The following is a 72,089-nucleotide window of genomic DNA, read 5'->3' as shown; positions in this document are numbered from 1 at the left end:
AAAAAAGGAGGAGGGAAGCCCAACGTGGCTTGGGGGCCCATCATAAATCACAGCTATCTCCACTAGAGTGCAATGCCTGCAATTTCCACTGACATTACATCTAATTTTGCATGTTTATGAATAAACCAGTACATGCATATTTTGTGCCATTATGTCCTTTTTTTCAGAGTGTGTGTGTGAGTGTGTGTGAGAGCCACTTGAGCTGATAAAAAATTGGGCTTGTAAAATCAAAGGGCAGGTATAGGCCAAACTATAATCTGCTTTGAAAAAATGGATTTCTCCATATTGGAGCCATAGAGCCCCAGGCTCTGTCCTGGCTGCTGGGAGCCCCTTGGCCAGCCTTGACATATCTCAGAAGCTAAGCAGGGTCGGCCTTGGCTGGATCTTGAAGGAGGACCACTTAAAGCTCCCAGAGTCTTGGGCAAGGCTGGGAATTGGAAAACAACAATAACAACAACAACAACAACAAAACCTTCTACTGAATTGAATTATGAACTTCAACTGGAATTGTTGCAATGCTTGAGAAAGGTGAGTCAGTGGTGAGAAAAGAACTTTCGGCAGCGCATCTGAGGATCCCATTAAAAGGTCTGAAAAGTGCAGGGGATTTTGCCTTTAGCTCCTGGCCAACAAAATTAACTTTAAAAACTAAGGCTCACAGCTGTTCCCGGAGAAACAGTAGCTTTCATGTTTGCACGTATATAATTACTGCTTCATTCCGCAGGTACGTTATTTACGTCTCTGCTAATTGATGTTGAAAGTTCAATTACCTGAAACACAAAGGTGAGTGCAATGGTTGTTCAGCCAGAGGAGCCGGGTTCGGGCAGAAACAAAATTGCAAAGTGTGGTAGCTGTTGCTTTCTATAAAGCCAGTTGGCAAGACAAACTCTCTCGGCAAAGAGGGCCTGTGCCAAGGCTGCACCAGGAAAGTTCCCACGACAACAAGATAGTCCCGTTTTCTGTGCCTATTTGCTGCCTGCTGCTGGCTGTCCTGAACACTGCAGCCCAGATATGGCAGCCCTTGACCTCCATATTTTCAAAGGTTGATGTTAAGGCTTTATGATTGCATAGCAACAAGAGAAGAAACTCCAGCTGAAGTTAGATATTTTCAGCACTAGCTGCACTGCATTTACCCTCTCCCCCCTCCACCCCACAAAACAGGTTAGCTCCATCTCTCTTGATGCTCCAGAAGTCCCTCAAGGCCTGGCGGTGTCTTGGGTGCTCATGCTTTTTCATGCAGCAAGTATGAAAGGAGAGCAGCTGGCTAATGGTTAGAGCAAGCTACTCTTTTACTTAGCTCAGCAGGTAACCCTCATTGTCAGGCAGTTGCAATTGCTGGGAGGATCTGGGGTGTAATAGAGATGGAAAAGGGTGGGGCCACTCAGTCTCTTCAGCAAATCACACTTTGGGCACACAAGTTCAGATCAACCCAACAGAGAAATGCCAGTCAGAAGTTAGGATGATGAGTAGAACTGCTCTAAGCTGCCCAGTCCAGAGGTCAGGTGTTGTTGTGGTTATTCTGACATCTGTCATGTCAGTTCTCTGAAAATATCCATCTGTTCACACAGAGAGGAATTCAGTAGTTTCTCTTTTTAAAGTTTTAACCGATTCCATTTACAGAACTAATATAATTCCTCCTGCTAGGAAGGTATGGAGTAGCATAGAAATAGTAACATTATATATTGCTATTATCTTTGTGAATAAGCCAAGTCTGACTGGCACACACCTTCCCTTCCCTTCCCTTCCCTTCCCTTTTCACTCTTCTTGTTGCATCAATTACTCTAACAATATTCTACTCCACACGTGACATTGTGCAAGACAGTAAGGCAGATTTTTAAAAAAGAAAAATCTGCAAAAAGTTAATGTTTAATAGCTCACTCGGGAATGTTGTTTGATGTTTACACTTCCTTTGACTAACCTAATTTATAGAGTGAATTAAGGTTATATAAGACCCGGGCTTGGCAAATTAGTTACTAGTACTTGTTGCCCAGAAACTATTATGTTCTTCAGCGCGGCATGCCTCTGAATGAACAATTTCAATTCTGAGCTCTGCTCCCTCCCGCAGGAGCATTAATGCCCTTCTGAGCTGCGTCTGCAAGCAATTCGCTGCGTGGTGTTTGTTACACCTTGAGCAAAAATGGAGAGGGGTGCGTAGACATCCCAGGCCCTGCGCACTTTCAACAAGGAAGCAATTATGGGACCTCTCCTGAACAGAAATCTGGCTGGAGAGGAAATGATCCTGCATCCCTGTGAATTTGGGGTGTGTGGGGGGGGCTGCCTATGTCACTCTGCTTGGGAAGAAGAAGAGGACAAAGTGATTCCTAGAGCAGGGTTAGGGTTAGGGTTAGCTTTGCTGGCTGAGGAATTCTGGGAGTTGAAGTCCACAAGTCTTAAACTTGCCAAGGTTAGAGACCCCTGTCCTAGAGGAAACCCCATTTTGAAACAAGAAAATATCTAGCTTCAGTTCACACTAAATAATAATCTATCATGACCACTGCATATACTGAACTTATTGTTTAAATGTATTTCTGTGCCATAACATGAATTGTTGGAAGTAGACCTGAAATTGAACAGAGAGCTTGGTGAAATTGGGCCTCTTGTGGCTCAACAGACTAATGCAGTCTGTTATTAACACAGCTGCCTGCAATTACTGCAGGTTCAAGTCCCACCAGGCCCAAGGTTGACTCAGCCTTCCATCCTTTATAAGGTAGGTAAAATGAGGACCCAGATTGTTGGGGGGGCAATAAGTTGACTTTGTATATAAATATACAAATAGGATGAAGACTATTGCTAACATAGTGTAAGCCGCCCTGAGTCTTCGGAGAAGGGCGGGGTGTAAATGCGAATTAAAAAAAAAACTGGAACTCCGATCTGTAGCAGCTGCTACTGTCCCTCCAATGTGCAAATGCTCAGGGCTGCACCCTGCGATGCGGCTGTCCATGCGCCTCTTCCCCTTCAGGCCAACCACTCCACGCCCTGTTTAAAACCCCCAATTCAGTGGTGGCACCACTGGAGGAGGAGCGGGACCCTGTCCAAGCACCCGAGTCCAGCGGGGACCAGGTGGGTCGCTTCACCTTTGCCCAGACGGGAGTTGCTAACTCAGCAGTGGAAGGCTGTGGGTGGTTCACCACGACAGGGTGAGACCTGCAAGGAAGACACCCCCCATCCAGAGTGTGTCTTTTCTACACCCAAGTGAGAAGGAACTTGGGCACCCCTGGGTGATTTCTACCAAGAAAGGGTTGCAGCAGTGGTGACATCCATATTTTTTTTACAACCGGTTCTGTGGGCGTGGCTTGGTGAGCCTGGCAGGGGAAAGATACTGCAAAATCTCCATTCCCACCCCACTCTGGGGCCAGCCAGAGGAGGTATTTGCTGGTTCTCCAAACTACTCCAAATTTCTGCTACCGATTCTCCGGAACCTGTCAGAACCTGTTGGATTTCATCCCTGGGTTGGAGGGAGAATCTGCAGGGGCACAAACCACCTTATGGCAGGGGTCTCCAACCTTGGTTCCTTTAAGACTTGTGGACTTCAACACCCAGAATTCTCCAGCCAGCTATGCTTCTATAATTCTGGGAGTTGAAGTCCACAAGTCTTAAAGGGACCAAGGTCGGAGACCCCTGCTTTGCTGGCTGAGGGACTCTGGGAGTTGAAGTCCACAAGTCTTAAAGGGACCAAGGTCGGAGACCCCTGCTTTGCTGGCTGAGGGACTCTGGGAGTTGAAGTCCACAAGTCTTAAAGGGACCAAGGTTGGAGACCCCTGCCTTATGAAGATTAATTATAGCCCTCCATTTTTGATGATCAGTTATGCTTCCAAGTAATTCATTTTTTGCTGCAACTAATATATATATATATTATATAGTATAGAATATTAAATAGAATAGAAGCTTAGGGGAATATCTTCCCCTAAGCATTCTCAAGATTTAAGTTCTGGGTTTTGAAACCCTTGTTTAAAAAAACTGGTTGACTCTAATATACTTTCAGGAGTTTTTAGCAAACCTAAGAACAAAATGTTACCAGGGCTAAATTGTGTTCCTGGAGGAAGGCATCAAACTCCTTCCTAAATTTGTAAAGAGCTGCTGCTAATACCCAAACACTTTGATGGCCTAAAACCTCTCAAAGGTTTCCAAATGCACAAGAAATTCAGAATCCAAAAGAATAACGAGTGGGGAGGTGGGGGGGAACATGGTCTTTTGTTTCATACAGCTCTGCCTGTTTACCAGAAATGCTACTTTGCAGATTTTTACAATTAACATTCCTGCCATGTATGCAACTCTGGGATGAAGCTAATAAATTCTTTCAAGCTCACATGCGGCTTATTTTTTTTCTAATCATTTTAATGTCGATTGTGGATTGTAACATTCCCCAGGGTCGGTCGCTCTCTGACTTCCTTCTCAAAATTTAGATCTTATCTGCCCCCCCTCCCAGAAACGCCTCTGGGTCAACATCTCGGTAACACATTAATTTTAGGTTGTGAGAAACATCATGTAGAGTATTTCGGTTTGGCATACGCGAAGCCTGTTATAATGCTACAAGTTTTTAAAATACTAGGGATGGGGAGGGGGCTGGGGAAATCAGATCCAATTGTGGTTTATGGAAAGTATTAGTGTTCTAAGCAGTCCTCTGATAAATGCAGATGGGGGTGAAAACGTACATTTTAAAAAAGATTATTCATGTTTTCAGGCCTCAAATGCAAAGTGGTTTAGCATTTAGTGCCTAATAATAGATGATGGCTATCACATTTCCAACCTTTATTTCAACCATCTTTGAAGTTCGTCCATATAAAGTCTGTTTGTAGAACCACAGGAAAGTTAAAGCAAATATGACGGGTGATTCATCGAAGCAGGAATTTGCAATGAAATACAGGCTGAAGTGGGGGGGGGAGGACAAGGGAGGGGAGGCCCTCAGTCTGTATCAAAGGAAATGAAATCTTTGCAATATTTTCCAGTTGATAAATTTATTAAAGCATTTTAGAATTACGTAGCTTGAACACTGCTGACATAAACAATCTTTGACCCGAAGCAGATTATATTAGACTCTGCGGGGAGGCAGAATTACAGGAGGGTGGGGGTGGGGAGAGGAGGGGAAGAGGCTTCCTAGATTTAAGAAGGGGGAAAAAAAGCCAGAAGGTCATGGCGACCCTTAATTGACTGCACCAGAGCGGAAATTTTTAAGGGGGAAGTAGCCGCAATCCTGTGTTTGCTGCTGCCCAGGCTGGGTGCACTTTAAGCTGCCTTTGTTTGGCCCAGGAGCCCTGGTTCAGTGCAAAGCATTCTGGGAAATTCTGCAGGACCTCCATGTGGACCTACCATCTCCGGAGGAGGGGGGTGTCACCAAATCTCCCCCACCTGGCCTAATGCACCTGGCATGGAAAGGCTAGCGGGTGGGGGTTCCCAGCTGTCCTTTTCAAAGGAACCCCAGGAAAATTCTGGGCTCCGAGAGCAGCCTGGCTAAGAAAGGTCCCTTCTCTTCCATTCCCAAGTCCTTTGGGAAGGAGGATCTCTCCAGATCATGTACTGCTGGGCTGCAGTTGCAAAAGAAATTAATTTTATTGCTTGTTATTACACATTGGCAAGCTTTCTGCTGCAAGAATGTAAGCAATCTTTCTTTGTTTTCCAGATTTAGTTAATCTGGCAGTTAAAATACTTTGGAAACATTTTAATGACTTATCTGGAAAAGTAGCTTTGGTGTTTTTCAAAAGAAAAGCTTAGCCCTGCATGCAAGGGGAAGATAAAAGATAGAAGTGTTTGTTCTAAGCGATACTATTCATTTAGAGATCATAATGTAACCCAACCCAAGCAATTATTCTGCAAAGAAAAAGAGAAATCTGCTTATAGTGTTCTTTGATACAGTCTTGTCTTGGGAAGTAAAACACACAACACACACACACTATCAATCCATTATGGCTTAGAGAAGTGCAGGCTGTTTTTATTAGAGTCAGCTGAATCCTGTTTTGCATAAAAAAGGGGCCTGTTTGAAATCAAGAACACATTTCCATTAATAGGACTTTGACAAAGTAAAATAAAATCTCATTAAGATGATGTAAGTACATACGACAATGAAATCTCTATAGCTAACCTTGGCTTAGCAATTTACAGCCAAGTCCCCACAGGAAGGAAAACAACAGAATTTTACACCAAGCTGTCTTGTATTTTGAGTATTTTTAAAAGTCCTGCAATGAAGCCCTTTGTCAGGAGTATCTGAGGGAAGAGGAGGAGGAGGAGGGCTTGGAGGGGAGGAAAGGATTAAAAGAAAAATAACTTGGATCCCAGGTTCTTTCTTATTCTTTTTCTGGCAAGGGTAGCAGGAGATAGAGTAGATTAGAACTATATTTTTGCAATCATACAAACATGTTTTGTTCTGGAACCTGCTCTATAATCAGCCTGCCCATTTCAAGGGACTTTCCAATAGCAAGCAACTGACAACAAGGTTTTGGATTACATGGCAATTTAGGAATGCATTAAAAACTAAGCAGTTAATATAATAAAGTGTAGTCCTAACCTTTGTGAACTTTAGAACAAAACAAAACGTGCAATTTCAAAAACTTGTTTTATTTAATGCTTACTGGCTTAGCCAAATATTTCAGTTTACTCAGGCTGTGTGCATGTGTATGTTTAAAAGGGATCTTTGATGTCTTTCTTGTTAGATTAGTCATTAAAAGAAAAGGTATTGATGGCTCTTGATCATACTGGATTTGCATAGTGGATTTTATGACTAATCAACCTTGGCAGTTGCTATATTTTCCTCCAGAATGAAACTTTAATATTCTTTTGACCTTATATAAGCTCCCCTCCCCTTTCAGAATAGTTACACAAGCTACTTATTAAGTATTACAAAAGGTATCACACCAAACAGCATATTCTGAATTTACACCTGATCCAGTGAAGGCAGGGTTTTGCTTTTCGTTCTCTGGCAATATTCACAAAAGGAAGCAAGCTGAGCTGGTCTAGAAGTAAACACTCTTTGGTCCAAAGTGTATATAGGATTACAGCACAATTATCAGGGAATAATCAAGACACCACATCAGGGCCCCAGCAACTCCATCCTCACTGGAGGGCAGCAAAGGGATCCTGAAAACTCCAAGTCTTTGCTGCCATCTAGTGGCCGCTTGGAGTTTTACAGTTCAAATTTGGATGCCCAGAAAGCAAGTTCTTTTCACTGATGATCAACAGATTAATCAAGGTGAAGTTAATTAGCCTGTGTTTGCGCATTCAGTTTTTAAAAATTCCTTCAGTTTGGATGCCATCTGACTCTAACTGTTTCTAGGTGGCTCACAACCATAAATAACAGAAAAACAGAAAATACACATTCACCATAACAAATACAAAAATAGCCGCAAAGCATTCACCAGATGGCAACCTAACAATAGAAACACAAATATCCCAAACAGAGGAGTCCCTTCTACCCTAAACCATGGTCCGGGTAAATAGCCGAGTCTTTTTGGACTGGAATCAGGGCAAGAGCCACACAGGTCTAGGGATGACCTCATTCCAGAGGGCAGGTTAAAATTAATTAATTATTTATTTATTATTTAGATTTTTATACTGCCCTTCTCCCGAAGGACTCAGCCAGATTTAAAACAAAAACAATATACAGATTAAAACAACAATTAAAATAACATATTATATTAGTGGCCGAAAGATTTAAAACCGTCAAATTTGACCCATGGTTAAAATACTCCAATTAAAAATTATCAAAATTCAAGAAATTTAAAAATTAAGCCAGTCCCGCTTGGATAAACAAATGCGTTTTCAACTCATGGCGAAAGGTCCGAAGATCAGGTAGTTGACGCAAACCAGGGGGAAGTTCGTTCCAGAGGGTAGGTGCTCCAACAGAGAAGGCCCTTCCCCTGGGGGCCGCCAGCCGACATTGCTTGGCGGACGGCACCCTGAGAAACCCTCTCTGTGTGAGCGTACGGGTTGGTGGGAGGCATAAGGTAACAGCAGGTGGTCCCGTAAGTACCCAGGCCCTAAGCCATGGAGCGCTTTAAAGGTGGTAACCAACACCTTGAAGCGCACCCGAAAGACCACAGGAAGCCAGTGCAGACTGCGCAGGAGCGGTGTTACCTGGGAGCAACGTGTGGCTCCCTCAATCACCCGCGCAGCTGCATTCTGGACTAACTGAAGCCTCCGAGTGCACTTCAGGGGTAGCCCCATGTAGAGAGCATTGCAATAATCCAGACGGGAAGTGACGAGAGCATGAGTGACCGTGCATAATTGATTTAGTTAATTAATCTGCATCATCAGGCTGCATTTTAGAGAGCATTGGCCTGTTGTTTTTTTTAAAAAAGTTCTGTCTCCTCTATGAATTAATATAATAAGGATGGTAAGAGACGGGCGAACGGACCCTTCTTTTGCCACGGCTCCCCCTCCCTGGCTCCCCCCATGACCGAAGGGGTCACACCTGCCCTGCCCTGGGATTTGGGCTGGGCCCCTCGAGGGAACCGGTCATTGTGCTCCTCCAGGATGGGGCTGGGGACCTCAGTGCAGCCAGCCGGGTGACACTTCTAAGCAGCGTTGGCAGAGCCTGGGCCCTTGGTGGCCCAAAGGGCAAACTCCTGATTCGTGTGTGATCCCTGTTATTTGGAAAGTATCGAGGGACTAAGAATTAATCTTTTGCAGGGGAAGTTGCCCATTTTCTCTGTGAATCCACTGATTGGCTACTTTTCCCTTTTCCAAAAGACCTTTGCCCGTTTTAAAATGGGTGAAAAAAAGAAGAGATTTCAGTCATTCTCTGCTCAATTTTCCATGCATCATAAATTAGGAGTAAAGACTGAATGAAATCAGTAAAAGACACTAAAGCTTGAAAGCCTCCCTTTCCTGAACCAGCAGAGCAAGAACTGAAAAGAGAGGGGAACCCAGGTGTTCTCCCTGCAAACACATCTGTGGACAGACCCACCCGGGCCGTCCCATCCCCACCCTGAGGACCACATCAGCCTGCCCCGCCCCAATCGCCAAGCCAAGACCATCTCAGCCCTAAGAGTGAAGATGGCCAAGCCAAGCCACCTTCACTCTTAGGGCTGAAAAACAAAGGATGCAGGCGTAGAGTAAGGAATAATAGCTGGCAATAATTCTCAGCAATATCTTCTACCAAGATCTAAACATCTGGTACATGATGTTATTACTTGCTCTTTTTTTTTTGTTGGTTAAAATAATAATAAAAACAACTCTACAGTAAAAAAGAATCCATCCATCCTCACTTAGCTAAATAAATCTGTCTCTCTCTTTTTTTTTTTTGAAAAGATTTATTCCAATCCAGCATTTTTGTGGATATTTAATTAAACATCTGAAACAACTTACGTTGGACTATTTAGAGACAAAGTTGTTCTTATCCTGTTTACACATGTAACGTTGCTGGGGTCTTGCATATTTTCTTACTGTTTTGGGGGGAAAAAAAACAACAAAAAACCCATAGCTCTTCCTGTAAGCATTCTGTTTCCCTTTCTTTCTTTCTTTCTTTCTATCTTTCTTTCTTTCTTTCTTTCTTTTTCTTTCTTTTCCTTCCTTCCTTCCTTCCTTCCTTCCTTCCTTCCTTCCTTCCTTCCTTCCTTCCTTCCTTCCTTCCTTCCTTTAAGAAAATGAGCCAGAAAGACTTCAGATCAGTGCAGGTACCCTCAAATCACGGTGGAAAGATTTGATTCTGGTGATTCTGAGATTTGATGGGGTCTGCAAGGCTCCCCTCAATCGGAGATATCTTGGGCCCAATGCCAACTGACTCAGAGAAGGATCTTCATGGTGAGTCATGGTGTGTCAAAGCCTGAGACAGACACATCTCTGCCCCGGACATTCCTCACTGAGCAGGTAAGAGAACAGCCTCCTGTAATTTTATAGAGCAGGGGTCTCCAACCTTGGTCCCTTTAAGGCTTGTGGACTTCAACTCCCAGAGTTCCTCAGCCAGCTTTGCTGGCTGAGGGACTCTGGGAGTTGAAGTCCACAAGCCTTAAAGGGACCAAGGTTGGAGACCCCTGTCATAGAGTGTCCCCCTCCCAAAAGCTTAAGCTAAAGAGCTAAATTGGGATTCTAAGCAAAAAAACAATCCAGCTTCTGAGATATTTGCTTCTTTCAATAAACCCGGTGAAAAGAATTGGAGCTTGAGTTGATCTTCCATTCTTCCTCTGTCCCCTTCACCTTGGCCAAGGTTTTAACGTTGGCCGGCTTTCATTTTGTTTTCTGATGAACCACAATTTGTACAAGTGTTGCTTGTCCCTACACTCCAGGAAACAGGCCTCTGAGTTAAGGCTCCTCAGCTGCATCAAAGTGTAGTTTTGTATTCAGTGGTGGGATTCAATTGGTTTGGACGAACTGATAGCTAAATTGCTGGCAGGCCCCTCCCTTCCCTCCCCCTCCCCTTCCAGGAGTCCCCACATGCCCCATTTTGGCTCCCAGATAAGTGCAGGGAGGCCTCCTAGGCCCACAATGGGATTAAATTATTTGAATCCCACCACTGCTTGTATTATATCTGTCAATCAGCCCAGGTCAGTTCAGATATTGGTAGACTCCGTAGACCCCGGTGGTTCCCCTGCCCAGGTTATTGCACTGGTCAAAGGAGGGGAAGGGAAGGCCAAGAAGGTCTTGTGACCCTGTGCCTGCTGGAAGAGCGGCCAGAATCACTGAGCATCTAAATTAGTTATTGTAAGAAGACAGAAAAGAAATGCTGCACATTAGAAAAGTACCATAAAAATAATAAAAACCTTTGTTCTCATCTTTAAAACCAAGCTGCCTTTTCTCATCTCAGTCCCTTTTGTGAAAGTCCTCAATACCCAGGGCTTGGAGAAGGGTGGAGGATGGATGTTTTCAGCAAGACAGGAAGGGAAAAAAAACCCAACCCCCCCCCCCAGCCTTTCACCATCTCCATCTCAGCTGTTCCTTCTCTCAATTCACCTGGCAACGTTCAAAAGAGGAGCCTGATCTTTGTTAAAAGATTTGTATAAAGCTCTCCTCGACTTCTCACCTGTGGAATGGTTTCTTTACAAGGTTCCAGCATTCAAAGGCCATTGTGTGGTCTGTAACAATAGCAAGAGGGGAGCCAATGAGAGGCTGGGTCTACACAAAACATGAAGGCATCATACAACAGCCAGAACTAAAGTACTCTTTTAAACATGACAAAGCCTCCTTCACACCACATCTGAAAATAAGCTCAAAGTATGCTTGTCGATAGAAATAAAATACGAATATCCGCACCATCAAATACGAACTGAATCTGCCCTCCTTCAAAGTGGGCTCTACTGGTCTAACAAGCTCAACGCAAGGAAGATCCTGCGGTTTCCTCTAGAAGCAGACGGATGGTCAGCTGCACCCAGGAACCCCGTGAAGCAAAGGAGGAAGGGGGCTGCGGTTCCCTTTCTGACTCTGGAGCCTGAAGGACACCTGAAGACACACGGTCAGGCCTGGACAGCTCCAGGGGGAAATGCAGAGGCTGCCTGAGTCTCTGGGAATCTGCTGCAGGACCCCCTGAACCGGACTGCCGTCTTTGTCTCCTGGTGAATGTATTGGGCCTGGGATGGGGAGGCTGGGGGATGGACAGTTTAGGCAATATTCTCAGGACAATATTCTTAACCCTTCACTCCAAATGTTTCCTTCTGACCTTAATCCTTTTCCTTCTGGCAAGAATTAAGATATAGGGATAAAACAGTGGGGAACTGCAGCAGAGGTGGGTTTCAGCAGGTTCTGACCAGTTCTGGAGAACCGATAGCAGAAATTTTGAGTAGTTCGGAGAACCGGTAAATTCCACCTCTAACTGGCCCCATCCCCATCTATTTTCTGCCTCCCGAGTCTCAGCTGATCCAGAGGAAATGGGGATTTTGCATTAACCTTCCCCTGGAGTGGGGAGGGAATGGAGATTTTACAGTATCCTTCCCGTGCCACGCCCACCAAGCCACGCCCACAGAACCGGTAGTAAAAAAAATTTGAATCCCACCACTGAGCTGCGTGTGGAGTTAAAATTGCAACACAGAAAGTAGGTATGGGGGAGAGTTGTACAATAGATAGAATTTTTTGATAGATAGAATTTTATTGGCCAAGTGTGATTGGACACACAAGGAATTTGTCTTGGTGCATATGCTCTCAGTGTACATAAAAGAAAAGATACCTTCATCAAGGTACAACATTTACAACACAATTGATGATCAATATATCAATATAAATCATAAGGATTGCCAGCAACAAGTTATAGTCATACAGTCATAAGTGGAAAGAGATGGGTGATGGGAACGATGAGACGATTAATAGTAGTGCAGATTCAGTAAATAGTCTGACAGTGTTGAGGGAATTATTTGTTTAGCAGTGATGGCCTTCGGGAAAAAACTGTTCTTGTGTCTAGTTGTTCTGGTGTGCAGTGCTCTATAGCGTCGTTTTGAGGGTAGGAGTTGAAACAGTTTATGTCCAGGATGCGAGGGATCTGCAAATATTTTCACGGCCCTCTTCTTGATTCGTGCAGTATACAGGTCCTCAATGGAAGGCAAGTTGGTAGCAATTATTTTTTCTGCAGTTCTAATTATCCTCTGAAGTCTGTGTTTTTCTTGTTGGGTTGCAGAACCGAACCAGACAGTTATAGAGGTGCAAATGACAGACTCAATAATTCCTCTGTAGAATTGGATCAGCAGCTCCTTGGGCAGTTTGAGCTTACTGAGTTGGCGCAGAAAGAACATTCTTTAAAAGTCTAACCAGAAGCATCTGAGATAAGTAACAGGTCCTGGTAAATCATCGACACTCTGTGTGTGAGAGAGAGATCTGCCGTGACAGTATTGCAGAAACACTGGGATCATATCGATAGATGTATTTAGACCCCCCCCCCGCACTTTCCACTCTTTAATGGCTAGGTCTACAGTTGCTGGGGAAGTTCTCTTGCATTTCGTATTGGTTAGAAAACGTTGGCTAAAGCACATCAGGAGTAGCCGTCATGCTGGCATTGAAAGACACCGTTCCTAATGCCTTCTTAAAAGACCAACTTGAACTGAAGCTCCCCCCCCCCCCGGACACACGCACACATGCACACACGCACACATTCTTAAAGCTTTTGTAAATTGATTACACTCCCAAATAAATCACTCCCAGGCTCAAAGGCCAATTATTAATATAGTATTTTGAATAACGCCTCTCATATTCAAAGGGAAAAAAAACCCTGATTGAATGTGTTCCAAGAAGCTGGATGCTGGTAAATAGGGGATGGAGTGGTACAGTTTCCAGTTGGATCCCCAAGGGGGAAGATATCAATGGAGTAACCCAGGAGATATTTACACCAAAGGAAACCTTTGCAGGATTCTTCAAAAGCACTGAATAAGCCATGAGCAATCAAGCTCAGCGTCTACACCAGGGGTCTCCACCTTGGTCCCTTTAAGACTTGTGGACTTCAACTCCCAGAGTCCCTCAGCCAGCAAAGCTGGCTGAGGAACTCTGGGAGTTGAAGTCCACAAGTCTTAAAGGGACCAAGGTTGGAGACCCCTGGTCTACATTTCATCAATACTCAAGAAGCCCTTGTGCTCCAGAACCTGTTTTGCTTCAGAGGAGAGCCCTGGGGTGACTCCCTGCTCCCCATCACAGCAGACATACACAAAGAGGAGAAGAGAGATGGGTGGTGGTGGTGAGGGGACACTCCTGGCCTTCTTTAGTCCCCCCCTTCCTGTTTCAGACCTCTCCATGAAGTCATTCTCTTCATCTGACCAGGGGTCGGCCCAAGCCAGCTTCTTGCAAGGAAAGACAAGTTGCATTCTCTTAAAAATGGTGAGTCCAGATGTTCATACCAGGAGATGAGCTGTCCCTCTTCCCACCTTTGGCACATAAGGAGGGGCCTCTGTCCTGGTTCTAAATAGGCTATGAATGTATCTGTTCTGTCCCCCTCACCTCAGTCCGAGCGATGACTTAATTAGCCGGCACTATCAGCTCTGGCAGCAAACTAGCAAGCATCTGCCAAGTGTCTCTGTTATCTCCCTCGATGCCGATGAGTCAAACAGTACTTCAGCACTAGTCAAGCAGTTGATTTTCCTACTACGAAGAGGCATAGCAGCCCTTGCTGCTTTTATATCCTGTGGGGTGTGGCTCCATGACTCAGCACTTCCTCGGCCTGCCCCACCCCTGCTTCTGTTGTTCCCGCCTCTCCTGCCACGAAACCTAGGGTCCAGCCAGGCCTGATTGCCATCAGCCAGGTCTGGAGGCATGGCCGGGGGGGGGAAGAGTCAGGGCACGGAGGCCTCGTTATCTCCTCCACCTGGCCTGCCTCTGGCTCCTGGAGCTGAGCCAGGGAAGCCGGTGCTCCCGAGGTACGTCCTGATGGCTTTTCCCCCTCACTTTCCAAGTCACTTTCTGGCAGGGGCCTGGCTCGGGGGGCGCAGACCCAACAGTATCCAAGATTTCTGTACCTGGTGTAAATATTATGCAGGTTTAAACCATTCAGCACAAACTGAAAACCAGGAAGAGTCGGTTATCGTCTGGGCTGACTCATCTCGGCTACCCAAGATCATGGCCAACTTTCAAAGGCTAATAGGCTAAGGACCCAAGATTTGCCTTGATGGAGACCAGTATTGGCCAAACAAATGAACCCTGATCCTCCGTGGAGTATGGGAGAAAAATATCTCCTTGGCCATACCCCTCCCCGGTCTCCATTCTTCCAAGCTACAGATTCCACCATTTTCAATGTTTCTGGTATGGAAGAAGTTTTAATTTGATGACCATTGCGATTGTCTTCTTCCACATTTTCCCCTGCATTGTCATTATATTCCCTTTTCATCTGTGATGACCAGAACTGTACACAATATTTCACAGAAGGATGTAGCATTACAGAGCCAGAAGCTTTATTTTCAATATCTTTCCAAATGTCCTCTAACATAGAATTTGTCACAGCTGGGAAAGGAAACAGCTTGATAGCACTACTGGGCCTCCTAACAGGACCCAACAATATTTGGTTAATCACAGACTACTCAGCTCTCATCAGCCTATATGTGAAGTTAGTGCCAAGGTCTTCAAACATGGCAGCTTTAAGACTTGTGAACTTCAACTCCCAGAATTCTGGGAATTGAAGTCCACAAGTCTTAAAGCTGCCAAGTTTGGGGGCCCCTGGGCTTTCTGTCCCAAAGCCCGTCATTTTACATTTGCCATTTGGTTGAGCATTAACCAGCTTAAGAGATGCTTCTTCATGGCTGCTCATTGAATAGTTTTGTGTCATCCCCAAATTTAGTCAGCTCATTTCTTACCCCGGAGTCGAGAACGCTGTGAACAAGTTTAAAGGCAGCAATCCCTCCAAGCAGAAAATTGCACATTTATTCCCACCATTTTCCCTTGGGATTTTTTTTTAACCAATTAGCAACCATTAAGATGACAGGTCCCTTTTCTCACAACTGGAAGTCTTGGTGGCAAACTTTAAGCAAAGATTTTTTATTTATTTAAAAAAAAAATATCAGAGTATTCAGAGTCAAGTGGGCACCTCCAACACGTGTCCATTGGCACCCTAAAAAAAACCAAAAAGTCCTCCAGACAGGCAGGATTTTCTTTTGAGGAAGCCGTGCTAATTTTCTGGCATGGCTTCCTTTTCCTTTGATCATCACTTCTATCAATCTGCCTGGAACAGGCATTCAGCTGACCAGCTCATCATTTTCTAGCCTTCTTTTAAAAAGATACGTTCAGCTGAATTGTCAACATGGCAGCAGCGGTGAAAGGAGGTATTGCAAACAGCCCTGCTTGGATTGGATTACATGGAGGAATGTTCTGCCTGATATTTGGTCTGTATCCAGGAGAGACCCTCCCTCTGCAGACAACTGCCAAATTCCACACCACCCTTGTGCAAATTAGTTTATTATGGGGAGGGGGGAGGGGGGTCAAGGAGGCTTGGGAAAAATGGTTAGTATGATCCACATCATGTGTCTGGCAGCAGAAGGAATTGAAAACATTTCCCTGGAATACAATCAAGGGACCAAATTCTTCTCTATAAGTAGCCTGATAAAGCTTGACTTAAATATTATGCTCTAGGGAAGATCACGAATCTAACCATAACACAGAACCATAACACATTTGGAGCGGATATCTAACAGCCAGAACAAAAGAGAAGATTACAAGGAGGGACTGAAACATTCGGATATAACTACAAACACAGATAAGCTTTTAGAAGCATAAAATAAAAGATTCTTGTCTCTTAATTACTGTATATCAGCCCAACGTCAAATGTTATTTGCCTTACTAGCCTAGGTAAAGACCTACATGAACAACACTTCTTTATTGTACTCAGTCAAATGACAAAATGGGGGGAAAAAGGGAGGTCTGCTCCTTGCTTTGAAAAGTTTCCTCTCTTCTGTTGAGTTGCAGGGCGATGAGCAGATGGCCTTCAAAAAGCCTTGCAAAATTTCCCTTAATCGCAGATGCTTTTCCTAGGAAATAAATAGAAGAAAGGGTGAGAAAAACCCCCCGAAGGTTGCAAACGCAGAATGCCATCCTCTAAGCCCCTCTCCAAGATCTGGAATTAAATTGGACACGTTGATAATTGGTCAATCTCAGCAGTTGGACAAGTTCTTGAGACCTTCTGCAATGTGGACATCAGAAGAAGCTTTGCTCCAGCCAAGCTCCAGGTCAATCATGTTTACATCATCCAGAGACGCTCAAGGCATTTTCTGAGCATCTGAGATTTTGAGATTTTGCTGAGACAATCAGCAAAATCGAGGAACATTTAAATGAAAGGGTTATTGATTAGGTATGCTAATGTGCATGCTAATGTAAAATTGATTGACAGTAGGTCCAGTAGGTCTCTTCATTGTACTTTAAAAGGTAAAGGTTCGCCTCGCACGTATGTGCTAGTCGTTCCCGACTCGGGGGGGGGGAGGGGGGCTCATCTCCGTTTCAAAGCCGAAGAGGCAGCGCTGTCCGAAGACGTCTCCGTAGTCATGTGGTCGGCATGACTAAACGCCAAAGGCGCATGGAATGCTGTTACCTTCCCACCAAGGTGGTCCCTATTTTTCTACTTGCATTTTTTACGTGCTTTTGAATTGCTAGGCAGAAGCTGGGACAAGTAACGGGAGCTCGCCCCATTATGCAACACTAGGGATTCAAACCGCTGAACTGCCGACCTTTCGATCGACAAGTTCAGTGTCTTAGCCAATGAACCACCACATCCCTTTCATTGTAGTTTACGTGACCATTTTATTTTCCTGAGTTAACAAAATGCGGTGCATATTATTTTTGAATTATTCTAGATGTTATGAAAATTAGCTTTCCCTCTGTGTGCTCCTTTCCTCTTTGTGATCCAATTTAGTCAAACAATTATTTTTATACATGGAATTTTTTTTGATGCTCAAATACGGACACTCAAACCCTATATAGCAGGGGTCTCCAACCTTGGTCCCTTTAAGACTTATGGACTTCAACTCCCAGAGTTCCTCAGCCAGCTTTGCTGGCTGAGGGACTCTGGGAGTTGAAGTCCACAAGTCTTAAAGGGACCAAGGTTGAAGACCCCTGCTATATAGAACAATCTAAACTCCCCCAGTTCCAGGAAGACCATTATGAGAAGCGTGGATATGCTTGGGAGATGAGGAAAAGAAATATCCAAATGATTCGGATATTATGGAATTTCTTTCTGAAGACTTATTCCACAAATACTGTACCAAACCAGATTTTTCCATCCTATGGCCCTGCACTTCATTTCTGTTTCGTAAATAAAGACTGTTGCGTGTCTTCTCCTTGGTTTGATGAGCAACAGCAGCCATCAGCAGCAGAATTGCTTTTATTCATTGCCATGTTTACTTTAATCTGGATGCTCTCCAGAGCACTGTCAAATTAATTCTGAGCAAGAATGGACACTTCTAAAGTGTACAACAGTTCCTCCTCTTCTGCCATTTGGATTACAATCCCAAACAGGGAAGACGATGAAATTTATGAGCCGATGTACTTTCATTAGATTTTTCATTGACTGGTTTAATAGGGCTCCCACTGTACTTCCTTCTATACATCACCCCTCCAGCAGCCCCAAAGAATTTGGTCAAAGGCCAAACCCATTTTCCTCCTCTTTGTGAAGCTGAACCCATCTCGGGCTAGTTCGTTTATTTATTTATTTATTTATTTATTTATTTATTTATTTATTTATTTATTTATTTATTTATTTAGTCACACAGTATATATAAGCATAAGCATGAAATAACTATACAATATATAAGCATATATATAAGTATGAGTATGTAATAACTATATTAATTGGATATAACGAAAGGAAACAATAGGACAGGAACGGTAGGCATTCTTGTGCTCTTATGCAGGCCCCTTACAGACCTCTTAGGAATGGGGTGAGGTCAATAGTAGACAGTTTTTGGTTGAAGCTTTGGGGATTTTGGGAAGAGACCACAGAGTCTGGTAGTGTATTCCAAGCATTAACAACTCTGTTACCGGAGTCATATTTTCTGCAATCAAGATTGGAGCGGTTAACATTAAGCTTAAATTTATTGTGTGCTCGTGTATTGAACTGAACACACTCAAAACCGTAGAAATGGTGGTAGACTTTAGGAGAAACCCTTCCACACTTCCACCTCTCACAATACTTGACAACACAGTATCAACAGTAGAAACCTTCAAATTTCTGGGTTCTATCATATCGCAAGATCTCAAATGGACAGCTAACATCAAAAACATCATTAAAAAAGGACAACAAAGAATGTTCTTTCTGCGCCAACTCAGTAAGCTCAAACTGCCCAAGGAGCTGCTGATCCAATTCTACAGAGGAATTATTGAGTCTGTCATTTGCACCTCTATAACTGTCTGGTTCGGTTCTGCAACCCAACAAGAAAAACACAGACTTCAGAGGATAATTAGAACTGCAGAAAAAATAATTGCTACCAACCTGCCTTCCATTGAGGACCTGTATACTGCACGAATCAAGAAGAGGGCCGTGAAAATATTTGCAGATCCCTCGCATCCTGGACATAAACTGTTTCAACTCCTACCCTCAAAACAACGCTATAGAGCACTGCACACCAGAACAACTAGACACAAGAACAGTTTTTTCCCGAAGGCCATCACTCTGCTAAACAAATAATTCCATCAACACTGTCAGACTATTTACTGAATCTGCACTACTATTAATCGTTTCATAGTTCCCATCACCAATCTCTTTCCACTTATGACTGTATGACTATAACTTGTTGCTGGCAATCCTTATGATTTATATTGATATATTGATCATCAATTGTGTTGTAAATGTTGTACCTTGATGAACGTATCTTTTCTTTTATGTACACTGAGAGCATATGCACCAAGACAAATTCCTTGTGTGTCCAATCACACTTGGCCAATAAAAATTCTATTCTATTCTATTCTATTCTATTATTGTAATTGAAGCTGAAGTAGTCTTTGACAGGAAGGACATTGTAATAGATAGTTGTCCATCAATGAAATAAGTCAGGCCACCTCACGGAAACTCAGCCTCTCCCTTCAACCCCATCTGCAGAGCTAGCTTGTTACTTGTGGCTCTTTCCATTTGAGTCAGTCACACATAAAGGAGGAGTGGGAGAAATTCTAGGGAGAAAGCGAGGAACATTTCCCAAAAGCAAGCGCTCTGACACTCTCCCAAAGGATAATCATTGTCATCATTCAGCACAGGGAACAAGCAGAGGCACTTAGGCCTCGATCCTCTGAGAACGTTTCCTGTCTTCTGCTCCTCTCTCCATGCGAGGTTTGAACTTGAGCTTCCTGTTCCTGTGGCAAGGGCAAGTCCTCCATTTAACAGATTAACAGAGTTGGAAGGGACCTTATAGGTCATCTATGATGGCTCCCCGAAACATCAGTGGTTCAGGGAGCCACCTCAGGTTTGGGTAGCTTGAGAAGAGCAGAAGAATTCATAGAAAGGAGATAAACCTTTAACAACCAGTTTGCGTACTGTCCCTGCAATATAGAAGTACATACTCGAGTCCTCCAAATATCTTCCAGCAGCCTAAACAGAAGGAGAAGCTTTACAGATCTGATGTGGCTCAGCTTAGAAAAGACGTATGAGAATTAGGAAAGGTTTTAAAGGAGGGTTCGCTGCTCTCTAGCCTTCAAGATTTTGCTACCCAGTCCAGCTCTAGAGGAAGAAATGCATCGATTTCCAGTCGGTGGATCCTGCCTAAATTATGCTTCTCTTACCAACAAAACCTAATGAATTGCGCTGTGTAAGCTCCTACCTTGTTTGCTCCATTGCTCTGGTGGCTTCAGGCTTTCTTCAGCTTCTCTATTCTCATCAAATAGGTGTCTTCTTGCATTTGGAGCTTCTCATAGATTTCAGACTACGAAGAAGAGTGTTTGACAAGTGTGTAATCTTCTGTCTCTTTTATCTTGTGTGCATTACATCCAAAACGTACTACAGGCTGTATAGTGTTAGCTGACATTGGTTAGGTTGCTTTCTCTCTTTGGAAAAAGGGCAAGGCTAACAAGCCCTGCAGCTTCAATGAGATGGGGCAGCATCCCATAAACTCTCTTCTTCTGTGGCCATCCAAGCTCCCTTTGCCCCAACCCAGAGTGAGGCTCAGATCTCTTTGAACTACAGCAGGGGTCTCCAACCTTGGCCACTTTAAGCCTGGAGGACTTCAACTGCCACCGTTTGCCTCCCACCGACTCGTGTGCTCTCACAGGGAGGGACTCCTCAGGGTGCCGTCAGCCAAGCAATGCCGGCTGGCGGCCCCCAGGGGAAGGGCCTTCTCTGTGGGGGCTCCCACCCTCTGGAACGAACTTCCCCCAGGACTTCGACAACTTCCTGACCTTCGGACCTTCCGCCGCGAGCTGAAGACATATCTATTCTTCCGCGCAGGACTGGCATAGAATTTTTAGAATTTTTATTATTGGGTTTTTAAATTTTAATGGGTTTTATGGTTTTAAATGTATTTTTAAATCGGAGCCAAATTGAATAAGTTTTTTAATTATTGATTTTATTTGTATTGCATTTATTTACTGTTGTTTTTACTTGGTTGTGAACTGCCCTGAGTCCTTCGGGAGAAGGGCGGTATAAAAATTAAATAATAATAACACACACACACACACACAATAATAATAATAATAATAATAATAATTATTATTATTATTATTATTATTATTATTATTATTATTATTATTATTATTATTATTATCTCAGGCTGGGGAATTCTGGGAGTTGAAGTCCTCCAGGCTTAAAGTGGCCAAGTTTGGAGATCCCTGAACTACAGGACAGCTAATGTCTCCTGGCTTCCTGATGTTTGAACAACTCAACCTGTGCTTGCAGAACACAAACCGTTTTCCTGGGGGGTGGGCAGAGGGTCTAACCTTCCTGAAATGGAGACTGTATAGATATGTTGGATAAAATTCTTGTCTTTCCTTCCCAGCACACAATTGCCAAAGCCTTGCTCCAAGACAGGGGTCTCCAACCTTGGTCCCTTTAAGACTTGTGGACTTCAACTCCCAGAGTTCCTCAGCCAGCTTTGCTGGCTGAGGGACTCTGGGAATTGAAGTCTACAAGTCTTAAAGGGACCAAGGTTGGAGATCCCTGCTCCAAGAGATCTGGAATCACCAAGCTGGGAAGGCTGATATCATTCAATATACTACAGGTTTGTTCTATCCTATTTCCTTTGCTGTGGAGTTTCTTTTTGTGGGGGGGAAAACCTGTAGGAATTTAGCACCCACCCCCCTCCTAGAAGAATGAAATATTTTAGAAAATATTTAAAAAGGCAGAATATATTTCCCTGGATGAGAAATGGAGAAACATGTTTTAAAGACAAAGCTGCTTCCTGATTCTCCCCCCCCCCACCTTTGTCAATGTGCCATTAAGGCTTGAGCCAGTCCATTGTCTACATGACAAAGATAGGATTAGCCCCTACCCATCTAGCAACAGAATCTTACCACATGGCAAGGCTCAAGCAAGCTTGAGAGACAACCTACAACATTAGCTAAGACCCCTACCCCCTGGGAGTCTGACAACTAATCAGGATACTCTTCCTGTGCCCCAGAAAGTTCAAAGCTCAGAAAAAGCATAAAACCAGGGAGCACACAGGATCTCAGCCCTTTTCTGTTCAGGAACTCAAGCCATGTGATCCTGACCACCATTAAACCATCTTTCCAAGCAGCCTCCATGTTTCCAGTGTCTTTGTCCCCACTTGGAACTGAACCCAGATGGATATTTCTTCCAACAATCCCCTATTGCATTCTGGAAAACCCAACTGGAAGTGAAATGAAATTCCAGGGGAAAAAGTGAGTTAAGTGCTGGTCTCTTTTAACTAAAGCTTCATTGCTAGCAAACATCCTAGAAAGAAGTATCAGAATGCAGAGCTTAATTTCATTGTGATGCTGACATATGGATCAGCAGAGCTAACAGAGTGGGCTTCTGGAGCTTTGTGGCCTAAAAAACGCCCAGGGCTGCGTGTGCAGGCAGAGAGGACACCTGGGGTGAGGAGAAGGTAGCTGCTGGCCTTGGAAAGGGGGCTGTCCAGTTCCCCACTATCTGGACACCTGGCTACCTTCTGGAATCCCTTCCTCCCTGCAAGGAGTTACGCAGCTTCCTAATTCAAAGGAACATTTAAACTGCAAGAAGCGCGTCCATTAAGGAAAATTATGAGCAAAATAATGTTTCTTTTGGAGGAATGTGCACAAACCCACAAACTGTACTGTAACTTAACAGATATTCTTGAACTTCTGTGGGAAAAGGTTAAATGGAAAATCTGAGAAACTGCAAGGAAGGCATTTGCCCGTCTGTAGTGGCAGGTTAGCAAAAGCAGCAAAGAACCCTTGCGAGAATGTAAACTTTCCCAGGATTCTTTAATGCCCCCATTTAATCACTCTTGAATATTTCAGCTCTCCCAAGTGGGAAAGATTCTCAGCGCTAAGTTTTTCTTGTTTCATTTTTCTTTTCATTTTTTTTATTGTTAAACAGCTCAATTTGCAATAAAAGGCACAGTAAAAGGGAACGAAACAGGCATTCCTTCCCTGCCGGAAGTGGTACTTTCACGGGGTTGTTAACAGGTCATTCCACATGGATTTCCAGATATAATCCACGAGATGCATCGGAGCAGCCAAAATCTGCAAGCATGAAATGTTAATTGAAGGGAAACGATCTTTGCTCAGACCACGTATCTGTGGGGAGTCCCTAGGCCTAAGGACCCTGGGCTCAGAGGGCACTGCAGATGCAGGGGGAAGGCAGGGGAGACCTGCTGTACCCCACTTGCTGCGCCTTCCCATTGGGGCTGCTGTCCCCTAAAGGGATGCCCTGGCTCAAGCGGAGGAATGATCCGCAAAAGCCTCCTTTGCTGCCTCTACTGCACTGAAGTGGGCTTCCATGCTGATGCCATTGCAGAGGCATTCTTCAAAATCCCCTCCTGGGGTAACGAAACTCACCTTTGGGAAGAGCAGCGCACCAGCTCTGCTGTGGTCAACCAGGCTCAGTTCATCCTGGCAAAGACATCCCGCATGAAAACAGAATTAAGTCAAGCCGCTTCTTGCAACCCTACCTGAAGGTTGCTGATGTGGTCGTTGGTGAGCTGGCCCAGAACCGAGCGAATGTCCTCAATGGTGTATCCCATCAAAGGGTCCACGGTCACTTGTTCTTCAGCTGGCACTTCTGCAAGAAAGCCTTCTGGCTCCTAAAAGAGGAGAGGCAGATGCTCACCTAGCGACCCCTCTCATCACAAGGGCGAATGGCCTTCTAGAGCGGGGGGGGGGGTGTCACTTGTGCCCCCCACTCCTTGGCCACTGACAGGTTTCCTGCTGTCACTCATGGCAGGAAACCCTCCCAAATTCTCTACCTTTGTCCAGTTTTTGGCAGAAGCAGGAAAGATGAGGGCTCTGTGTATTTGTGTGTGTGTGTGTGAGAGAGAGAGAGAGAGAGAGAATGAGAATATGTGTGTGAATGTGAGTGAAAGGATGCAGGGAACCCAATTTTGCTACTACGTCCTCTAAGCCAGGAAGAGGTGGGACATTTTGGGAGGCTGAGAAGATGCCCAGGTAAGGTCCTCTTTTGGCTGCTCAGAGGCCTCCAAGCTTGATAGGGGAAGGAGCTGATCAAGGCAGCCGCTCAGTTAAGGCCACCAAAACTGTCTCCTGGGAACACAAGCCAAGGAATGGAAGAGGCAGGATGGCATTTGGCTTTCTTCCCCAGAGACCTCCACTTACCTTGGCCTCCTCCTCCTCCTCCTCTTCCTCCTCTTCCTCCCCTGCAGTCAGAGCTACGAACTTGAAATAGATGTCGCTGGGTAAGCCTTCTTCCAAGGGGGCAGGAAAAGGGGTCTTTGAGAGCTTGACTAGTTCTACCACTTTCTGTTAAGAAGAAATAAAACGGGGGAAGAAAAGCAAGAGAGGTTACAGAAGAGCAATGCAACCAATGGTGCACAGTTGGCTGATGGCTTTTTCAAGAAAGGAAGTCAAAGGCTGCCAGAAGACCACCAGGCCGTCTCTTCTGTTATTCTCCCAAGGGCTGGGAGCCTCCCTGACCTCCTTCTCCAGGTTTGGTAACTAATAACTGTTTTGTCAGAGGGGGGAAGCCAGATTTGCTCAACCACCCTGGCAGAATAGGTTGAAAAATCAGGCATGACTCAACCACCGCAACGCTTAGCATCCCATTCCCAATTGGGGTCATAGGTCGAGGGCTACTTGTACTCTGAACTGCCAATGTGTAGGAAGGAGAGGGGCTGGAAGGCAAAGGATTGATCCTCTGAGAAGGGCAAAAGCCTCATCTGAGGTTGCCTGTGCCCAAAGACCCCCTCAAGCCCCACCCAAAGGGACCATGGGAGATCTGTACTTCTCTCTAGGCCAGGGGTCTGCAAACTTGGCTCTTTTAAGATTTGTGGACTTCAACTCCCAGAACTCTGGGAGTTGAAGCCCACAAGTCTTAAAGCTTTGCTGGCTGAGGAACTCTGGGAGTTGAAGCCCACAAGTCTTAAAGCTTTGCTGGCTGAGGAACTCTGGGAGTTGAAGGCCACAAATCTTAAAAGAGGCAAGTTTGCAGACCCCTGCTCTAGCCGATCTGGCAAAATCTAGTCTGTGGGGCCTGAAAGAAGCAGAGAGCGCTCAGGTTCAACCGTCTGTGTCTCAAAATATGAAGCCAAATGCAACTGTTCAAACTTGTGGCAAAGTAGAGACCTTTGTTGGAAGGGCAAATGACTGAACATAGGTGATGCTGGGAGAAAGGATACAGCTGGGCCATAAATCCCCCAGAGGCCCCCATTCTTCTTTAAGGATAAGAATCCCTGCCTTTTCCCTTGCTGGCTGGGGTCTCCCAAAATGAAATTCAACAGTGAAAAAAGTAAGGGTCTACATTTAGGTAAAAAACCTAAATGCACAGGTACCGTATATGTGGTACCTTGCTCAATAGTAGTACCTGTGAGAGGGATCTTGGAGTCCTAGTGGACAACCATTTAGATATGAGCTAGCAGTGTGCAGCAGCTGCCAAAAAAGCCAACACAGTTCTGGGCTGCATAAACAGAGGGATAGAATCAAGATCACGTGAAGTGTTAATACCACTTTGGAATATTGCATTCGGTTTTGGTTGCCACGATGTAAAAAAGATGTTGAAACTCTAGAAAGAGTGCAGAGAAGAGCAGCAAAGATGATTAGGGGACTGGAGGCTAAAACATATGAAGAACTGTTGCAAGAACTCGGTATGTCTAGTTTAATGAAAAGAAGGACTAGGGGAGACATGATAGCAGTCTTCCAATATCTCAGGGGTTGCCACAAAGAAGAGGGAGTCAAGCTATTCTCCAAAGCACCTGAGGGTAGAACAAGAAGCAATGGGTGGAAACTGATCAAGGAGAGAAACAACTTAGAACTAAGGAGAAATTTCCTGACAGTTAGAACAATCAATAAGTGGAACAACTTGCCTGCAGAAGTTGTGAATGCACCAACACTGGAAATTTTTAAGAAAATGTTGGATAACCATCTGTCTGAAGTGGTGTAGGGTTTCCTGGCTAGGCAGGGGGTTGGACTAGAAGATCTCCAAGGTCCCTTCCAACTCTGTTGTTATTATATGGGTTGGGAAGTAGCTCAGCAGGCTAATGCAGCCTGTTATTAACACACAGCTGCCTGCAGTTACAATTACTGCAGGTTCTAGTCCCACCAGGCCCAAGGTTGACTCAGCCTTCCATCCTTTATAAGGTAGGTAAAATGAGGACCCAGATTGTTGGGGGGGCAATAAGTTGACTTTGTATATAAATATACAAATAGGATGAGACTATTGCCTTACACAATGTAAGCCGCCCTGAGTCTTCGGAGAAGGGCAGGATATAAATTCAAATAAAATAAATAAATAAAAAATACATTATTATTAAGTGCTGCCCCACAATTTTTGCTTCTTCCCAATGGCTTCTCAATTGTTTTGGCTTGGCAGCTGAATTCAGTTGCGGCTCAGAAAGTCCAACAATTCGGTCCCAAACATGGCTTGTATGTGCCCTCCACATGTGCCTTTACACGGATTGGTGGGTCCCAAAGATTCTGCGCACAGAGTTTTCCGGGCGTTGGTTGGTCTCCTCCGTCAGCTTCTCATTCGAACCACCGTTTAATCACAGAATGGAGTATGTTTTGTTAATCTCTGCAACATTCGGCCAGGTTTTAAATGCACTTGTAGTTGCAATTTACAATAAAAAGGAAGCCTTTTGTTGGCAGCAGAGATTTCTGAATAAAACTAAGCTTTGGGGACCGAATGTTGTGATCCGGCAAGCCTGATTTCTTTTTTATATTCTGCATTCCTAACAAGTCCAAGAGAAAATCAGCATGAATGAATTGTGAAGACAGCCTCGAGCCAAACATATTTAAATGAATCTTTCTGATGCAATGCTTTTCTTTAAGCAGCACAATTAAGGCGTTGTATTTCCTTTAAACAAAACCTCATGTATACCATTACCATTGATTATATCGGGAAAACTATTTAAAACGGAGGAGACAAGGTCAGCATTACAATCCTGTTTTTATTTTAAAGTTACTCTTTCCTCCCCGCCCGCAAAGAGAAATTTATTCTTTGTTCCGCATGGGAGGGGCTTTGAAGGGGACGAAGCTCACATGTAACGTTCTAAGAAAATCCATCCTGCTAATTTATTTAATGGCTGAGACACAGGCACCCACCCACCCCATTTGCTGAATGCTTTTCTCCCTCCCTTGGCCATTTGTCACCCATCGCATTTCAAACAGAAGAGAACCGATACTGGATCAGTGGATTCTACAGATCTCCCTCTTTGGCTAACCCCAGGCCGGCCTCCCTGTTCCAACAGCAGCATCAAAGAAGCTGCCAAACAGCTCCAGGAAGCCCTTTTAGCAATTTCCACTGCAGATACTAGCCTAGACCAGGGGTCTCCAACCTTGGTCCCTTTAAGACTTGTGGACTTCAACTCCCAGAGTCCCTCAGCCAGCTTTGCTGGCTGAGGAACTCTGGGAGTTGAAGTCCACAAGTCTTAAAGGGACCAAGGTTGGAGACCCCTGCCTTATGAAGATCAATTATAGACCTCCATTTTTGCTGATCAGTTATGCTTCCAAGTAATTCATTTTTTGCTGCAACTAGGACTTTGCTTCTATCAACCCTGAGAGAAGGGGCCTCTGTGGCTCAGACTGCTAATGCAGTCTGTTTTTAATAGCAGCTGCTTGCAATTACTGCAGGTTCTAGTCCCACCAGGCCCAAGGTTGACTCAGCCTTCCATCCTTTATAAGGTAGGTAAAATGAGGACCCAGATTGTTGGGGGCAATAAGTTGACTTTGTATATAAATATACAAATAGGATGAAGACTATTGCTAACATAGTGTAAGCCGCCCTGAGTCTTCGGAGATGGGCGGGATATAAATGCAAATAATAATAATAATAAAAAAACGTTACAAGGCATCAGCTTTTGGGATGGAAGGTGAAGGATCACATGGCTCCTAGCAGGCATCCCTGGAGGAGAATAGAAGCTTATAAGCAAAGCTGGCTGAGGGACTCTGGGACTTGAAGTCCACAAGTCTTAAAGGGACCAAGGTTGGAGACCCCTGGCTTAGACCACGTGTCTCAATGTCAGCAAGTTTAAGATGGATGGGCTTCAACTCACCCAGTTGCCATGTTTGAAGAAAACTGATTTACACCAACAGGTTAAGGCAGTGGTAGTCAACCTGGTCCCTACCGCCCACTAGTGGGCGTTCCAGCTTTCATGGTGGGCGGTAGGGGTTTCGTCCGATACTGAAGCACTTTCCTTTTTTTTAATTTAATTGACTTTTTAAAAAAATTTCATAGCACTATTTAAAACCATTTTCATTAGGTTTTCATAAAATTCCCCGTGACAATTTAAATTTCTGAAAATATACTATTTGTATCGCCCGCGCATAAGTTGAGTTCACGTTACGTAAGTGAAACTAAATGGCACTATGGTACAACCGCAAACAAAAGAGCCTCATTCCAGAATAGCTCGCGCATCTCCCCCCACACCACCCAGCTGTAACAGACAAGCAGAGCGGATAGCCGGCACCCCCCCAACCCCAATCCACAATGCGCGAGAGGCATGCGCAGACGACGATACACGGTGCATTACTGTGGAACCGGTGGGCGGTTAGAAAATTTTACTACTAACAGAGATACAAAAGTGGGCGGTAGGTATAAAAAGGTTGACTACCCCTGGGTTAAGGCATGGTGGGTTGGGGAATCCTGGGAGTTGAAGTCCCCTCCTCCCTCCCAACTGGCAGATCTCAATATTAGCAAAGCAGTTTCATCCATCTCTTTGCTTCCTCGGTTTGAGAATCTTTAAGTCACTGGCTGCCCTGAATTCCAAATTCTACTACACCTTACACCTCCAGGAGGAGCTTTGTGGACTCGACAGCCATGGGTTTTCCATCTGGTGGTATTCCCTTAGGGATGGAAAACATCCCAGGGATTTCAGAATAGCTTCTCTGGGGAATCAGAGGTTTTTCTGGTTCCTCTTCACCCTCAAAAGCGACATGTTGGCCTTTGACCTGCCTTGCCTTCAGGTCAACTGCCACACTTGCTAGGACCCGAGAGAGGAGCTGTGATCAGCCTGCAGGGTAAAAGGGAAACACTTGTAGCCTAGGTTCTCAGAAAGGCCCAATGTCAATCAAGCAAGTATGCAGAATGACTGGATCCTTTGGAAACTGAAGGCAGAAGTCTGTAAGTCAAGGTGGGCGTATCAGCCGCATCTAATCCTAGTAGAAGCTCCCCCTAAAATCCGGGGAAACCCAGATGAATGAGGCAGAGAAGAATCTTCTGCTTTGGAAATCTGATGCTTTGGGCAGAAATAGGAAACCAGTCTAGCCAAATATTCTTATTAAGTTTCTTTTTTCTTTCTTTGTAACATAAAATGTTTCAACTTCTACCCTCAAAACGACGCTATAGGGCACTGCATACCAGAACAACAAGACACAAGGAACAGGGAGAAAAGAATAAGCGTAGCTTCTTCTCCGGTAATATTGAACTGAAAACAAAACATTTGCCAGACCAATTCTCGAATACAGCTCATCTGTCTGGAACCCACATTGCATATTTTATTTATTTATTTATTTATTTTATTTGATTTTTATACCGCCTTTCTCCCGAAGGACTCAGGGCGGTGTACAGGCAAGATAAAACCAGCAATACAAATATACAGGTTAAAATACCATTTAAAAAACTTATTTAAAATTAGCCTGAAATTAAAATTACCGTAAACTAAAAACCCCGTTTAAAAATTAATAAAATTTCACATTAAAAATCCAATTTAAGCCAGCCCCGCGCGAATAAAGAGATGTGTCTTCAGTTCGCGACGGAATGTCCGAAGGTCAGGTATTTGACGTAGACCCGGGGGAAGCTCGTTCCAGAGTGTGGGAGCCCCCACAGAGAAGGCCCTTCCCCGGGGGGCCGCCAGCCGACATTGTTTGGCGGACGGCACCCTGAGAAGTCCCTCTCTATGGGAGCGTACGGGTCGGTGGGAGGCATGTGGTAACAGCAGGCGGTCCCGTAAGTACCCAGGTCCTAAGCCATGGAGCGCTTTAAAGGTCATAACCAACACCTTAAAGTGCACTCGGAAGGCCACAGGCAGCCAGTGCAGTCTGCGCAGGAGCGGTGTTACATGGGAGCTACGTGAAGCTCCCTCTATCACCCGCGCAGCTGCATTCTGGACTAACTGAAGCCTCCGAGTGCACTTCAAGGGGAGCCCCATGTAGAGAGCATTACAGTAATCCAAGCGAGAGGTAACGAGCGCATGAGTGACTGTGCATAAGGCATCCCGATCAAGGAAGGGGCGCAACTGCCGAACCAGGCGAACCTGGTGGAAGGCCCTCCTGGAGACGGCCGTCAGATGATCTTCAAACGACAGCCGATCATCCAGGAGGACACCTAAGTTGCGACATTATATTGGACATTAATACAATTGAACGAGTCCAGAGATATTTCACAAGAAGAGTCCTCCACTCTTCTGCTTGCAACAAAATACCTTATGCCACCAGACTCGAAATTTTGGGCCTAGATAACTTAGAACTTCGCCATCTTCGGTCTGATCTAAGCATAGTACATAAAATCATCTGCTACAATGTCCTACCAACCAATGAATACTTCAGCTTCAACCAAAACAATACAAGAGCACACAATAGATACAAACTCATGGTAAACCGATCCAAATTAGACTGCAGAAAATACGACTTCATTAACAGAGTTGTCAACGCCTGGAATGCACTACCTGACTCTGTGGTTTATTCCCCAAATCCCCAAAATTTTTACCTTAGACTGTCTACTGTAGACCTCACCCCATTTCTAAGAGGTCTGTAAAGGGTGTGCATAAACACACCAGCGTGCTACTGTCCCTGTCCTAATGTTTTCTTTTATTCATATCCTTTATATGTATGTATAATTATGTTTACACTTGTATTTGTCATAAAATACATGCTTGACAAAATAAAATAAAATAAATAAATAAGGACTATTTTCCCCCGAATGCCATCACTCTGCTAAAAAACAAATTCCCACAACACTGTCAAATTAACTACTAAAACTCTATTACTATTCTTCTTCTCATCCTTCCTATTACCTATCTCTTCCAACTTATGGCTATATCCATGTTGCTTGTATCTTTCAATTATATTGTTTTCACTTGTCTCCTAGTTTGATTTGATAGCTGACTAACAACCCTGACTATCACTAAGTGTTGTATCTTTTTATTCTTGATGAATGTATTTTATCCTCCTTATGTACACTGAGAGCATATACACCAAAGGCAAATTCCTTGTGTGCCCAATCACACTTGGCCAATAAAGAATTCTATTCTAAATTAACTCTACTTGTTTTTTAATTCTCTAGACAGTTCCTTCTGTGATTCAGCCTTTTATGCATTGATTTTATTTAGAATCCCTCATGGTCATAATGAAATTGCAGCATCTCCCATCTTCCAAGGGGGGGGGGGCTGTGCTATTTGCAGAGGATGGTGGCCAGCCTGGAGCTTGCTTGGAGCAGCGCACAGTCGAGAAAACTGGGATGTCCAGAACGTGATTTCTAGAAAAAAGAGAGCTCTGGAGATGAATCAAAAGCAGCAGATGAAATAAATACTCGCAATAATCTGCAATGTTCAGGGCACAGTAAAAATCTGTTAAAAGCTTAAATGATTATTTAAAAAGCCACTGATTTCTGAGAAGTGAGAATATAAACCAAATCATTTAGTCTGGATGAGGATAGTTTTTGCCAAGCTTGCTCAATTATTTGCAAGCTCTATGTGCTAACTACACATTTCTGTTTGGGGAGAGTACAAGAGGATCCAGACACACGTCTGGGCTCGTTCAGAGAATGAATATAATAAAGTGCTGTGACTCATGAGTTATCAAAGAGATATTTATGTAATATTAAAATCTGCTCCTGATCTGCAGATAGCAAGCATTTTATTCTCTCTGCTGCAATTCAGATCCATGTTTGCCTCCCACCCACAAAGTCCAGATGGACTATCTTGGCCAATTCTCGACCTTCTAGATAGACCTCATTTTGTTCTGAAGCTTGGTTTCAAAACAATGAGAGCCAGAAACTTTCAAAATGGAAGGATAATTTGAAAATAGCCTGTGACCACACATATATGTTTAGGAATAATTCTATGTACACAGCTTCTGTTGCTCCTCCATTTTTAAAATGACAGATACATAAAGCACCACTGATTTTTTTTCTGGCCTCCTAAATGACCATGATCAGCACAAAGAAATTTTAATGTTATCAAACATTAAGATTCACATATTGCCTGTATTTTAATTGTGGAATTGTATTCACATTCCAATTTTTTTTGCATCCGCTGGTTCCAAAGATACAAAGAATCATTGAAAATGCAAAGATCTCTATTAGTGAGTACCAACATACAATTTTAAGAGATGTTCACCATCAAACTCAATCATCTACGGTTTCTATTTCCTCCCCTCCATATTTAACCCATTAATTACTACCTCTAAAAAAACACCATCAATGTGACATACTTTTTCTGAGAGTTAAGATATTAAATAACTTTGAAATGTTCTTCCCCTGCCCAAATTCCTTTCTGCACTGTGTCTTCTTCTCCTCCTCCACTGTCCAACTAAAGAATCTTCCTTTACCCTCAAGATTTATCTTTCTCCCCAGAAGGATAGTCTTAGCTTCCCCCATCGATGCTCTATCCAGATTGGGTCATATTGACAGACAGCCCCACCTCTGCTCTGAAATTGTCCCTGACAGATTTATCTCCCTCTTTCCAACTGGCATATTCTGCATCTAGATCCTCCAAGGACCACGACTGGGCCAGCATTAAAGATGTGAGACAACCTGGTCAGCTGCCACCATTCCTGCCCCAGTCGGTCTGGCCTCTGATGGGGATCCTGGAAGATGCAGCCCCACACATCTGGAAGGGGCCCAGGATGGGAAATGCTGAGGTTGACCTTCTAAAGTTTGTTCTGGACTTCTGAGTCCTTACCGGTACCATTTAAGGCAGGGGTCTCCAAGCTTGGCAACTTTAAGTCTTGGGGACTTCAATTCCCAGACTCCACAAGTCTTAAAGTTGCCAAGATTGGAGACCCCTGATCTAAGGTGCCCAAAGGCAGCGCCTTCCCATCAAAAGCATGAAGCAGTTCTAGCTCTTTAGTTGAAAGAAACCAGTGTAGGAAAATAAACTTTAAGAATCTTAAAACTAGAAGAAGCAGGACATAAATTCTTCAAAATTACAGAAACTGCATGTTAGAGTTTATTTTATAAATATTATGCTTTTAGCTAAATGTGTGCTCAACAAAAAGATGTAAAGGCTGTAATGGGATGCTGTGTGACAGCAGATATCGCAGGCAAAGTGCCCCGACCTTTTCTGCACAGTGTCTCACTTTCTGTTAAAACAACCGTCCTTCTTCAGGCTGCAAATTCAATTACTGACTTTATACCAATCCAACCCAGCTACAGAAACCAACAAATGCAGGGATATGCAATTCTGGATATATATTTTTTTAACATTCCAAAATAGATGTGATTTGTGTGAAGAAATTGGTTGTGAATATTCCTTGCCTGTGAAGAGCAGTGAATCTCAACCTATTTCCATATTTCTAATTAACACCAACTTAAAAATAAAACCCATGCCACAGCCCACTTTAATCAGAACGGGGAAATACAAAATTCATTTTATCAGAAAACTGACTACTGGTGATTTGAGAGACTTCCATTTTCCACGGTTTGAATTGCTAAAATTAAGTTATTAATGTGCACATTCCCTCTCCTGCAATCGGTGGGGAGAGACTGAAATTTTAGATATTTTCGGATTTTATCCCTGGATAAATTCTGAAGGTCCCAAGAGGGACATTTTTGTACCTTGCAACTCCCAGATTCTCCTTCCCTTGAAGACTCACTGAACACGTCGAGTCATTGGAAGTCCTCCTCTTTCAGTACCCTTTACTCTAAAGCAGGGGTCTCCAACCTTGGCCACTTTAAGACTTGTGGACTTCAACTCCCAGAATTCCCCAGCCAGCAAAGCTGGCTGAGGAACTCTGGGAGTTGAAGTCCACAAGTCTTAAAGTGGCCAAGGTTGGAGACCCCTACTCTAAAGTCCTTTAAAATCCAAAAGATGCCCACTTAGTTCCCCTGAAGTCATGGAGAAGAACAGTCAAGGGTTTTCATGGGGTATGGTAACAAAAGTCAAGATGGAACCAGGCAGTAATGACTGAAGCTCATGCCTAGAAAACAAGCACAGCTTCCGTCACATCTCTCTGACCAAAATGAATGAATCCCGTGGACACCTGTGAGGGGAAAGAGGAACTCAGAACTTTCCTGGGAGGACCATGTGTGGCCAAGTTTGTCTCTGATCAAGGTGGAGACCATGGAGCTTCCCTAAAAGTGGGCAAGTGGTCTTCCTCTTATCCACCCAACTCTCTCTCTCTCTCTCTCTCTCTCTCTCTCTCTCTCTCTCTTTCTTTCTTCCTTCCTTCCTTTCTTTCTTTCTTTCTTCCCTTCCTTCCTCTTATCCATTCAACTCACTCCTTCCTTCCTTCCTTCCTTCCTTCCTTCCTTCCTTCCTTCCTTCCTTCCTTCCTTCCTTCCTTTCCTAACCCTCCAACTCAGGAGTCTTCCACTTTCCTTTCAAGTATCTCCAAACTTCAGTCAGAGCAAGGGGAGCCATCATCCACTCATCTGTGCTCTTCCCAAGGCATCTGTCTCACAAATAAGCTTATCCTAGGTGACAGGCAAGGCCCAGCAAAACCTTTGTGAGGTGTACCTGTCTGGAGCTACATCTGGAAAACTCCATCCTATTCTCCAACGTGGAAATATAGCTGCTTTCACTTTCTCCGGTTATTCCTTCCACGGCTCCTGGATGTTCTCCCTGCAGTCTACTTCAGCGCAAGAAATAAAAAGTGTGCAAAAAAAGTGAAGCCAGAAAATGACCTGCCTGCTGCAGCTGTTTACACAACAGAAGTGGCGGAGCCACAGCCCCCCACCCCGTCATATCCCTGCTATTCGGTCATAATTCCACTCCTCTGATAAACAGGTGGTTGCATCAAGAAAGGACGTTCCTTCCAGACAAACACAGAGTATGAGGTTATTACAGGGGGTTAAACAAAACAAAGATTATACATTCTTGAAAAAGGAAAAGGTTTTTCTTTCATCTTACATGTGTGTCAGCCAGGTGCTTGGAAGCCTTATAGCCATATCAGACCTGAAACGGCTTTCTCGAGGAATCCGAGGCTCTGATGCAGAGTATTGTGAATCTAATCAGTGCACGTTCCATTTTAAACAAGTTCAATAAGATCCAATAAAACCAAGCCAAGAATCAGACTGGTGCAAAGCATGGCCAATGGTAACCAATGGGTCAAATCATCTCCCCACACAAGATAAGTTTTAGAATTTATTTGTTCCGAATGAGCAAGATGACAAAACTGCAATATCTAACTAACCTGGAGGTTTATTTTCTTTGATGCATCATGGCAATTGGACCGCAATTATATTACTCAACCTCTCCTGCAGCTAATTCTTGTCCTGCAAATAGCCCTGGATGGAGAAACTGAGGCTAGGCCTGAGCCTGGGCTCCCTCCCAAACCTCTAAGCTGTGGAAAGCGACAACTCCTGACCTGCCACTCAGCGAGAGCAACCATCCTTGGCTCCCAGGGGAATGTTGATGGCAGGTGGATTTCAATGTGTGTTTGAACTCAAGACCCTCCAACAAAAGGCTACCAATTAAATATGGATAATTTTAAGAAGCATACATTTTGTTTTGTTCTTCTCTGTCAGAGATGAGCAGGCTGAGCTGGAAGGTGGAGTTAAAAGTGTCATCAGGTTGGAGTCATTGCGTTGCCATAAGAGACCCAAGGCCAGCCCGCCTTGAATTCTTTTTTTTTAATTGAAAAAGTTTTACAAAAACAAATGAATTTTCCCCCCTCCCCCACCCTCCCTCCAAAACCACCCTCCCCCCCCAGAATTCCCGGAGCAAACACAAGGTACAGTTCAATAAACAAACATTCATACATTGAAGTTTTGAAATCTAACACCATTATAATCCTTCTCTTTCACATATCCTGACTTCCTCCATTAAAATAAAAAATTACTTCCTTCATTGAATTCTGTTGACCCTTATCTAGTGCCAATTTAAAATTTATCCTTAGTTGACTAGATTCTTGTGTACAAGTAGCGATAATAAACTCTTCTGTGCTTTGAACTTAACACTTGTTCCTGGTTATTTGCAGCTGACATTCTCCCACCTTTCAGCTTGATGAGGCTTCGTAAAAATAAGACAGTTGCCTCCACCTTTCCACACTGCCCTGTGGGTCTTTAAATGAGAGCCAGGCAAGTAGTGTTTATTATGATATGTTTTTGGCTCTCCTTTACCTTAAAAATCCCCAGCCCCATAACGTTACCGCTATGCAAAATAAAATCACCCTAGTCACACACAATCTCCATCAAAATGTCCCAAGTGAAGAGACTACCAATAATTCTGACAAATGGCCTAAAGGACAAGAGATAGCAGAGCAGCTGCAGGTCTGATTGTCATCTCTGAATATTCTAGTGCATAAAGGGAGGTTGCTTTGTCTCCATCTAGTGATCAAGCTGGGTGAAATTGACATAAAACCGACAGATATCTGTGGAAGGAGAGAAACATCTAGTCAAAAGAATTGGGTCACAAGGAAGATTTTGAGAGTAAAGCAGGTCATGAATGAAAATATTAATAGTCTTATAAAAGAGAGACACGTCAAGTTGGATGTGCATGGATCAGGTCTATATTTACAACATGTATCCTCCGTCTCTTTCCTCTCATTGTCTTTACAGAAAAGGACAGATGATACCTTCTTAGAGTAATTCTGCATTTTGTGACATACAATGAGATGAACAGGAACACTGAGATCTGGGGACAGGTGTGATTCCAGTTGGACCGGCCAGTTCCTGGCTCAGAGTTGGTGGCTGATGAGCCTTCAAGAGCAGGGGTCTCCAACCTTGGTCCCTTTAAGACTTGTGGACTTCAACTCCCAGAGTCCCTCAGCCAGCAAAGCAGGGGTCTCCAACCTTGGTCCCTTTAAGACTTGTGGACTTCAACTCCCAGCTTTGCTGGCTGAGGGACTCTGGGAGTTGAAGTCCACAAGTCTTAAAGGGACCAAGGTTGGAGACCCCTGCATTAAAGTGATGGCTTGCCCCATGCCTGCTGATAGGCCAGCTGCTATAGGGTTTACGGTCTTCATTGGTTTTTCTTTTTTATGACTTGGCTCTATGAACTCCTGAGAGATTTTGTAATTTTGACGGCATACAATAATGGGGAACAAATAAATAAGAGTGATGATTCATGTGAAAGTTTTATTGGAGAGTTTTAAATAAATGACATATACTGCCACAATGTAGTTCAGGGGTCTCCAACCTTTGCAACTTTAAGCCTGGAGGACTTCAACTCCCAGAATTCCCCAGCAAAGCTGGCTGGGGGATTCTGGGAGTTGAAGTCCTCCAGGCTTAAAGTTGCAAAGGTTGGAGACCCCGATTTAGTTCATGCTTTGGATTAAAGCATCACATTGATAAAAAAAAGAGAGTCCCATTTCCTTCCTTGACCTGAATCTCTGTGTTATTTAGTTCTACCTACAGAAGAGGACTCACTGGTGGAGAAGAAGCTATCTCTTGCCACCTGTGTGAAAAGCCAATGAAACAGGTACAGCAGATCAGTAACAGTAGCAGAGTTGGAAGGGACCTTGGAGGTCATCTAGTCCAACCCCCTGCTCATGCAGGAGACCTATACTAGGGATTCGAACCGCTGAACTGCCGACCTTTCTGATTGACAAGCTCAGCGTCTTAGCCGCTGAGCCACCTAGCTGGGCTCAGAGCAAATTCCCAAATGCTCCAGCTGTCTGTATGTTCATGGTCATTTTTTGCCATTATTGCCCCAAAGTGTAATATTCCAAAGCTTCATTTTATTTATTTTAAAAATTTACCTACTTTATTACGTACCTGTTTAAATATTATTCTGAAACAACAGAGATGGCTACAACTTTCTTGTTTGGATCTTATGATGATTGCTTTTATTTAGTATCCTATGACTATCACTTAGTGTTGTAACTTATGAATTATGATTATTGTATTTTATGATTATGATTTATCACTTGCTGCTTGTATGTACTCTGAGAGCTTATGCACCGGAGACAATTCCTTGTGTGTCCAATCATACTTTGCCAATAAAAAAATCTATTCTATTCTATTCTATTCTATTCTATTCTATTCTATTCTATTCTATTCTATTCTATTCTATTCTATTCTATTCTTCATTTGGAATAATAATCACACTATTCAAATGTCTTTTCTGTGGCATTTTAATACCTGGAGTTAGATTCCCTGTAGCTAGTAAGAAATGCAGAGATAAAGCCAGATTGTGCCCATACTATTCCCACTGAGCAATTACATTTATTCTGGGCTTCTTTGAAAGCAAGCAGATTGTCTAATTTTAGAAGGATAGTCAGATTTGGGAGTAAGGACACAAAAGACAAGACTGTTTGAAGAAATGGGTTTTTAAGAAAAAATTGTATCTTGATCTCCTTTTGATCTCCAAAAGACAGATTTCTAAATATTATAAATGCACCCCCAAGACACAGCAGGGGTCTTGGGGTTGGCAACCTAGCAGAAAACCTTCCAAGGAGAAGGGACACCATACAGAACCTTCCTGAGATCCCCACAAGAGGGCACTCAAGGGTCCTCTGGTTAGGCAGGTTTTGCAGGACAAAGTAGCCTCTGCACATTATTTTCTAGTTTTCTGAATATTTAATTGAAAAAAACCCAAGGAAGAAACTCACATCTCTACAGATCTCTAATAACAGATGCAGGTAGAAGAATAATCCTGTGAAATGCTCTTTCTGAAGATGGATTAGGATGGATGGATTAATTAATTAATTAATGGGTTAATGGGTTAATCTTTTTTTAAATCTTCTTTTCTTTTCTTCAGCCTTTTCTACTTCTTTCTTCTTTGACTTTTTTAATGTCACTCTATAAAATGTCATGCTTATCTTATAGTATATGAAAACCTTTAATAACAATTATAAAATGAATACCCACAAGCAGCAGCACCCTTCTATTTAGCAAGCTCCCTCCCTCCCTCCAAATTAAATGCATGTTCTTGCTGGTAAGCATTTAGCAGATTGCAAATGGTCTGCACTAACACAATATCACCTAGCTCAGGGGTCTGCAAACTTGGTTCTTTTAAGACTTGTGGACTTCAACTGGCTGAGGAACTCTGGGAGGTGAAGTCCACAAGTCTTAAAAGAGCCAAGTTTGCAGACCCCTGAGCTAACTTATGTTTGCATTGTCTTACACACAGTGCAATTTTGTAAGGAAAGCCCTAAACTCTGGGGGCATCAGAAGGGGATGAAGTTGGCAAGATGGGACTCCCAGCCCGAGAGAACTGACTGTCTTCACAACAGGGAGCAACCCAGGATCCCGGAAGCGAAGGGAAGGCCCAGAACTGAAGCCCAGCAGTCTTCCAACCCAGCATTTCTCAATATATTCTGGGGGGAAAAAAAGAATAAACAAATAAAGGGCCAGTGCACGACCTTGGATCACTCCTTTCCCAGTTGTGAACTATTTTGGTTTCTTTGTTTTCTGTGTGAACTCTTCCTTCCTGGGGTCATCCCACAAATTCTTCAAGAGGGAGACGAGCGGCCCATGAAAAGTCCCTGCTTTTAAGAGTGATGCCGCCAAAGGTCTTGTGTAATCAATAAAAGAGAAGCAGCTGCCTTTGGGGAGCACTCTGGCCTCTCCCATTTTCTGCCAGAGGGATCACGGGTGAAGAGCCTCTGAGCTCCGAGTCCAGCTTGCCCATCGGGCAACTTCTCCATCCGTGGACTGGCCATGCCTGCGCTGCTGAATCCCACCTTTCTGGCAGGTCTGACAGGCGCAACGGTTGCAGCTGGAGCCTCCTTTAGCAGGGCCCTTTGATGCTTATAAGCCAATCAATACAAATTGGTCTCTTGCAGTCTGTTAGCCCCTGTTTATAAGGACTGGCTCATCAACTTCATTTACCACTTTAAATGCACCTGCTACGGTAACAATCCAGCTAGTACAGCTGTTACTTTGTCAGCTCTTGTAGTGATGTTTTCAGCAGGATTGTAACAGCAACAGAGTTGGAAGGGACCTTGGAGGTCATCTAGTCCAGGGGTCTCCAACCTTGGCAACTTTAAGCCTGGTGGACTTCAAGTGGAACGACTTGCCTGCAGAAGTTGTGAATGCTCCAACACTGGAAATTTTTAAGAAAATGTTGGATAGCCATCTGACTGAGATGGTGTAGGGTTTTCCTGCCTGGGCAGGGGGTTGGACTAGAAGGCCTCCAAGGTCCCTTCCAACTCTGTTGTTATATTATATTATATTAAATTCCCAGAATTCCCCAGCCAGCTTTGCTGGCTGGGGGATTCTGGGAGTTGAAGTCCACCAGGCTTAAAGTTGCCAAGGTTGGAGACCTCTGATCTAGTCCAATCCCCTTCTCATGCAGGAGACCTGTACTAGGGATTTGAACCACCGAACTTTCTGATCAACAAGCTCAGTGTCTTAGCCACTGAGCCACCTAGTCTTAAGGAAGCATCACTTTCCGTAACATCTGGCTCTAGATCAGTGATCAAAAATTTGTAGGTATTCTGTTGTGCTCAGAAGCCCGTGAATATGGTAGATTATTTCGTTTTTCCCCTCCTCTTGTCCTTCCCATTTGATTGTTCACCTCTGTTGCTTTGTGTAACTTATATAGGGAGGACTTCTGCTCCCTTCTAGTTATGGGGAATCCGTGTTTACTTGGGAAGTTTGGTGCCTTTTACCCCTCCGCATCTGGCAATGCTTCTCTTTGCTTCCTCTCAGTCAATGTGACGTCGTGACGTTGCAGCCCACAATTCTCCAGGGATCCCATTTAACAGATCTAACCCGGTAAACCTACTTTTCAGCTCCACGTTATCGTTTTGAATTCTGGAAAGGTCAGAACTTGCTGATCGAGTGATTTCCTTTTCTTTGTTTCAGTATATTTTTACCAGAAGGTGTTTGTGATCTGAGCCAAAGGCAGCCTTCGGACTTCTATTGCTTGACTGAATACAGCAGGGATTTCAAACTCGATTTTCATTGAGGGCCGCATCAGGGTTGTGTTTGACCTCAGGGTAGGTGGCCAGGATGGGCTCTCCTGTCGAAGGCACCTGTGGTGGCCCAAGCGCTCTGCCAGTGAAAACAGGCTCCTGAGCTCCGTTTTCACTGGCAGAGGGTTGCAGGAGACTGTGGCAGCTGGAAACGGAGCTCGGGAACCAGTTTTTACTGGCAGAAGCACTGCACGCCAGTCCTTCACTGTCTCCAGGGCAGCCCTGCAGGCCAGATCTAAGTACCCCATGGGCCGGATGCGTCCCCTGGGCCTTGAGTTTCACACCCCTGGAATAGAAGGTCTCTATTGTTGCTTGCAGAGCAAATGGTCAATCTGATTTCAGTGCGGTCAGTCCAGGGCTACCTATGCACAGGACCATCGCTTCGGCAATTGGACGGTGATGATATTTATGACCAACACTGGATTTTCTTGGCCGAACGCTCTTAATGGGTCAGCAGTTTCATTTCCCCATAATACCAGAAGCAGTTTTCCTTCCAGGCTCCTCTCGCTAATTTGGTACCGTGTCAACTGGCTCTTGGAACCACCTCAAAAGAGCCCAACTTCTCCTTCCTCTGTGATCGGAGCCGAGATTCAGGTTGTCCTAATACTGACTAGTTTCTCTCGGAGATGCCAAGATCGGTGCCCACATTTTGCTTTCTCCACTCTGCTGTGATGCAGAGTTTTTCCCGTTTTAATTCTTCGCCTTATTCTGTTTCATCTCAGAGACTGGGCCAGGTGGCCAATCGGAGTGTTTCTTCAGAGGATGCCAAGCTGATTCCATTACTACTCAGGGGCACCATAAAGTAACTGGGAAATATGTGTTTTACATTGTATTTCATCTTCAGGAAGAAGAGCAGCATTTGAATGAGTTTTTTGGACTCAGGGGCCAGAACGACTCGACCAGATTCAGCTGCCCTCTGGCCAAGCATTCATAAGGCTCTCAGGCCTACAGACCTAGGATCCCCTTTGCTTTGTCTCCTTGCTGACTGGACCTGCCTTCTTGGCCAGCCACTAGTGCTTACAACTGTCAGATCTGATGAAGCAAATCCATCTGCCTTTGGGAGAGGTTGCCCGTTGCGCCTCTGTGTGAACTACTGATGACCTGGGTTGCCTAGTTCCCTTCTTTTTATGGATCACAGTGAGGATAGCAATTGATGCAGAAAAACAACCGTTTTTTTTCTGGGTTACATCCTCAATGTTTGGCATTTATCATGGTGTCATGATCAAAGCGAGCTCAAATAATTATGACACAACAAGAAAAGAGAAACTTGACTGTTTATCAACATCTGAATAATTCTTTTTTCCACAGAGGGTTCAAGAAAAGGGCTTTTGGTAATACTGTCAAGTTTTCTGGAGATGTTTTGCCTAAGGAGCAAAAAATCCCCAGCATGTTTCTCTCTTATTTCATTTTTCTTTAATGTTAAACTATAGCTGAACTTTTAACACTGTTAATTGAAACCATATTGCTTGAATTAGCATTCGTAAGACACTGGAAGAAAGAATTCAACAATTATATTTCTGTTTGTAGGTTATGTTACTAATATTATTATGTTTCTCTAAAGAGGAAAAAGAAAGAAAACCAAAAAGAACGGTTTTGTAAGCAGATGGTTCTTCCAAACTCTAAAAACTGGCTGTAAAAATGAGATTATTTAATTCAGCAAAGTGCGACTTGGGTAACAGACATTTGAAAAACTGAATTAAAATTGTGCACACGCCAGAAAAGAAGGAAAGGAACACTTGGTGGTGGTGCCGATACGAGCAGCAAAATTCTCACATGAAACCAAATTCCATAATTTTAAAATGAGCTTTTCCTTTAACAATTCTGCCCCCTCGGTGCTGCCAGGAAGAGAGGGGGGAAAGTCCCCTTTCCCCCACATCACGAATGAGTCGCTCTGTCTAAAGGAAACGAAGCCCAATTTGGAAGCAACCCAAGTATGTGAGCACCGAGGAGAGCATTAAGTTAATGTAAATAGTTTCTGTTTTGCAAACTGAACTCCAGCAGATGATATTGGATGACCATAAATTTTATGGCAGAGCATATTTAATAATATACATGTATGTGTGTGTGTGCGTGTGCACGTGTGATGGGGAGGGAGAGGGAGCACAAGAGCAAAATAGGGAGTGCCCTATCAAATCCTGCTCCTGTCAATAGCGGTGTCCCCCAAGGCAGCGTTCTAGGACCAACACTCTTCGTATTATACATAAATGAACTTTGTGATCATATTATAAGCAACTGCGTTCTGTTTGCCAATGATGTAAAAATATTTAACACCACCGACAAAACTGCTACCCTTCAAAAAGACCTTGACTTTGTGTCAGAATGGTCAAACAATTGGCAACTCTGGTGGCTCAACAGGCTAATGCAGTCTGTTATTAACAGCAGCTGCTTGCAATTGCTGCAGGTTCAAGTCCCACCAGGCCCAAGGTTGACTCAGCCTTCCATCCTTTATAAGGTAGGTAAAATGAGGACCCAGATTGTTGGGGGCAATAAGTTGACTTTGTATATAATATACAAATGGATGAAGACTATTGCTTGACATAGTGTAAGCCGCCCTGAGTCTTCAGAGAAGGGCGGGATATAAATGCAAATAAATAAAAAAAAAACTCCAAATCACAACCAACAAATGTTCTGTTTTACACATTGGCAAAAAGAAGCAGAACACAAAATACAAGCTGAGTGGACACGACCTTGTAGATGACCCTCACTCTGTCAAGGACCTTGGAGTACTCATATCTAATGATCTAAGTGCCAAAGCCCACTGTAACAACATTGCCAAAAAGGCATTAAGGGTTGTAAACCTAATCTTGCGTAGTTTCTTCTCCAGTAATATCACACTACTAACCAGAGCATACAAAACATTTGCTAGACCAATTCTTGAATGCAGCTCATCTGTCTGGAACTCGCACTGCATATTGGACATTAATACAATTGACCGAGTCCAGAGATATTTCACAACAAAATACCTTATGCCATTAGACTCAACATTTTGGGCTTAGAAAACTTAGAACTATAAAATTAGCTCATAAAATTATCTGCTACAATGTCCTACCTGTCAATGACTACTTTAGCTTCAACCACAATAACACACAAGCACGCAATAAGTACAAGCTTAAGGTAAACTGACCAAACTTGATTGCAGAAAATATGACTTCAGCAACAGAGTGGTCAATGCCTGGAATGCACTACCAGACTCTGTGGTCTCATCCCCAAACCCCAAAAACTTTAACCTAAGACTTTCTACTGTTGACCTCACCCCAGGGCTGAAATGCTACCAGATCGGACCGGATCGGGTGAGTAGGTAGTGGAGATTGAGTCTGGTTCGCCAATCCGGTGGCAATCGCTGGCTGGCCACACCCCCGAACCAGTCCACGGCCCGCAGTCCAGTCTTCGCAAGCTGGACACCGGGACACCAGGAGGGCAGCTCGCCACCAGCTCGCCCTTTGGTCAGGGGCCAGGGCCCATTCCCCAAGGCCCTGGAGCCGCCACCTGCCCCAACCGGGTCAGGGAATGCACCATTCCCCGACTCCGGCCTTTCCCTGGAGCTGCTGCCCACTCACTACCTGCGCGCCGCCCGTTCGCCCTTCGCCTTTGGTCAGAACCCAGGGCCCAGGGATGCCTCATTCTCCTGAGACCCTGGAGCCACCACCTGCTTGCCGCCTGCCTCAACTGGGTCAGGGAATGCACCATTCCCTGACAACAGTCTTGCCCCGGAGCTGCCGCCTGCTCTTCCTTTACCACGCAGCGTATACTTACTTTCCTCCAGTGGCTGGCTGCCAGGAAAGGCAAGCGTCCAAAAGTTACTGGAGTCCCTCTCCTTGAATATGCCACCGCCATTGCTGCTTATTCCATGCACCGGCTGTGCAAGCGCACACCGTTTATTTCATTTATTTATCAGTGGTAGGTTGGGTGTGCGCTTGCGCAGCGGGCGCATAGAACAAGGCAGCATATTCAAGGAGAGCAACTCCAGTAACTTTTGGATGCTTGCCTTTCCTGGCAGCCAGCCGCTGAAGGAAAGTAAGTATATGCTGCGTGGCGAAGGAAGAGCGGGCGGCAGCTCCGGGACAAGGCTGCTGTCGGGGAATGGTGCATTCCCCGACCCGGTTGAGGCAGGCGGCGAGCAGGTGGCAACTCCGGGGCCTCAGGGAATGGGGCGTCCCTGGGCCCCGGGCCCTGACCAAAGGTGAAGAGCGAGCAGGTGGTAAGCGGGCAGTGAATGGGCGGCAGCTCCGGAGAAAGGCTGGAGTTGAAGAATGGTGCATTCCCTGACCCCATTGAGGCAGGTGGCAGCTCTGGGGCCTCGGGAAATAGCGCATCCCTGGGCCCCGGCCCCCAACCCAAGGTGAAGGGAGAACAGGTGGCGAGTGGGTGGCAAGCGGGCGGAGAGGCTGCAGCTGCAGGCATCTCGCTGTTGTGTCTCGTCCGCTTTCACCGCAGCCGGGGCCTTCTTATCTGCTTCCGAACGCTGAGGAATGTCCTAGTATGCCTCCCGGCCCTAGCCCTGGCTCCATGCCCAGACAGGCTGAGGAGGAAGAAGTACCTCCAGCCCCCAGCCCTGGCTCCATGCCCAGGCAAACGGAGCAACTAGACCCCTCCCCCTCCCCCACAGCATGTGAGCTTGAGGAAGGTCAATTACCAACAGCTGCAGACTGGAGTGACCCTCGCTTCAGAAGAATTGATAGGTGGCGGCGACAGAAGGAAGGGAGGGGCAGGCCTGGATAAGTGCTGAGTCATGGAGCCACACCCCATGGCCTATATAAAGGATCTGCTTTCTGGCATTCTCTGAGTCAGGCAAAGTCGAACATATCTTGCTGAAGTCACTTTCTGGTCTCCTGCCTGCCCTGAGGACTTTGCTAGGACTTTGGCAGAGCTGCAGAGGCAAGCCTGATTTGGATTTCCCTGACCCGGCCGTCAGCGGAGGAGTGGACACGACACTCGAAAAGGCAGAATAGAAATTTTAAAAAATTTCCTACTGGGTTCTGTGGGCGTGGCTTGGTGGGGGAGGCTGTGACTGAGTGGGCATGGCTGTGAGGGACATTGAGTTGGCCACGCCCACTCAGTCACAGGACACACCCACCCACCAAGCCACACCCACAGAACAGGTAGCAAAAAAATTTAGATTTCACCCCTGCTTCACCCCATTCCTAAGAGGTCTGTAAGGGGGGTGCATAAGAGTGCCCGCGTGCCTACCGTCCCTCTCCTAATGTTTCCTCTATTTGTAACTATTTTATGTATCCAAGCCATGCTTATCCTTATTACCTAATATGTTCTTGACAAAATAAATTAAATAAATAAATAAATAAATAAGAATCTACGCCATGTCCAAACCTAGAGTATAATGCTCTGGCAAGCTTTGAGAGGCTTATTAAATTCCTTCCACAGGGGCTGAACCAGGGGTCTCGCAGCTGGGCCACCGAACACACATCCAGTCAGCTGGGTCATAAAACACAGATTATTCCATCATGCTGATAGAAGCCCAGAGGGATAAAACCACATTTGACAACCACGCCATGTTATTAAGACTTGTTTCAAAGCAAGAATCGGTCCAAACACTTTCGCCTTGTTTCCTCGAAGAACTGTGAGGCAGCATCACCCTCAAAATCGCATTTCTAAGTGTCCCCCCCCCCAGCTCTATAGAAGGCAGACAATAATACATCACCATCATTAAAATAAATTAGGACCCCCTCCATCCCGCTGCCAACATGGCTGATAATCACGAAAGCTTCTATGCAGCTATTGACGAAGTGAGAGTCATTCCTGGGCCTGACATGTTACTGTATTCAGTTCTGCTGAATTCGCGAATTCCACTTCAGCTCCCCAAATACATAAACCGCAACCCCATAAAAATGATAAATGAATTGATTGATTGATTGATCCCTGACTGCAAAGTTTCACACAGCTGAGTTAAGAACATTTCTGTTGTATCGTTGTAATGCCGCACAATTTTTGTCTATAATTGCACAGAAATAAGAACTATATTATGGTTAGAATCCCAGCCCAAGTCAACAACCCACTGGGCTAATGCATACAACAGATTTCTTACAAAGATCAAAATGAAACATCAGATCCTACATGAAAAACTCAGTAAAGAGCAGACGGTTGGAGACAAGCAGAAGTTCAGCAATGGTTTGCAAAACGCCTGCCGCATTCCCCTTGTGGGAAGCTCTGATAATGTTATCTAGTTGGGTAACAAAACGTCTCCAAACAACAACAATAATCAAGCTCAGAGAGTACCAAGGACCCTTCAAGCTAGGAAGTTCTCAGCAGGAAGCTCCTTTCTAGAACAGGGGTCTCCAACCTTGGTCCGTTTAAGACTTGTGGACTTCAACTCCCAGAGTTCCTCAGCCAGCAAAGCAGGGGTCTCCAACCTTGGTCCCTTTAAGACTTGTGGACTTCAACTCCCAGAGTCCCTCAGCCAGCAAAGCAGGGGTCTCCAACCTTGGTCCCTTTAAGACTTGTGGACTTCAACTCCCAGAGTCCCTCAGCCAGCAAAGCAGGGGTCTCCAACCTTGGTCCCTTTAAGACTTGTGGACTTCAACTCCCAGAGTCCCTCAGCCAGCAAAGCAGGGGTCTCCAACCTTGGTCCCTTTAAGACTTGTGGACTTCAACTCCCAGAGTTCCTCAGCCAGCAAAGCAGGGGGCTCCAACCTTGGTCCCTTTAAGACTTGTGGACTTTAACTCCCAGAGTCCCTCTGGGAGTTTGCTGGCTGAGGGACTCTGGGAGTTGAAGTCCACAAGTCTTAAAGGGACCAAGGTTGGAGACCCCTGTTCTAGAGGAATGGCTTTTTGGCATGGCCATCAGTGTGTCTCTTCCTCCCACGCCCCACTGCCCCAGCAATGCACAATCTAGTGCTCTGAGCACCCCCTTCCTTGTCCTTTGGGTTGGGGCCCCCAGTCAAGGCAAAGGGCACTGCTTAGCCCCATTCCTCCTTAGCTACAGTAACAAGGCAACAGGGGAGGTGTTGCCCTCACAAACACTGTCAGCAAATACACACAGCAAATACAGCAGCCAAAGCGGCAACGGCACCATTTATTGTTGTTGATTTCAAATTCTTTTTATTCTTTTATCCGCCGTTCTATGCTTTTAACCCGTGAGCATTTTTGACATAAAAGTTGCTCAGAGCTATGGAAAACAGATGCCAGAGAATATGCATTAAAACATCCCACTTAATCATTTCCAGTCGTATGAATTACTTACCTCATCTCCAATCACAACTTCCTCCCTGGGACTGTGCAAAAGATATTCGTACAGTGTATAATGCTGGAATAAACTGAAAGACAAGAAAGTGGAAGGATTTTTTTTTAGGAGCATACAGGGTTCATGTTGCTTCTAAAAGTGGGTTCTTTAACCACACAGCCCAAGACCCTAAAGCTCCAGCTAAATTTCATAACCCCAAACCCTGTTTTTCTCTCTCTTGTTAGCTGTTATAAAATCCTGCGCCGGGGAGGGGGGAATAATTCCCACTAAATGTGGAACTTAACTTGCAGCAAAATCGTATAACTGTGATTTCTGATCTGCTTCACAAAGCGGTTTGTGAAGGTGGAAAACAAGACGCCCCATCACTTTGGAGGGAAGGAAGAAGAAGAAGTGCATTGTAGTGAGCAACTGTGAGAACCCTAACAGTAACAGTAACAGAGGTGGAAGGTACCTCGGAGGTCATCTAGTCCAACCCCCTGCTCATGCAGGTGATCTGTACTAGGGATTCAAACCGCCAAACTGCCGACCTCTCTGATCAACAAGCTCAGTGTCTTAGCCACTGAGCCACCTACTCTGGAAGGGAGCAGGGCCATTTGCAAAGCAACTTGACCTTCCTTTGTCAGTCAGGTTTTGCTGACTGACTTGTGGATCCGGGTTGATCCCGTCAGGATGGCCTTGGGATCTGGGCTCTCTGCCCGGGGGAGTGGATTGGTGGTTAGAGGGGAGAAGGATGTGTCTGGCAACCGACTACTGCCCTTCTCTCCACTGAACTCAGGCTCATCACCCAGCTAAGAAACAAGGCAGCTTGGGCAACACCTGGGTTTCTCTTGGCCTGATCAGATTTTCCATTTTTGTATCAGACACGGAATGCACTTGACTTGCATTCTGGCTGCTATTGAGGGAGAGAGTTTTGGCACAACATGACAAAGGATTACAGATGTGAACCAAAGAACAAGGCAGGCCTTTTCATGACAGCCATGTAAACATCTGAAAGCGATTAATGCAGACGGACATTCCTCGTTTGACTGTTTTCTGGAAGGAAAAGCCATCAAAGAGGCTGATGTTGGGGTTAGTGCAGCTGATACAAAGGGAACCAGGTTAGGGGGGAGGGGAGAGGGGAGAGGGACAGTTACTAATCACCTGCCCTGGAAATTGGTCATTTCTCTCTTTTCTCCTTGCACAAAAAATAAAAAATCTCCCCCAAAACTAGAGGGAGGAAGAGATTGTGAATATTCGGGGATGGGGGGGGGGCAACCACCAACTCCATCACTGGAAACAGATCAAGAAATCTTCCTGTCGAGGAATCCAGCTATTTCTTCTAGCAAAGACCTGCGCCAAGAGTAGAAGGACCCAGGCAAGCTGAAATGTCCTCTTCATTTTCAAAGCTCCCAGAGGCTGGGAAGCAAATTCTTCTTCATTTCATTTTCTGAAATTGGATTCTCTTCTGAAAATTAGTTGAAAATTCCACAGATCCAGGCTTCTTCTACTAATCTCCAAAGACCTACGCAAGGGTCCCCTTCGCAGACTTTAGTTCAGCATTCAATACCATCATTCCAGACACTCTTCTAACTAAGCTAAACCAGCTACAGGTACTGGAACAGACTTGTAAGTGGATCACAAGCTTCCTAACAAACAGGAAGCAGCAGGTGAAGCTAAGCAGGATTACATCAGATACCTGTACAATTAGCACAGGGCCCCCCCCCCAAGGCTGTGTGCTCTCCCCACTTCTCTTCTCTCTGTATACCAATGACTGCATCTCCAATGATCCATCTGTTAAGCTACTGAAGTTCACAGATGACACAACAGTGATCAGTCTCATTCGAGACAATGATGAATCTGCATACAGATGGGAGGTTGAACGACTAGCCTCGTGGTGCGACTGAAACAATCTGGAACTGAAGACACTCAAAACCATAGAAATGGTGGTAGACTTTAGGAGAAACCCTTCCATACTTCTACCTCTCACAATACTAGACAAGACAGTATCAACAGTAGAAACCTTCAACTTTCTAGGTTCTACCATATTGCACTTCAGGGACACGGTGGCTCAGGGGCTATGACGCTAAGCTTGTCGATTGAAAGGTCGGCAGCTCAGTGGTTCGAATCCCTAGTGCTGCCGTGTAATGGGGTGAGCTCCTGTTACTTGTCCCAGCTTCTGCCAACCTAGCAGTTTCAAAAGCACGTAAAAATGCAAGTAGAAACAATAGGGACCACCTTTGGTGGGAAGGTAACAGTGTTCCGTGCACCTTTGGCGTTGAGTCATGCTGGCGACATGACCACGGAGACGTCTTTGGACAGCGCTGGCTCTTCGGCTTTGAAATGGAGATGAGCACCGGTCCCTAGAGTCAGCAACAACTAGCACGTATGTGCGAGAGGAACTTTTAGCTTTACCTTTACCATATTGCAAGATCTAAAATGGACAGCTAACATCAAAAAAGTCATCAAAAAAGGACAAAAAAGAATGTTCTTTTTGCGCCAACTCAGAAAGCTCAAACTGCCCAAGGAGCTGCTGATCCATTTCTACAGAGGAATTATTGAGTCTGTCATCTGCACCTCTAGAACTGTCTGGTTTGGTTCTGCAACCCAACAAGAAAAACACAGACTTCAGAGGATAATTAGAACTGCAGAAAAAATAATTGCTACCAACCTGCCTTCCACTGAGGACCTGTATACTGCATGAATCAAGAAGAGGGCCGTGAAAATATTTACAGATCTCTCACATCCTGGACATAAACTATTTCAACTCCTACCCTCAAAACGACCCTATAGAGCACTGCACATCAGAACAACTAGACACAAGAACAGTTTTTTCCCTGAATGCCATCACTCTGCTAGACAATTCCCTCAACACTTCAAACTATTATTAAATCTGCACTACTATTAATCTTCTCATTGTATCTCTCACCCATCTCCTTCCACTTATGACTGTATGACTGTAACTTTGTTGCTGGTATTCTTTATGATTTATATTGATATTGATTGGTTCCTGATTGCTTATTCGTACCCTATGACTATCATTAAGTGTTGTGCCTTATGATTCTTGATGAAGGTATCTTTTCTTTTATGTACAATGAGAGCATATGAACCAAGACAAATTCCTTGTGTGTCCAATCACACTTGGCCAATAAAAATTCTATTCTATTCTATTCTATTCTATTCTATTCTATTCTATTCTATTCTATTCTATTCTATTCTATTCTATTCTATTCTATTCTATTCTATTATTTCAAAGCCAATAGACATTTCCACATATCACAGGCAAAGGGCAGGGAAGGGGCTTCACTTCTGTTGGGGTCTTCCAGGAAGCATCCAACTTGCGCCCTCTAGCTCAGGGGTCTCCAATCTTGGCAACTTTAAGCCTTGCTGGACTTCAACTCCCAGAATTCCCCAGCCAGTCAGCTTTGCTTAAAGTTGCCAAGGTTGGAGACCCCTGAGCTAGCTGATCCCCCTTCCTCCTTGAGGAGAAAGGGGCTTTCTTCCTTCTCTAGGCAAACATTAAAGCCGTTGGTTTCGCAGTATAAACCCAAATGTGCTCCCTCAAAATATCTTGCTAGAAGGTGTCATGTTTGCATGAGAAATGTTAGGGTAAGACATACAAACATTTAATCACTTACTCAATTTATTAAAACCCTAATGATTAATTGAATAATTAATCCATTACCCACTGAAGGCTGTCTAGTTTCATTTTACGAGAATTAGTGCCATCAACTTAGCAACTGATAATCAATTTTTTGGGGGTTAGTGTAATTACTGGGGGTTCAAAGTGCCACCAACAGTCAAAACCCAAACCTGACTCATTCATGAAAGCAACACAACTTCTCAATGCCCAACAAGCACTGAATGGTCACCTCCTCCTAGCAGTGCTGATGGATGAGGAAGGCCTACCTGCTCTTCACGTAATTGATGATGGCTTTGGCTTGATCTACAGTGAAGAACTCAAACCCGCCGCTTATCTCTGAATTGCACAGCCCAATGCCAGCCATGGTGCTTGCAAGTTCCTGGATGTTCTCTTCCAGGGTCATGTGATAGGCTGCAATGCAAAGGGAAGGAGAGTGAGCACCTGTGGTTCTATGTGGCTACGATGCGCAAAGAGTTCTCCTGACTCCAGCAAACCCTCTCTGAAGAAAAGCCTCAATCCAGGCATTGGCTTCCATACTCTGGATTGGGGTCTCCAACCTTGGTCCCTTTAAGACTTGCGGACTTCAACTCCCAGAGACCCTCAGCCAGCAAAGCTGGCTGAGGAACTCTGGGAGTTGAAGTCCGCAAGTCTTAAAGGGACCAAGGTTGGAGACCCCTGCTCTGGATCATGTGAAAGCTAACACACACATTGCAGAAAAGCCTTTGCACACATAACACAAACATAAAGGGACAGAGGAGGGCATGGCTTATCAGGGAAATGCTCCCAAGCATGCTGGGACATCCCTCCCTATGGTTAACCCCCCCCCGCATGTGTTTTCCTCAACTGAGGCTCCAAGGGGTGAATCAGTTCCGGAGGAAAAGAAGGAGCAGACCTTGAAAACCAGACCTGGTTCCAGGGGAGGCCTATTTTCAGCAGGCTGGAGAGGCTGTGCTGGCCAGGAGGTGAATTGTGAATTGCCCTGCCTCTGAACTAACTGCCTGTCCGCTAACTCTGAACTGGGTTAGTGGATGGGGACTCAAGACTTAAGCTCTGCAGTTCCTCACTGGTTAAGATTGTGGTGGTGGGCTCAGCACGAGAGTTCCGCTGAAACCACGTAGGCCCCTAGAAGTCAGAACGGTGCCAAATGTTCTCAACAGAATAGAATAGAATAGAATAGAACAGAATTTTTTATTGGCCAAGTGTGATTGGACACACAAGGAATTTGTCCTGGTGCATATGCTCTCAGTGTACATAAAAGAAATAGAATAGAATAGAATAGAATAGAATAGAATTTTTTATTGGCCAAGTGTGATTGGACACACAAGGAATTTGTCTCCGGTGAATAAGCTCTCAGTGTACATAAAAGAAATAGAATAGAATAGAATAGAATAGAATAGAATAGAATTTTTTATCGGCCAAGTGTGATTGGACACACAAGGAATTTGTCTTGGTGCATATGCTCTCAGTGTACATAAAAGAAATAGAATAGAATAGAATAGAATAGAATAGAATAGAATAGAATAGAATAGATTAGAATTTTTATCGGCCAAGTGTGATTGGACACACAAGGAATTTGTCTTGGTGCATATGCTCTCAGTGTACATAAAAGAAATAGAATAGAATAGAATAGAATAGAATAGAATAGAATAGAATAGAATAGAATAGAATAGAATAGAATAGAATTTTTATTGGCTAAGTGTGATTGGACACACAAGGAATTTGTCTTGGTGCATATGCTCTCAGTGTACGTAAAAGAAATAGAATAGAATAGAATAGAGAATATATTACAGAATAGAATAGAATAGAATAGAATAGAATAGAATAGAATAGAATAGAATAGAATAGAATAGAATTTTTTATTGGCCAAGTGTAATTGGACACACAAGGAATTTGTCTTGGTGCATATGCTCTCAGTGTACGTAAAAGAAATAGAATAGAATAGAATAGAGAATACATTACAGAATAGAATAGAATAGAATAGAATAGAATAGAATAGAATAGAATAGAATAGAATAGAATAGAATAGAATAGAATTTTTTATTGGCCAAGTGTAATTGGACACACAAGGAATTTGTCTTGGTGCATATGCTCTCAGTGTACATAAAAGAAATAGAATAGAATAGAATAGAGAATATATTACAGAATAGAATAGAATAGAATAGAATAGAATAGAATAGAATAGAATAGAATTTTTATTGGCCAAGTGTAATTGGACACACAAGGAATTTGTCTTGGTGCATATGCTCTCAGTGTACGTAAAAGAAATAGAATAGAATAGAATAGAGAATATATTACAGAATAGAATAGAATAGAATAGAATAGAATAGAATAGAATTTTTTATTGGCCAAGTGTAATTGGACACACAAGGAATTTGTCTTGGTGCATATGCTCTCAGTGTACATAAAAGAAAAGATACGTTCATCAAGGTACAACATTTACAACACTAATGCTGGTTATAGGGTACAATTTAACACTTATGAAATGTTCTCAAGACAGTCAATCTGCTGTGCTGGCCAGTAGTGGGTTTCAAATCCTGGTGCTACCGGTTCACTATCAGTAACGCACGGGCATGTGGCACTTCTGCGCCTGCGCAGAGCGTTTTTTATGATGTCTGGGTAAGTGGACGGAGCCTCTGACCGCTGCCACTACCAGTTCACCCAAACTGGGGCAAACCGGGAGCAACCAACCAGTGGAGGGTCAGCAAGGGAGGCTTTGGTGGCAAAGGGCCTGAAAGGGGCCCTTTTCTTCTGCCCATCGGAAAGACCAGTTATCCTCTGTGCGGGCTGTGGGGTGAAGGGGGCTGGCCTACCCTGGCTCATCTCCAAGTAGGCCAGGAGAGGTTAGATCTAACGCAGCAGCAGCCTGACCTCAACCAAGAGTTGAGAAGCCAATCTCCAATTGCTCGGATTTGTTCATTCAGTTTAAATGGATATATACAATGGTGATGTAAGATGATGTTTTAGTAAATCAATTTTAAAGTAAATTCTCAGGAGATAAAGCAGATGTGCACAACCAGAGATGCTCCAAGTTCTTTACTCTAATGGGCACACAGTGATCTTCTTTGAATCTTTCAGCATCCACTGAAAGATGTTTTAATCCCTCCTGGTTTGTCAGATAAACTGGAAGATGAAACACGATACAGCCACGACACCCTTTCCCTTCTTGCAGATGCTCTGACACTTCCCATCACATTACAGATAAGGCTGAGATTCATATATTAGCAAAGTTATACAAATGTCACCTTTAAAATATAGCTAATATAGACCGTAACATAACCTTTTTTGGAAAACAAGAACCAGAGTGATTTTGATTTTCCACTCATAAATTCCAGATGGGCTTTTCTGCAAGAGATAAACACTCCAGATAAACCCTAAAATGCTAGAGAGTTTTCAGTTCAAGCGCCAGAGTCCTTGTCACAAAATTTCTTCATCAGCTAGACAACTCTTTCTTCTAGGAGAAATATTGGTTTCCCCTATAAAGTGACGCCAAGCCGCCTTTGTCAGAAGGCTGGCTGATTCCTGTCATGCAATTCTGGCTTTGTTTTTGCTCAAATCCCAGGACAGAAATCAACATGTCTGGCATTTGCCAAGCCTGAGTGCAAAGAGAGCGCTGGCTGATGGGCAGGTATTGCTCTCCTGGGCAGGCGAGGGGGTCCAAGGAGGGCACTCCGTGCCTTCAGAAGCTGCATGGCTCCACGGGCTGAACTGACCTCTGATAGGAACCTGTGTCTGTTTGAGCTGTGAATTATCTCAATAGCAACCTGGTTAGATCCATCTCTCTTCTTCTGGCATTTTTGTGGCAAGATAAATTAAGACACAAGAGCAAATTAAGACTAGCGTTAACTGTGGTTTGCAAATCCATGTTAATTGGGTCAGTGTGTTGGAATGCCAGCTCTAATCAAACCATATTTGTGACCAGGTTCAGATGTGAAGTCATTATTTGGCATGGATGTAAGCAACTTCTGAGGACTCAAAAGGCTCCTATTTAAACTACCCACTTCTGGGGGTGGGGGCACTGGAGGGGGTGTGCTTTGAGGACAGGCCCTATTATTTGTTTAATGTAGTTGTAGACCCCTCCCATTGTTAAAAATACAAAAAGGGGAGGGGGTGTGGGAACTTCCACAACACCCACCCATCACAGGGAAAAGTCACATAGTGCCCAAGAGCCACAATCTATTTCTAGAGTTTGTGGCCATAAACAGCTTTGAAATGTCTTGGCATAGAAAACGGTATACAAATACCAGGAATAAATAAACATATTGTCCTTTCAATAAGAGCAGCCAGTGAATTCAGAGTAAAATCACAATTTTGTGGGGCCAGGGACATTCCCAAATAACTCTGCCCCTAGTAGAAAGAGTGCAGAGAAGAGCAACAAAGATGATGAGGGGACTGAAGGCTAAAACATATGAAGAACAGTTACAGGAACTGGGTATGTCTAGTTTAATGAAAAGAAGGACTAGGGGAGACATGATAGCAGTCTTCCAATATCTCAGGGCTTCCACAAAGAAGAGGGAGTCAAACTATTCTCCAAAAGTAGGACAAGAAGCAACGGGTGGAAACTTATCAAGAAGAGAAGCAATTAGAACTAAGGAGAAATTTCCCGACAGTGAGAACAATTAATCAGTGGAACAACTTGCCTCCAGAAGTTGCGAATGCTCCAACACTGGAAGTTTTTAAGAAGATGTTGGATAACCATTTGTCTGAAGTGATGCAGGGTTTCCTGCCTACACAGTGGGTTGGACTAGAAGACCTCCAAGATCCCTTCCAACTCTGTTATTCTATATTCTAATATCCTTATATACAATAATCCAATGGAGAATGGGTACATTCGTAAGATGTGGCTGAACTTACTCTCCAGATTATCCAGCAGCAAATTGAGGAGAGTCAGGAACCCCCCAACCTGCACAGATGAAAACTCTAATCCTTTGGCCCACCAGAATCCAGAGACATAATAATCCAGTAATGCAGCTTCTTTCAAAGATGTCAGCCGATGCGTCAGATTCAGAAACTCTTCCAAACTCCTGTAGTTGAAAAATAACAGAACATCAGAACACACACACACACACACAAAAACACCTGTCTGTGAAATTGTGGCAATTGACTTTCAATGGGGCAAATTTTGCAAACCCAGGAATGAGTGGAAATCGGTTTCCAAACGTTGGACCAAAACCAGTGCCAGAAACCGAAAAATTAAGCTGCTTCAGGAGAAGGAGCTTTGCTGGCTTAGGAACTCTGGGACTTGAAGTCCACAAGTCTTAAAGTTGCCATGGTTGGAGACCCCTGTTCTGGAGGACCACATGGATTTTCGTAGAAACAGAAACCTGAAATTTTTGAAAATATTTTAATACCACAGCTAGGCAGAGTCAATGTCTACAACTGCATGGGGAGGGCCACAATCGGTGGCATGTTGCGGAATGTGACTCTGTCCCTGGACCAGGAGTGAAGAATGACACTGCGACCACGCACAGAAACTCCATCTCTCTTTAAAAGGAAAGGACAGACACATCACAGGAGCTCAGGTCGTGGGGTTCCCCTCACAAGCAGACACACTCCATCCACAAACCAACTGGCTGCTGCCTCGACAGATGATGGCAAGGGCAAGGTCTGTCGATGTCCCATCAAACTTACTTCTCAACTCCTGCGACGTCTTGTTCCAACATAATGCTAACCTCAGCAGGTGATAGGAATCTCCAAGCCATTGCGTCTTCATCTTTATTAATTTTGTCTTCATCCTACAGCCAAACAATGAATGATAGTACAAGGGCACCCACACACGAGCAGTGCATTCAATCTGCTTGTGGATTTTTGTAAAAAATTAGTGCATAAAGAAAAACAATGGCCACTGTCAACACCAATTTAGCTAATTTACAACAGGAGCAGGAACAGACATATAAGAGAAGAATAATTGGCCTTCCATTTGCAGATGAATTTTTAAAAAAGACAATTCAATGCAGCAAAGCAGAAATTCTTATTTTTGCTAGGTCACCACTGGCCCTCGAGCAAATTTCAAACACACCCTGCAGGCCTTGGCTAGATCTTTGGCAACAGCTGTTGTTCCTCCTGCAATCAGCCAATGGGGATGGAAAGGGGGACGTGAAAAATTACAAAAAGGGCCCAAATTGCAGAAAGGCAAGCGGGTCAGTTATTGTAGTTTTGGCATCAGTTTTGGTAACTTTTAGGAAGATTCTATCCATGCCTCTCAACATATCAGAATCAAAAACAGGGATGTGATTTTATCTGTCTGTCTGTCTGTCTGTCTGTCTATCCATCCATCCATCCATCCATCCATCCATCCTCTCCCACACAAATCTGTGGACAGCCCAATTGGCCAAGGCCCAGGGCAGCCGGAGGAAGACCAGCTGCCCTCAAAGATGCCACAGAATGCATGAAGTGGGGGGGGAGGGGCAGGGGCCTGTGCCTTTTTTAGGCCCATAGCTACAATGCCAACCTGTGGTTGCCACCCGGCCTTTCTCTAGGGCTGCTCCAGTCCAACCAGAACCGGATCCCTTGTGCAGCTGTTGCTTCTTTGCTTTCTTCTTCAGGCAAGACATTTCTTCTGCCCTCCCCCCCAAAGTGGACAATGCAGCCCTTCCTCCTCCTCCTCCTCTTCCTCCCCTTCCTCCCCCTTGGAGAAATGTGGGTGAGAAGCGCCTCTGTCCCCCGCCAAGGTCCTGAACTGCAAGCAACCCAGGCGCCACTCTGGGACCAAACGGCGACCCAATCCCAGCCCGGCGCTTTGGAGGGAGGCCGGCCGGAACCGCCCCGGGCGAGGAGAGCGGCGGCTCTGCCCGGCTGCCTCCAAGCGCCCTGGACCTGCGGCGCCGTCCTCTGACCCGGAGGCCGCCCGGGAAGCGGGGCCCGTACCGGCAGCACTGACTGGCCGCTGCCCCTGGTCGCCTCCGGCACCGCCGCTGCCCTGGTCGCCATGTAGCCGCCGCCGCCACCGCCGCCGCTCGGTTGCCGGGCAGCCGGGCCACGCTGCCCCCGCGGGAGAGCCGCCCTCGCGCCGGCGCTGGGTCCGCAGCGCAGCCACCCGGCCCGCCGCCTCCCTGCAAGCCCGGACAGGCGGACTAGGGCCAAGCGAGGGACGGGCGGAGAAGTCTCCGTGGGATGCCCGGGGCTCTCTAGTAGCCCTGGCGGGCAAAAGCCGGGCCGGCTCTGCCTTCTGTCTCTCCGCCTCTCTCTTGCACCCTCCTCCCTTTTGTGTGCCCGGCCACCTCTGTGGGCAAAGCCTTCCGCCTTGGGACGCATTCGGAGGCTTCAGCTGGTGCCAAAGGTGGGCTGCCCACAGAGTGGCGGCTGCATCCTATTTATTTATTTTTATTTATTTATTTATTTTGTCACAACGTTATATATAAACACATATAATGAAAGGAAACAATAGGACAGGAACGGTAGGCACTTTTGTGCACTTATGCACGCTCCTTATAGTCCTTTTAGGAATAGGGTGAGGTCAATGGTAGAGAGTTTTTGGTTAAAGCTTTTGGGATTTTGAGAAGAGACCAGAGTCAGGTAGTGCATTCCAAGCGTTAACAACTCTGTTACAAAAGTCATATTTTCTGCAATCAAGATTGAAGCGGTTAACATTAAGTTTGAATCTATTGTTTGCTCTTGTATTGTTGTGATTGAAGCTGAAGTAATCTTTAACAGGAAGGACATTGCAATAGATGATTCTGTGTGTTAAACACAGGTCATGTCAGAGTCGGCGGAGTTCTAAGTTTTCTAATCCCAGGATTTCAAGTCTGGAGGTATAAGGTATTTTGTTGTTTACAGAGGAGTGGAGGACTCTTCTTGTAAAATATTTCTGGACTTGTTCAATTGTATTAATGTCAGAGATGTGGTATGGGTTCCAGACAGGTGAGACACTCAAGGAGCCCCACCGCTCCCAGAGCTGCGTGGGATGGCGGTTGGCTTCCAGGTGAGATTCAAGGTGCCTTGGCGCCCTTTCAGGTCCTGCCTCGATCCGGAGCAGGTTATCTGAAGGGCCCCTTTGCCCCCCCACTCCAGATCCCCTCTGTACACCTGGTGGGACTGTGAAGCCAGCATTTGCCAACCCTGCTCAACGTTCAGGGGAAACTCTTTACACAGAAGGAAGGCAGGTTGTGATGGTAGGCTTGGAGACACCTGCTTTTGTGTGTTTTCTCTTTTGTACAATTTTGATACTGCATTAGGTTTAATTGACAGGTGGTAATTCTCTATGACTTTGAGGGAGGAGACCTTCGATAGGCGATATTGCTGATGGTTAACCAGGCGGATGACGCCGAGAAATCAAATAAAAGAGAAATAACTAAACTGGTAACGGCCCCATTCAGGAGCTACAGGAGGAATGCTGAGCATGTTAGAAAACTCCCCAGCAGTCCCATTTAATTCTCCCCATTTTTCTTCCGTCTTGCAGCGGACTGCGTCTCTAGCTTAAAATAGCATCTTTAATTGACAATAATAAATGTCTATTTAGCAGAGGAGGAAATAACAGCCATGATGCCGCCATCCGCTGTAAAGTGTTGCAGGAAATTCATATACTTGTAGACATTCACAAGGCTTCGGCAGCACCAACTAACAATTGAGCGAGGCACCAGAGGATCCCGCAGCACTCAGGGAGCAAAATGGGGAGGGGGAGTTGAAATTGGGCCTGTGGAGGAGCTGGCAGAGGGTCTGAGAAGCTTCAGTCTTGCAGAGGAAGAGGAGACCCCACCCTCCACCAAATTTGAGGTTTGGATTTAACGCAAAAAACACGTAGAAGAGAGGTAGGATAGGCGGGCCAGAGGAAGAAGGCTGAAGAAGCTGCAACCCAGCGAAACTCTTTGGGTCGGAACAGGCCCTACCAGAGTAGGGCGTGTCATTTAATGGGGTGAAAATTAATTTTTGCATTTTTTTTCAGTGGGTTTTTTTAAAAATATGTGGATTCAAATCGGCTGCTATTTTTTGCAATTGCACAATGTTTATCTTGATATGGTAAATCCACGCCTGATCATATGCCCCATAAATACTGTTAACTTTATCTTCTCAAAATTATACCTTGTGCTACAAAAATCAAAGTTTTTTCTGCAGAAATCTTATCTAGCTAAGCAAAAAAAAATAAAAATCCATGAGATCATAAACTAACATCAGAAAGCAAGTTTCCTGAGTTACAAAAACGTTTAAGTGAGTTTCGTCAAGTCTTGTTTTGATTCGTTCTACGACATCAGCCGCCAATTTGCTTCTTGGCCTCTGATAGGACGTTTCTCATGTGTCGGCACTCTGCTTGCTGCCTCTGTGACCTGTTTCACACATCTCTCTATTGATTGGGCATGACAGGGCCACTGTGGTACTTGCATTGGTTCATCAATGAACTTCTTTAGTTCCACTGTAGTCAGTTTGCACGTCAAAAGTGGCTCTCGTATACACCTTATACACCTGACCAGTCAATCAGCTGCAGCAGAGCGGATGCTCTGGCTTGACCCCTACTCAGTGCATGGCCACTTCTTCACAGCCAGTATTAACATTTGTAGAATCTCCTCCAATGGCCTTCAAGCTTTTGTCAGTGCCTTTCTTCTTCCTGAAATACACCAGATTATCTGCAATCACTTGAGCAGGTTTTCCTGTTTTTGAGCCCTTCTCTGGAGTGAAATGATGAAAATATCTTCCACCCGGCTCACTGCACACAGAATAATGTTCTTCTTTGATGGTACTGGGGAATTGCTGCTCTGAATTGTTTGCTGGTCTGAAAAGTTATGCGATTTATGTAGGTTTTTTTTTTACCAAGCACATCTAAATTATATCAAAGTAACCAAAATATCTTTACAGTCCCCCAGGCACGTCACAACTTTTGAGCACCCCTAATGTTTGGAAATTGAAAGTTTAAAAATTAGAGTCCCTCTTGCAAAGACTTTTAAGAGGAAGATTTAAAAATAAAAGGCAGGAATGTACCGTTTGGTAGAAAACAAGCAAGGTCCCCATATCTTTACCCTACACATCTCTTGAGAAAGCGAGCAGAGGAGGTCTGAGTAAGTGAGGCAGCTTGGATTTGAGGTGATGTGGAGAACTCAATTTCTGTGGCTTTGCAGCTTCTCTGCAGCCAGATGTGTCCTGGGAAGGGGCATATTGCAGTATAACACAGGAGCCTCTTTCCAGGTTTGCAGAAGCTTTCTGGGATCCCAGCAGCTGGAGGAAGGTGGCCATCCTGCTTTGCAAAGCACAAACGCTTCCAAGGCATAAAAATGGAGTTTAGAATAAATTCATCAGGAAGTTCAATTTTAGAATCAGTTCTTGGTTCAAGGAATCCATAAGACTGATTGAAATAAAATAAAATAAATGAAAAGCAAGCAAACAACTGGGTTGCAAAAATGCAATTACTGGGAAAACAGCCCCATTTGCCTGATTGAAAGTGCTGTCATGCTATTATTAAAACATCTTTTGATGGATTGTAAATGGTGCGGATAGTTCATAAAGGAGCACAATGGATTTGTCTTAAGGAAAAAAAAATGGGCTTCATTTTGAAGATGGAAGCAATCATTTTGATCGGGTGTTGATTGAAATCGTTCGCACCAAACATGCGTTCCTCATTTTGAAACAGACACCTGTCTGGCTGGGATCTGATTTAGTGCATTCTTGCCATGAAACCCAATTCATTTCCGGGGCCAAGAAGACAGGCTAATTGAAATATTCCATAGATATTTTTGAATGCATTATTTTGCTGCCAAAGAAGCTTGTATGTGACAAAAATACTTAAAGGTTTTGTCAGGAAGGGTTGCATGGAAGGATTTGTAAATATCGTCAGCACAAATGTTTGCACAGAAGGAATCAGATCGGAGACCCAATATACGTAGATGGATTGACCAAGTCTTGTGAATGCCAGCCGCAGAAGAGACAACATCGTTTTTCTTGTGGCTCATCTTCTATTAAGGCTGACGTCTGTTTCCGCTGCTCACCAGTTCCATCTTTCTGGAGCTTTGTAGGGCCCCATTCGCAGGAATTTTCTTGAAATGAAGATGAAATTGGCTGACATTAACCACTTTCTTCAAAAACAGTTTTTAATCAGATGCCTGACCTGACTCCAGAACTGGAGATCAAACCGAGAAAGGCGCTTTCCATTGCCATCTCTGCCTTGACAGCAACCATGGTTGGACCCAGCTGTTTTTTTTTAATTCAGGCCCCCAAATGCATCCTTTCCTGTTTTTAAGGGTGCTCTTTGAAGCTGAGAATAGAGAAACCCGTAGCTGATGCTGATGCTGATCTGACTGATCGGATGGGATGCAAAGCTAATACCGCGGCAACAGTAACACAACTGGACTCATCTAGAGGAAAATACCTCTGCTATTGTAATCTTTCCAGGCCATTAGGCAGCATAATGCAAACCTACCCACTTCTTGAGGGTGTTAGTCATTTTAAAAAAGGTTCTTCTGCCATTTCGGCTGAGAAATGAGAAATTCCTTGGTTTCCCCATGCAGCCTTCGACATCAGACCCGGGTGAAATGATTGATCTAAAATATAAACAGGAAACTGCTCAGTCATGACGAGTTATTTCCTAGAGGGATATTTTTCTAGCTCATTTTCTATTTTGTGAGTGTAATTCAATAGCAGCATTTTGTAGCCTATCTCCTATAATGGAATATATCATTAGTTTTACAGCTAGATGTGTTGATTCTCACCGGATCCATGGGGGCATCATCCTAATGGGTTTTTAATAGCAACCATGAAAAAGAGACGACTTTCTCAGATCAATAATATGATTCGAGCGCCACACTGTAAATGATTAAAATATTAGCAGGAGCTTTTTGCTTAGCAGGTTAACTTCCTCTCCCTGCTTTGCCTCCTCTTTGCAGATCCATCTTGTCCTTTGGCTTTTTAGTCAGGGAAGACGGTGATGCGGATTCACCAATTTTCTCTTATTTTACCAAGCAAGCCTACTTGCTTGGTAAAATAAGCAAGCAAGATATTTATGCACCTCCTTGGGGAGGAGGGCAGAATTGCAGAGACAAAGAGCCTGGGAAGGTTTTTGTTTTTCTGTCAGGTTCTCAGAGAGTTTGAGAACTTCCTTGGTGGCATTTTGCGCAGGCCACCATTGCTGCAGTGGCTGTCTCTTGCTTCTCCTCCTTCTCCCCCTTTGTAGTTGCGAAAGACCCCAATGGAAGTGTCCCCTAAGCCAAGTGAACCACTTGGGTAGAGGGAGAAGGGGATGTAGAGGTAGAGGGAGAAGGGGGATGTCTTCAGGCCCCCACTTCCTGTCACCGAGGGTAATTTCATGGAGACTCTCCGCCAACCGGGAGGGAAGATGGCTGAGGGAGAACGTTTGCTCCCCCAGCTCTCCAGCTCAGATCTGGGCAGAAGCTGAATTTGGGAAGAACAATGGAGATTTCATCAACATTGCAAATCCAGGACAATCCCTGGAAAATTACCCAACTCATCTTGCATGATTTCTAAAATCTTTAGAGTGAACTCAAGCATTTTTCCTTCCACAAGCAGTTTCATTCTTTTTTAATTTATTTTATAGGTTTTAGTTGGCTTCTGCTCTCTTGCTTAACCTAAGGAGATCCTTTAAAGATCATTAGCGTGAACTTTAGTGCAAATCTTAGCCTGTTGTTGTGAGTCACCTGGAGTCCCTTAAGATGGGCAGATGTATAAGAAATAAATTTGGGATTAAAAAGAAATATTTTTAGAAAAACAGAATAATAATACTTTAAATTAGGAAGTAATGAGATGTAACTCCATCCTCTAAATTCAAGGAGGGAAGGAGGAAGTAAGTTCTCAGCTTCCTTTTCCAGTGTATAAAACAGGAATAATAATGGTTGGCTATTTGTGCATGTTGCAAAATGGTTTGCAAATATCAATCATCCTGTGTTTTTTTTGGAATCAGCTAAATCCAAGTCATTACAGAAGAAATTCAACCCACCCATCAAAATTATGTGAGTGAATCCAAAACAATTCCTGAGAAGATACTTAAAATTAATGCTTGCTGCTGCAATTGCAGAATATTTGAAACAAGGAAATGGGAGACGCTGCAAAAGTAGGAAAAGTAGGGTTTAATTAGAAAGAGTGTTTCCTACAAATGAGGCAAGATATTAAAACTATTATTTAAAGACCTCTGTCCTGAAATAATGTGTTGCATGAAGCATTGTACAGTAACCCAATAAAGCTAACAAACTGCAAATTGCAATTGATTTGAATGGACTTTTTATGCCTGACTGCGTGCAGCATTGCAATCGCTGTGATTAAAAATAACACTGCCCCAGCTATAAGACGCATCCATCATTGTGAATCATAAATGCAATTCAAAAGTCAATGAATTCTGAAGAATTAAAGTGAAATATTTATGCCCATCTAAACTTCTGAAGGAGAAACTAGGCACTTGCTTTTTGAAGAGCAACCAAATGCTGAGGATTCATTTTTCTTGCCAATTACCTGCTTCTTGTGGAGTTTTTTTTTTTTTTTAATGGATTCTGGATCTGACACCAACTTCAGTACAATATAATTTCCAGCTGAATATATAATGCGCCTCGATTTTTCTACCGGCACTTTATCATCCCGATTAACAGCAACACAGGAAAATATAGTGACACCCAGCACTTAGGTCAGCTGCACTGCCGTAAATTTGTTCCAAAACATTACAACACAGAACCTGTAAAAATAAACATTGTGTACTATTGTGCCCATCTAGTTTTGTGTTTCCTAGTAAGATTCCGTTAAAGTGTTCAGAAAATGCATAGCCCAAACAAAATTTGTTTTCAATACAGTGGTTCCGAACCTAAAACCTTGCAGGATAAAAGGCTTCTGAGTCCCAGATAGACAAGTCTGGCAAAGGAGAAGGGAGAACTTGGTTTCCTAGAAGGCTCTGCAGATGGCAGGGGCTGCCACCAAAAAGGCTCTGGGGTCACTTCCTCTCAATCAGGCCCAGAGAAGGTCTTGGAGTTCGCCTCCTTCCTGAGAGGAGAACCAGGCGGTGAAGGGAGGGTGCCCTGAGAACCAAGGCCTGGAGGAGAAGACTCCACGCAGACAGTGAAGACATGACTGGCACTTGGAGTGACCTTCAGGACCGTTTGATCTCATGAACAGGTAAAGACATTCAGGCGTGGGTTTGGGAATGTATTTTGTCTTTCAGAATGGAAAGCTCCTGATATGAAATGGAAATAGAGTTGGACCCTCCAGGCCTTGGCAGGGACTTCCTCAGTTCCACTTGTAGGAGTTCAGATGAGAAATCTGGCACCCACAAAGACCACCTTGGAAATGGCTGTCTTTCTTTGCCACTCACCCACACTTTGTATCAGCAAATACAGGGCCTCTGGTGGCTCAAAGGACTAAGTCTGTCTGTTATTAACACAGCTGCTTGCAATTACTGCAAGTTCAAGTCCCACCAGGCCCAAGGTTGACTCAGCCTTCCATCCTTTATAAGGTAAGTAAAATGAGGACCCAGATTGTTGGGGGCAATAAAAAGTTGACTTTGTATATAATATACAAATGGATGAAGACTATTGCTTAACACATTGTAAGCTGCCCTGAGTCTTCGGAGAAGGGCGGGATATAAATTCAAAAAAAATAAAAATAAAAATGAAATAGAACTACCTTGACTAGAGAAAGACAAGAAGCAACTGATTCCTTTTCACTGTCTAGGTCAGGGGTCTCCAACCTTGGTCCCTTTAAGACTTGTGGACTTCAACTCCCAGAGTTCTCCCAGTGTCCACTCCCAGTGTCAACTCCCAGTGTCCTCCCAGAGGACACTGGGAGTTGAAGTCCACAAGTTTTAAAGGGACCAAGGTTGGAGACCCCTGCTTTAGTCTCTGGCTCCTTCCGGGGGGGAGGGTTTACTATTTATTTATTTATTTATTTATTTAAATTTTTATACCGCCCTTCTCCCAAAGGACTCAGGGCGGTGTACAGCCAAAAATAAAAACAGCAAGTATACAAAGTTAAAATATCAATTTAAAATACCTATTCAATAGTGGCCGAATTAAAACCGTCAGATTGACCTAACCTAAAATACCCCATATAAAATTACAAAGGATTAAAACTTTAAAATTTGGAATTTAAAAAATCAGTCAGTCCAGTCCCTCTTGAATAAATAAGTGAGTTTTTAATTCCCGGCGAAAGGTCCGAAGGTCAGATATTTGGCGCAAACCGGGGGGAAGGTCGTTCCAGAGCGTAGGTGCTCCAACAGAGAAGGCCCTCCCCCTGGGGGCCGCCAGCCGGCATTGCTTGGCGGACGGCACCCTGAGGAGACCCTCTCTGTGAGAGCGTATGGGTCGATGGGAGGCATAAGGTAACAGCAGGCGGTCCCGTAAGTACCCGGGCCCTGTTGGGACCTCCCCTCCAATTATTCACAGACTGGAGGCTTACAAAGACCCCTTCATTCTTCGCCTAATCCCTGCTCCCTTCTGTAGATGCAACCCCATCTGGATCCAGAAAGGAGAGCATATCCCACAGCTCAGTCCCATTCAAGGCCCCTGGGATGCTATCAATCAAGGACACCAATAAAGCAGGTTTCCTAAATGTAAAGCAAGGTGATCCTTGCATTCAGATTTATTGCGTGGCTAAATTTGGAAGCAGCAAAGTAGCTTTTTAATTATTTCAGATATGGCTTCCAAGGCATGATTAACATTATTGTTGTACAATATTTTATCTCCTGCCAAAAATTGCATTCAGACATCATTGGTAAAATGGTAATTATGCTTCTGGATATAGCTGAAACTGATAAAGTTGTAAGATAGAGTGCGTGGAAGGAATTGATGTTCCATTTATTATGTACTGGAATATTCAATATAATTCTATAACTCCAGAAGGGCATTTTTCTGTAAATGTATTATGATAATACAAATATTTTTCTCATTAAACGAAGTGGTTGTCTTAAGAGCAAATCACGGCTGTTAAGTTGAGCAAGGAGTTCCCCTCAAGTGGAAAAAGAACCCGCGATAGCAATTGTAGGGAATTTTTAAAATGTCAACTTTAATAGTTACATTACATTTTGTGGCTTCTTTGCCGGCAGATTGTATCCCGAAGTGAAGAATAAAACTAGTAGCTTGGACTGATGTAATTAAGAATTATATCTAATCACATGATTTCTCCTGCTGACAAATAAATGTTGTTTTTGAAAAAAGGTGCATTTCGGGAGGAAAAAGGGGCACTCTTGAGGCAGAGGTCTCCAACCTTGGTCCCTTTAAGACTGGTGGACTTCAACTCCCAGAGTCCCTCAGCCAGCAAAGCAGGGGTCTCCAACCTTGGTCCCTTTAAGACCTGTGGACTTCAACTCCCAGAGTTCCTCAGCCAGCAAAGCAGGGGGTCTCCAACCTTGGTCCCTTTAAGACTTGTGGACTTCAACTCCCAGAGTTCCTCAGCCAGCAAAGCAGGGGTCTCCAACCTTGGTCCCTTTAAGACTTGTGGACTTCAACTCCCAGAGTCCCTCAGCCAGCAAAGCAGGAGTCTCCAACCTTGGCCCCTTTAAGACTTGTGGACTTCAACTCCCAGAGTCCCTCAGCCAGCAAAGCAGGGGTCTCCAACCTTGGTCCCTTTAAGACTTGTGGACGTCAACTCCCAGAGTCCCTCAGCCAGCAAAGCTGAAGAACACAAAGGGCTCTTCTGAAGCACTTTCACTGTTGTGCTGGTACGCAGATCACACCAACAGATTTAATGTGTGTCTCCGTAATGGAAAAGACAGTGGAACATACAAGCCAAAATGGAGAGTTTTCAGAAAATAATCCAAGGGGAGGAAAAACTGAGATGTTAAAAATCCTTAGTGCACAACTCAAGTTCTAGCCAGTTATGCTGGGAGAATTCTGGGAGTTGAAGTCCACAAGTCTTAAAGTTGCCAAGGTTTGAAGACCTCTGTACATGCAAGCATGAAAAATAGCCTGATGACATCCTTTTGTCTCCATGTTTATATCTTCGTATACACAAGAAGTGCATCAAAAAAAAATGTGATTCCATTGCAACGGTTGACTTTTTCCATTTTCTATGTCAGCCAGAAACTCAGGTTCGGCAAATGATTGCTGGAGTGTGATTTCCGCTCCTACTTTCCGGGTTAGCTCACCTGGAATGGTCACCTCAGGTAACAGATGTGAGGGAGTGGACGACAGCAGCTGTTTGTTCTTCAAATGCCAGGTGGTCTGACCTTCTTCTCCATCCTGTATGTTAGACAGGTGCCCCAAAGGCAGGGGTAGAAGAAGCCAATAGCCATTCCCAGGTCCAAGTTAGACCTGGGAATGGCTACAGAAAGTCCCTGAGGAATTGTGGCCCTCAACTGAAAGAGCCAACTCTACTTCCCACATGCACCAAACTCTGTGTTAAATCCCTTCACCCATGAAGAAGACACATTGGTGAATATGTGGTTCCCCACCCTGACATTGGGCTGTAACTTGATTCCCCTTGTTCTAAAGCAGGGGTCTCCAACCTTGGTCCCTTTAAGACTTGTGGACTTCAACTCCCAGAGTTCCTCACCCAGCTTTCAACTCTGGGAGTTGAAGTCCACAAGTCTTAAAGGGACCAAGGTTGGAGACCCCTGTTCTAAAGCACTGCCATTCTGGAAACAAAAGGAATTTAATACAAAGGTCAGAACTCAAGATTTTTATTCTTGGATCTGATAGATATTGGGAAAGGAGAGAGGGGATGGCTGGATCATTCATGTCATGTGTATTATTTGTTCTACATGAGAGTAACCTGTTACTGTCCAGGGCAAAGTTAATCTGATATCTTTGGTTCATTCTCTATGCTTATCAGAAGTGGCTTGTAGCCATGGGTTTCTTCTGATTCTGAAATATTCTTTTTCTCTATATATAAATATAGACTCAATTTAATGTAAATGAGGTGGTATGTCCAGGTGAGGTTTGGGTCTCGGCTCAGCAGATGGTACCAGTAACACCTGGCTGCACTTGGCTGTGTCAGAAGCTAAGCAGGATTAGGACTGGCTTGAACTTGGATGGGAGACCTCCAGGGAAATCCAGGGCTACAGATGACATTGAAAGTGGAACAAAACTTGCTAGAAGGCAGCATCAACCAACTCCTCCTATATTCTTGCCACAACATGGAGGTGTTCCGGAGGTGAGTTGGATGAAGGAACTTGACTTTGACTGAATCCTTAAAATCCTGAGCGCCAGGTGTCTCAGCCTCCACAGCATCAGGCTCACTCCCTGATGGAACTCTGGGACTTGGGTGGCTCTGCTCCCCCAGGATCTTGCCCCCTTTTTCCACAGTTGTCATCTGTAAGCTACTGTTGGAGTGACTTCCTCTCTTATGTTACATAAACATCCCAGATCATTCTGTCTGGCCTGGAGGAAGTTTGTGGAGGGAAGCACTAGTGACGCACACGAACAGGGCATCCAAATGGGAGAGGCCCCTGGGAGGGAGAGGCAGCCTCCACCCCCACCCTCCAGGACAGTCTCCGTGTTCCTTTTTGCACCATTTGAGTGCCACTGAGCTTCAGGGAGAGCTCTTGGAGTCTCCTGTAGTCAAGCAGCCCATCACATGTAGTACATCTAAAGACCGGTAGCTCCTTCAGCGTCTGCAGAATTTATTTTGTGTAAATTCCATACTAAATAAAAGGCATTCTTTCAGTGTGACATTCAGAGATGACTGAAGAGCACTGGAGGTATTCCTTGTGTGTGGTTCCATTCCAACAAGGAGTGTTAACATGATGTATATAATGAATTTATGTTGTATTTCCATTTTGTGTAGCAAGGTGAATAAAACCTGCAGGACTCATGCTTAAAGTCATTGGTTTGGTTCAGGGGTCTGCAAACTTGGCTCTTTTAAGACTTGTGGACTTCAACTCCCAGAGTTCCTCAGCCAGCAAAGCTGGGAGTTGAAGTCCACAAGTCTTAAAAGAACCAAGTTTGCAGACCCCTGGTTTGGTTGAATCCTTGTATCTTGTAGCCACTGGGGAGAAGACTCACCGGTTGAAAGTCTGGCCACTCCCCGTTCAAGGGTGGAAATCCACTTTGGTTGGTAATCAACCAAAACAAAATAGAAAACTTCAGATATGGGACATCACACTCTGCTTGACAGGCCCAAAAAGTCAGAGGGTGGTTGTCACCTTTCTCTCTATGGGCCATTAGGGCAAAGAACGAGAGACCAAGGCCCACAGATGGCATCAGAATCAACAGATGCCACAAGGATGGGAAGTGATGGCCAAGATTCTCTTCAGCTGGTGGCAAATCAGCCTCTTAATTGGGAACTCTAAAATGTATCTTGGGATCAGTTTCACCGGCTTGTAAGGCCCAAGGGACTTTGATGGAGCTCTTCATGGAAGAGTTTCTAAGGATGGGTGGCAAGCATTGGAAATCATCTTTTCTGCTCAGTTGCCCAGGCTGTGTCTTAGAGATCTTAGGAGGGAGGGAGGGAGGGAGATATATATGTACACAAAAGGTTGCTTTTGTGCCCATGCAAGAGATGTTGCAAAAAACAGTCTTGAGAAAGAAGATGGCAGTTGGACTTCAGCCAACAAATTTGCTGATAGGAATCTACCTGGAAAAACCCAAAAAGTCATTCCTTTGGACTCAAGTGCGGCTAGGATCGCATGTGGCCCAGTATTGGGTGTAAACATACCCTTGTTTCATGAATCCTAGGTTGGACGGATGTGAGAGTCCAGATTTGTCCTCTTCTCAAGCCAACTTTGAACTGCAGGTGACCACATTACACTGTGCAGCACACAAATAAAGCTCTAAGCAGCATCCTATGAGAGTGTCTTTCATAGGCTCCTCCTTGTGCTTGTTTTCTTTTGATGGAGAGGGCTTTCCGGATTAAGCCTCCCCTTCTGGACTTCTGACTACAAGCCCCAAGGCTGCTGAGAGAAGAACGGGGGTCTTGATGACTCAGGTCAGGGAAACGGGATCTGGGCTTTAAAAGGATCCTTGGACCCGTTTCCTCCAGAAATCAGCATGCATTGGCCAAATTGTTGCCTTTACCATTAGGCTTGTGACTGAGGATTTTGACCGACATCTCTTTTTTGACTTAAGGAACAAAAGGCAGATCTTTCTGCATTGAAGGAAATGGCCACAACACGTACGGACAACCCCACCCCCCCACCTCCTAGGCAGGGACACCCATTTCAGTTTCGCAGTGAGGTGGCAGAAGAGGAATTAATCCTATTCACAATGCAAGATTGGAAAAGGGAGGTCAGAGTCTTCTCTCTACAAAGAGGATGGAGGGGGAAACAAATATATCCCGGGCTGGTTGATTGTAAAGAAGAAAGATAATGGCGTGTATCTACATAGTGCTGCAGGCTGTATAATGTGCTCTATTTTTTTTAATGGTCCACATTAGAATTTCCAAGCAGAGCATGGCAAAGCTTTTTATTATTGATGGTTTGCCATGTAATAACAACTGAATGCATTATTTTCTTCTAAAAAGAAGGTTTGGACTGGTCTAATTGGCAGGTCTTCACCACTGTACTGATTA

The 72,089-nt window shown here is 44.4% G+C and overlaps 1 protein-coding gene across 1 annotated transcript; it reads right to left on the bottom strand.

Annotated features, from left to right (window-relative positions):
- Positions 1–22,809: 22,809 nt before the first annotated feature.
- On the bottom strand, positions 22,810–58,985 carry CABCOCO1 (ciliary associated calcium binding coiled-coil 1). The gene is made up of 8 exons (XM_058187961.1): positions 58,599–58,985; positions 57,363–57,466; positions 56,586–56,755; positions 52,001–52,145; positions 48,116–48,188; positions 24,064–24,207; positions 23,403–23,534; positions 22,810–22,974 (listed from the first exon to the last, which is right to left on the bottom strand). The coding sequence occupies exons 1-8, from the start codon at positions 58,983–58,985 to the stop codon at positions 22,900–22,902; spliced, it is 1,230 nt and encodes a 409-aa protein (XP_058043944.1). The 3' UTR covers positions 22,810–22,899.
- Between the last annotated feature and the right edge of the window lie 13,104 nt (positions 58,986–72,089).

This window comes from Ahaetulla prasina, chromosome 6, assembly GCF_028640845.1.
Source record: "Ahaetulla prasina isolate Xishuangbanna chromosome 6, ASM2864084v1, whole genome shotgun sequence".
In the NCBI taxonomy this organism is placed as follows: Eukaryota; Metazoa; Chordata; class Lepidosauria; order Squamata; family Colubridae; genus Ahaetulla; species Ahaetulla prasina.
Note: the sequence above shows the minus strand (reverse complement) of the source record. Positions and strands in the feature narration are given on the sequence as shown.

What these genes read in the sequence shown, in the direction of transcription:
- CABCOCO1 (XM_058187961.1), bottom strand. Translation starts at nt 58,985, where the DNA reads ATGCGTCCCAAGGCGGAAGGCTTTGCCCACAGAGGTGGCCGGGCACAC. An exon ending in ATCAATTACGTGAAGAGCAG is followed by an intron (nt 48,189 to 52,000) that starts GTAGGCCTTCCT and finishes CTTGTCTTTCAG; the next exon opens with TTTATTCCAGCATTATACAC. An exon ending in AGGAGGAGGAGGAGGCCAAG is followed by an intron (nt 23,535 to 24,063) that starts GTAAGTGGAGGT and finishes CTCCTCTTTTAG; the next exon opens with GAGCCAGAAGGCTTTCTTGC.